Source organism: Monodon monoceros, unplaced genomic scaffold (assembly GCF_005190385.1).
Source record: "Monodon monoceros isolate NGI ecotype Baffin Bay Population unplaced genomic scaffold, NGI_Narwhal_1 Super_Scaffold_6, whole genome shotgun sequence".
Lineage (NCBI taxonomy): Eukaryota > Metazoa > Chordata > Mammalia > Artiodactyla > Monodontidae > Monodon > Monodon monoceros.
This window is the reverse complement of record NW_021703783.1, coordinates 17067360-17139448: the sequence shown is the minus strand read 5'-3', so window position 1 is coordinate 17139448 and position 72089 is coordinate 17067360. Positions and strand designations below refer to the sequence as shown.

General features: G+C 38.5%; 2 protein-coding genes across 2 annotated transcripts; one reads left to right on the top strand and one right to left on the bottom strand.

Annotated features, from left to right (window-relative positions):
- Positions 1–31813: 31813 nt before the first annotated feature.
- Positions 31814–33971, top strand: LOC114886021 (nucleolar and coiled-body phosphoprotein 1-like). The gene is given in 4 exon segments (XM_029206520.1): positions 31814–31932; positions 32007–32582; positions 32584–33114; positions 33116–33971. Coding segments are annotated over 4 exon segments (2082 nt in total).
- Positions 33972–49716: 15745 nt separating this feature from the next.
- On the bottom strand, positions 49717–65673 carry CMAS (cytidine monophosphate N-acetylneuraminic acid synthetase). The gene is made up of 8 exons (XM_029204103.1): positions 65336–65673; positions 58687–58829; positions 58372–58527; positions 56502–56635; positions 54669–54763; positions 54122–54293; positions 53201–53354; positions 49717–50322 (listed from the first exon to the last, which is right to left on the bottom strand). The coding sequence occupies exons 1-8, from the start codon at positions 65593–65595 to the stop codon at positions 50132–50134; spliced, it is 1305 nt and encodes a 434-aa protein (XP_029059936.1). The 5' UTR covers positions 65596–65673; the 3' UTR covers positions 49717–50131.
- Positions 65674–72089: the final 6416 nt, after the last annotated feature.

Genomic DNA, 72089 nt, shown 5'->3' with positions numbered 1-72089 from the left:
GTCTGTGAAGCCATCTGGTCCTGGGCCTTTGTTTGTTGGAAGATTTTTAATCACAGTTTCAATTTCAGTGCGTGTGATTGGTCTGTTCACATTTTCTATTTCTTCCCCGTTCAGTCTCGGCAGGTTGTGCATTTCTAAGAATTTATCCATTTCTTCCAGGTTGTCCATTTTATTGGCATAGAGTTGCTTGTAGTGATCTCTCATGATCCTTTGTATTTCTGCAGTGTCAGTTGTTACCTCTCCTTTTTCATTTCTAATTGTATTGATTTGAGTTTTCTCCCTTTTTTTCTTGATGAGTCTGGCTAATGGTTTATCAATTTTGTTTATCTTCTCAAAGAACCAGCTTTTAGTTTTATTGATCTTTGCTATCATTTCCTTCATTTCTTTTTCAATTATTTCTGATCTGATGTTTATGATTTCTTTCCTTCTGCTAACTTTGGGTTTTTTTGTTCTCCTTTCTCTAATTGCTTTAGGTGCAAGGTTAGGTTGTTTATTTGAGATGTTTCCGGTATCTTAAGGTAGGATTGTATTGCTATAAACTTCCCTCTTAGAACTGCTTTTGCTGCATCCCATAGGTTTTGGGCCGTCATGTCTCCATTGTCATTTGTTTCTAGGTATTCTTTGATTTCCTCTTTGATTTCTTCATGATCACTTGGTTATTAAGTAGTGTATTGTTTAGCCTCCATGTGTTTGTATTTTTGACAGATTTCTTCCTGTAATTGATATCTAGTCTCATAGTGTTGTGGTCAGAAAAGATACTTGATACGATTTCAATTTTCTTAAATTTACCAAGGCTTAATTTGTGACCCAAGATATGATCTATCCTGGAGAATGTTCCATGAGCACTTATGAAAAATGTGTATTCTGTTGTTTTTGGATGGAATGTCCTATAAATATCTATTAAGTCCATTCTTGTTTAATGTATCATTTAAAGCTTGTGTTTCCTTATTTATTTTCATTTATGATGATCTGTCCATTGGTGAAAGTGGGGTGTTAAAGTCCCCTACTATGATTGTGTTACTGTCGATTTCCTCTTTTATGGCTGTTAGTATTTGCCTTATGTATTGAGGTGCTCCTATGTTGGGTGCATAAATATTTATAATTGTTATATCTTCTTCTAGGATTGATCCCTTGATCATTATGTAGTGTCCTTGTTTGTCTCTTGTAATAGTCTTTATTTTAAAGTCTATTTTGTCTGATATGAGAATTGCTACTCCAGCTTTCTTTTGATTTCCATTTGCATGGAATATCTTTTTCCATCCCCTCACTTTCAGTCTGTATGTGTCCCTAAGTCTGAAGTGGGTCTCTTGTAGACAGCATATATATGGGTCTTGTTTTTGTATCCATTCAGTCAGTCTGTGTCTTTTGGTGGGAGCATATAATCCATTTACATTTAAGGTAATTATCGATATGTATGTTCCTATTCCCATTTTCTTAATTGTTTTGTGTTTGTTATTGTAGGTCTTTTCCTTCTCTTGTGTTTCCTGCCTAGAGAAGTTCTTTTAGCATTTGTTGTAAAGCTGGTTTGGTGGTGCTGAATTCTCTTAGCTTTTGCTTGCCTATAGAGGTTTTATTTTCTCCATCAAATCTGAATGAGATTCTTGCTGGGTAGAGTAATCTTGGTTGTAGGTTTTTCTCCTTCATCACTTTAAATATGTCCTGCCACTCCCTTCTGGCTTGCAGAGTTTCTGCTGAAGGATCAGCTGTTAACCTTATGGGGATTCCCTTGCATGTTATTTGTTTTTTTTCCTTGCTGCTTTTAATATGTTTACTTTGTATTTAATTTTTGATAGTTTGATTAATATGTGTCTTGGCATATTTCTCCTTGGATTTATCCTGTATGGAGCCCTGCACTTCCTGGACTTGATTGGCTATTTCCTTTCCCATATTAGGGAAGTTTTCAACTATAATCTCTTCAAATATTTTCTCAGTCCCTTTCTTTTTCTCCTCTTCTTCTGGGACACCTATAATTCGAATGTTGGTGCGTTTAATGTTGTCCCAGAGGTCCCTAAGACTGTCCTCAGTTCTTTTCGTTCATTTTTCTTTATTCTGTTCTGCAGTAGTTATTTCCACTATTTTATATTCCAGGTCACTTATCCGTTCTTCTGCCTCCATTATTCTGCTATTGATCCCTTCTAGAGTATTTTTAATTTCATTTATTGTGTTGTTCATTGTTGCTTGTTTCCTCTTTAGTTCTTCCAGGTCCTTGTTAAATATTTCTTGCATTTTCTTTATTCTATTTCCAAGATTTTAGATCATCTTTACTATCATTACTCTGAATTCCTTTTCAGGTAGACTGCCTATTTCCTCTCCATTTGTTAGGTCAGGTGGGTTTTTACCTTGCTCCTTCATCTGCTGTGTGTTTTTCTGTCTTCTCATTTTGCTTATCTTACTGTGTTTGGGGCCTCCTTTTTTCAGGCTGCAGGTTCGTAGTTCCCATTGTTTTTGGTGGCTGTCCCCAGTGGCTAAGGTTGGTTCAGTGGGTTGTGTAGGCTTCCTGGTGGAGTGGACTAGTGCCTTTGTTCTGGTGGATGAGGCTGGATCTTGTCTTTCTGGTGGTCGGGTCCATGTCTGATGGTGTGTTTTGGGGTGTCTGTGGACTTATTATGATTTTAGGCAGCCTCTCTGCTAATGGATGGGGTTGTGTTCCTGTCCTGCTAGTTGTTTGGCATAGGGTGTCCAGCACTGTAGCTTGCTGGTCGTTGAGTGAAGCTGGGTCTTGGCGTTGAGATGGAGATCTCTGGGAGATTTTTGCCGTTTGATATTACGTGGAGCTGGGAGGTCTCTTGTGGACCAGTGTCCTGAAGTTGGCTCTCCTACCTCAGAGGCACAGCCCTGACTCCTGGCTGAAGCACCAAGAGCCTTTCATCCACACAGCTCAGAATAAAAGGGAGAAAAAGTAGAAAGAAAGGAAGAAAGAAAGAGGATAAAATAAAATAAAGTAAAATAAAGTTATTAAAATAAAAAATAATTACTAAGAAAATTTTTTTAAAAAAATGTAAAACAAAACCAAAATCAGACGGACAGAACCCTAGGACAAATGGTGAAAGCAAAGCTATACAGGCAAAATCTCATACAGAAGCATACACATACAGACTGACAAAAAGAGGCAAAGGGGAAAAAAATCATAAACCTTGCTCTCAGAGTCCACCTCCTCAATTTGGGATGATTCGTTGTCTATTCATGTATTCCACAGATGCAGGTACATCAAGCTGATTATGGAGCTTTAATCCGCTGCTCCTGAGGCTGCTGGGAGAGATTTCCCTTTCTCTTCTTTGTTCGCACAGCTCCCGGGTTCAGCTTTGGATTTGGCCCCGCCTCTGCGTGTAGGTCGCCTGAGGGCATCTGTTCTTCGCTCAGAGAGGACGGGGTTAAAGGAGCCGCTGATTCGGGGGCTTTTGCTCACTCAGGCGTGGGGGGGGGGCATGGAGTGCGGGGCAAGCCCGCGACGGCAGAGGCCGGCGTGATGTTGTAGCAGCCTGAGGCGTGCCGTGCGTTCTCCCGGGGAAGTTGTCCCTGGATCCCGAGACCCTGGCAGTGGCGGGCTGCACAGGCTCCCCGGAAAGGGGGTGTGGATAGTGACCTGTGCTCGCACACAGGTTTCTTGGGGGCTGCAGCAGCAGCCTTTGCGTCTCATGCCCGTCTCTGGGGTTGACGCTTTTAGCCGCTGCTCGCGGCTGTCTCTGGAGCTCCTTTAAGCAGCACTCTTAATCCCCTCCCCTCGCGCACTAGGACACCAGAAAGTGTCTTCCCTCTTCGGAAGCTCCAGACTTTTCCCGGACTCCCTGGGGGGTAGCTGTGTTGCACTAACCCCTTCAGGCTGTGTTCAGGCAGCCACCCCCAGCCCTCTCCCTGGGATTTGACCGAAGCCTGAGCCTCAGCTCCCAGCCCCGCCCGTCCTGGCGGGTGAGCAGACAAGCCTTTCGGCTGGTGAGTGCCGGTCGGCACCGATCCTCTCTGTGCGGGAATCTCTCCGCTTTGCCCCCGCACCCCTGTGGCTGTGCTCTCCTCCGGGGCTCCGAAGCTTACCCCCTCTGCCACCCGCAGTCTCCGCCAGAGAAGGGGCTTCTAGTTTGTGGAAACCTTTCCTCCTTCACAGCTCCCACCCACTGGTGCAGGTTCCGTCCCTATTCTTTTGTCTCTGTTTTTTCTTTTGCCCTACCCAGGTACGTGGGGGGTTTCTTGCCTTTTGGGAGGTCTGAGGTTTTCTGACAGCGTTCAGTGGGTGTTCTGTAGGAGCAGTTCTACGTGTAGATGTATTTCTGGTGTATCTGTGGGGAGGAAGGTGATCCCCGCGTCTAACCCTTCTACCATCTTCCTCAACTCCATTTTTATCTTCTTCAATTAGTTCTTTGACAATTGACCTCTACTTTTTTGTGCTCAACTGAAATGCTGATTATTTCTTTGTTGGTGTGCATTTCTTTTTAATGTTTAGACGAGCAAACAAAAAAGATTTAAATGTGGTTCATTGAAGTAACTGGGCACTTCATTGCTATATCTAATTCAATCCAGAATATAACAATATTGGTGACAGAAGCTAAGAATGACTCAAACAAGAGTTTATTAGTTCAACAAAAAAACTTCCTGTGTACATCAAAGCTCAAGATTTTTGTTTGTTTTGCTTGGGTTTCCTGATTCCCATATTATCTTTTGTACTTTTTATTTAAAGTATTTCCTGTGGGGTTTATATTTAGTCACAGATTTATCTGCCAATTCCTAGAAAAATTTATATTTTCTTACTCCATTCCTCTTTTCTTCCTGAAATGCAATACTAGCTGCTTCCTCTACTGTGTGTTAATATTAGCCAGAAGAAGCTCAATTTTTCCAGTCACTTCCACAATGATATAATCCATTATAGCCACTAAAAGTCTCTCCGTATTTAGGACAAAGGATTTGATGAACCTTAGTCCCTTAATATAATGATTACACTCTGATAACTTGATAGCTGTGTATGTAAACTATCTGAGTCAAGTTGGAGGGGAAATTTTGTAACATGTGTTATCAGCAAAATTCAGATAACATCATTTTCACAGTAGCCTTTGGCTCAGTTATCATTTAAAAATTACTCTTGTGAAGAATTGCAAAAGGTATATATATGTTCCTCTGATTGGAATGTCAGCTCAGTGATTACATTGCCAGTGAGCTAGGATTAAAATCAAGGACAACCCTTGCTCTGTGCCTTGTGTAAAGTTAGTGTTTAGTAAATACTTTTTGATTGATTTGATGAAACATGACATCTGAGAGCCAGTCGAGTGTTCTTCATAAATTCAAGGGAATCCTCTTTTCTACTATGTCTTCAGAAGAACTTTTAAATTCCCTGGATTCTTCTGAGACAAGAGAAGATGATGTGTTTCTGGTGTCCTCTCCAAAATCTGGTAAAGCTTATTTTAATGTATTTTATAATGTAGAAATACAATAATAATAATACACATAATAAATTTTATCAAACATTTATTTTTCAGAATTTTTCCACAGGAAATTAGAGTACCTTAAATGCTTATTTTAATGAAAAATCTTCACATTAGAAAGCCAAAAGATGTGCTTTGAGAAAATTCAACTGGAGAAATTAGAGCTTTACTACACTTTCGTTTCTATTTTATTCATGAAGGCATACAGATGTTAATACATATAATAAGCATAATATCTATAACATTATGAATTCTCTTCATACTTTGAGCCAGGCATAGTGATAAATAAATAGCTTTTGTTCAATTTGTACTTAATGATTGATTTATAAATAATTGTTTTCTTCTGGGCTGATAAGAACAGGTGGCTAATTTATACCATATACAAACAACCATATTTAAGGCTTCCACTGGACGTATTGGTGCCTATAAATTGACATCTTCCACTAGTTGCCAGGAGGTCCCTTTCAACCACACAAAGCTGTGTATTCTCTCTTCTTCATCACAATAAATCAGTATGTTTAATTAAAATAATGCAAATGTCACTACTATATGAGTCGCATTTATATGACTATTATAATTATACATATTTAAGACTTATTAACATTATAATCTAAAATTTTCTTAAATTTAAAACATATAGTGTTAAAGAGAGCACTGTTTAAATATTTAGTCAATTGTAAATTTGTTGATATTGTATCTAATTGGACTTACAATGAGATAAATGGAAACTAGGCCTCATTTAAACCCTTTATGGGCATTGCTTTCAAATTAGTGAAACACCCTCCCCACCCAAACTTCTACCTCTTTGCTCCAATTTACTATAGTCTACAGCACTGGAGCATATCTTCATTTGCTTTAGGTAAACATAAAGTGATATTTCTTCCAGACTTCATGGTAGTAGGTATGCATCTCCATGACATTTGAATATGGCATTCGTTCATTGTTCAAATGCTTTGTTTGCACAACTACTCTGTATTTGCTTACAAACAAAGATAAGATTCTGTGTCTATATTCAAGGGGGAAATAGACAGACATGAATGCAAGCAGTGGCAACTCTCTTCTGGTGTGTGCTGCTTCCAAGGGACAGAAAGAGAGAGCAATTATGAGAGGGGAGTGGGGATTCAGAAGACAGATTTTAATACAGCAAGATGCATGAGCTTGCAGGACCGGTAGGAATCGTGAATGAAAAGATCTGTGTGTTTGTGAATTAGAGAAGGTACTAGAAGTGAGTGGTAACATAGAAGAGTATTTCAAGCTGAGGAAACAGTATATACAGTTTTCATAACTATTCATGCTCTTTAAAATGTGATTCCTCCTGTAAAGTGAATTAACATCTCAAAGGTTTCAACAGGTTTCAGTTGGTGTCAAGAGGGGATAACTATTTATAATAAAATTAATGCATTCATAGCTTTTATAACCTCATACTAATTTTCTATATTCATTTCGAGTATCACTTAGTTATAAAATGCATTTCATTTTATTTTTTTATGAAGGCACTCACTGGATTGCAAAAATCATTGAGAATATTACCAAGGCTAGACTAACCCTAACACGTCTATTGAATTGGGAGACATTTCTAAATTTGAAGAGCTAAAAATGTACTGTGAGAAGAGTTATCCCACCGCATTTGAACTACAACGTGCTACCAATGAATATTAAACAAAAACAATGCAAGGTAAGTTCAATGGTTAAGGGCAGGGGCTCGGGGTTACACAAACCTGCACTTGGATTCTTGCTGTGTCACTTTCAAGCTATGTGACCTTTGAAAATTGCTGATGCTCTCTGAGCTTTGGTTTCCTCATTTAATACAGGGATAATAATATTCATCTCATATAGTGTGATGAAGATGAAACAAGATAATGAGTGTATAGGTGTTACCACAGTGTCTAGCTCATAAAAAATTATTATCTTTCAGTAATGAAAGAAATCTGAATCAGTATGTCAACTGTAATTACGCTAGACAATGTCTTATTCTATTCTGAATCTGGTTTGAGTCATTTTACTTTAAATATTTATGTCTAGAGAAAGAAAAACTGCCCTAATAATTTTATTTTAATTATTTTATCTATAATTTTTGCAAAAGATTATATAGGAAAAGAATAAAAAATAAACTATAATATAAAACACTAAAGAATATTTACCTCAAGCCGTTTTTAAAGTCCCCACATTATTATTTTAAGTTACTTCTGGGACTTCCCCGGTGGTGCGGAGGTTAAGAATCTGCCTGCCAATGCAGGGGACACGGGTTTGAGCCCTGGTCCGGGAAGATCCCACATGCCGTGGAGTAGCTAAGCCAATGCACCACAACTACTGAGCCCACGTGTTGCAACTACTGAAGCCTGTGCGCCTAGAGCCTGTGCTCCACAACAGGAGAAGGCACGGCAATGAGAAGCCCAGGCACCACAAAGAAGAGTAGCCCCCGCTCGCCGCAACTAGAGAAAGCCTGCGTGCAGCAACGAAGACCCAACAGAGCCAAAGAAAAACAAAGAAGTTACTTCTAATTTTAAAGAATATCTTCTGTCTTCATATACTTCTTATTCAAATTTGTTTTCATGGAGAAATGCATGATCAGAAAAAAAGAATAATATTTGTAAAGCAAAGGCAAGATAAATGTGTCCACTGTAAACAATTTCCCAGTAATGAAGCCTCTTTAAACAATGTCAGCCATATTCTTAAAAAAACAAAAAAAACTACCAAATGTGCATAAATTGAAGCAGCTCTTCCGATGATTATAACTCTGCGACCACAGTGTTTCCATGTACATCATCTACTCTTCCACCCAAGTAAAAGTAAACACAACGAGAGGCAAATGCCATGAAGTTTTGTTTTTATCCCAAGCAAATCTATCAGAACAGGTGAAAGTATACTAACCTGAGTACATTTTGACTCAACGGAGCATCTTCATTTCAAACAGACTGTCTCTAAGGCAAGGAGAGAGAGATTTGGGGAGGAAAGGAGTCTGGTAAGCTTGATTACCCTTACTCAGGGCAATACAGTAAAACTGATAACAAATGCTACCAGAGATGAAGCTGTGCTTTATAAACATTACAGCAATGACAAGAGTAGGTATTTTTCCTCTTATAAGTAAGGAAACTGAAACTCAGATAGGTTAAGGTGCGTCTTAAAACCACCACACTAACAGTACAGCCTGAAGGTACAATCATTTCAGTGTGACCCTTAATGGGGACTGAGACTGTCTGGTTGCCCCTGGTCTCCCTAGAGGATGACCTGTCCCCTCTTGCTGATGGCCGAGCCCTGAGAGCTCGGGAGATGGACAAGCCTTAAATGCCCTAGGAGGGCCAGTCAGAGAGTAAGTTCCTCCTCCCATCTTTCCCTATCGGCACTTTACCCTACTTGGCCTCCTATATTTTATTTCTAACCTTTGTCTCTCCTTTTATACTGTTTCCCAACTTTCTTACATGAAATTTATGTTTTCAGCTCATTTCATGATGTTAATATTTAATTTTTTAATAGAATTTTAATTTTTAAAAAAATTTAATTTTTTAAATATTTAGTTAATATTTAATTTTTTCTCCAGAGTTCTATTCTGCCTTCCCTTCATATCCCTCAACCTCCCCCTAATGTTTCTTACAGTTTCTTAGAGTACATCCTTGATGTGTGTGTGTGGTTTTTTTTTAATTTAATTTTATTTATTTTTTTATACAGCAGGTTCTTATTAGTTATCTATTTTATACATATTAGTGTATATATGTCAATCCCAATCTCCCAATTCATCCCATCATGCCCCCACCGCTTTCCCCACCTCCCTTGGTGTCCATATGTTGTTCTCTACATCTGCGTGTTTATTGAGTGTAATTGACATATAACAGTATATTAGTTTCAGATGTATGACATAGTGATTCCATATTCATGTGTATTGCGAAACTATCACCACACTGTCTACTTAACATTCGTCACCATGCATAGTTACAGAACACATTCTTTTAATCTCTTTTGGTAAAATATGTGTTAATGGGTTGCACTGCCCTTCCCACTAGATCGTACTGACATGCAACTTTGAGGGAGGGTTCTCCAAAGGCCCTAAAAAATTCTTCTCTCTACCAAAAAAAAAAAAGTCTCCATCTGGATGTCTAAGGTTTAAAATTTGGCCGTTTATTCCTTTTTGTTAAGGCAGTGGATTTTTAAACTGTCACCTCTGGGCCTTGGGGTTTTGTGAATCTGCTCAGGAAGCTTAGGGCATTTAGAGGAAGCCTGAGGTGCTGGGTTACTCCACAATTATCTCTTGGGATGAAGAGAAGATAATGGTGGGGTTAAAGGTGGCTCTTCATTCCTGCGTGTCATGGTCTTTGTGTATCTTTCAAGTAAAGAGCAGCAGATGCTGTGCATTAGGGTCACAGCCTGGACTGTGAACACAGTAGGGAAAGATATGTATTAAAAATGACTCAGTGAAAACTTCCTTATCTAAGTAAAATGCGTCCACCTTGATTTTCACTTAAAAAGCAAGTAGAGTATCTGGTACTCAAGCGATGCTGACCATGATTGAGGACAGTCCTATTACATCCAGACTTCTCACACTGGTTTCCAGAGGTTTCTTACATGCTCCTAAAGCTCTCTGTACTTCGCTGTTATAACCTTCGTAACACTGCACTGTCAAGAGTGTGTTTAATTATCTGCTTCCCTCACTTGACTGCAAGTTTTGAGAGGGCTGGAATCATTTCTGTCTTGCTCATTATTCCTTGCCTCTGGAACACTGCACACTACCTGGTATACAATAGGTACTAAATTAATATTTATTGAATCAAATTAACTTGCAGTTGCAGTATTTGTATAAAGTGGGAGGGTATCACAGATTCCCTGCTCTTTGGAGGATCAAATTGTACAAAAAGGAATCCCAAAGCATTCCTCTTCCTATAAATATGAACAATTTGTAAGAAATCTTCTTGTATGTAAATCATGTTTTGTAACACATGGATATTAAAAAATTAATCTCGTTCTTCAAATGAGTAGGGTCTCTCAAGTCTGCCCCTAAAATATTACTACCAAATTTTGTCACATAAATTCAAAAAGTGTGGTCAGTGGGCTGGCAGCATCAACATCGCCTGGGAGCTTGCTAGAAATGCACAATGCCAGGCCTCATCCTGGAACTTCGGAATGAGAATCTGCATTTTAACCAGATCCCCTGATGATTTTTATGCACCTTTTGCACCTTAAGTTTTGAGAGACACTGGTCTAAGTCTGTGTTTAATAATCAGCTGAAGCTACCAGAAAGTTGTGACTTGCACAGGTGAGCTTGGCTGCTACTTTCTTTTAGGAAATGTTTTGTGTTGGGGCTATTTCCCTCCAAAAATAAATGGATATTTTTTTTAACAGATTATCTACATCACTAGGAATCCAAAAGATACAGCTGTTTCACTCTTCCACTACTACAGAGAGAACCCTAATCTCCCTGGCATTGAAACGTGGCATGAATTGTTTGAGCTGTTCCTAAGAGGAGATGGTAAATACAGCAATGATTTTTATTCATAATATACAGGGAATATTTCTGCCCAAAATGAAAGCATTTTCCAAAAGTTCAAATGAATCCTAACTGCCTTTTTTCAGAAATAGATTTGAATAGATTATTCTTTTGCTTCTTCTAAGCAAATTCTTTCTCACTTTGCTCCCTCACAGTTTTTCTTATCACCAATGGGTAGTAAGTACATAAGAGCAATGACTTATTAGCTGGTTTTAATGTCTTCAGAACAGATTAATTCTGATCAAGCATTTCTTTTTTTCACATACCATCAGTCTTTTCAGTGAAGTAATTATTCACTGATTAGAGTACAGTGAGATACAGCTGAAAGCTAGACAGGTAGCTTGAAACATGCCTTATATACACCTGCACAGAAAATAAAACAAGTCAAACAGTACACACACACACACCCAATTCCCCAATTATAACAAAGAATTTGCCATCTTAACACTTGGCAGAAAGTAATTTATTCTGAAAACTCCACAATGATACATCATTTATTGAGCTGCACAGCCCATGCTGGGCCTGCCACCATGTGTGACCTTTGGATTTATTCTTTTTTCCCTGACTCAGTGGTGTCTGGAGCACTTAAAGAAAACAAAACAAAACAAAAACTCTTCTGAATTCCCAAGGCTTTCATTAAACAAAAATAATATACCAAGATGATGCAGAATCTAGAAGAGACATGATTTAGAAATGGTGTGTTCCCTGAGGATCTTATCTCTCACTGGACTTAATTGCTACTTTCGCTATTTTACTTGCAAATTGTTAAGCTTTTACTTGTTAATTTAAGAGAGGCCACAGCAAGCATAACCTTAACGTGAGGACATTGGAAACTCACCAGCAGCAGGGTTTTTTTTTGTTTGTTTTTATTTTTGGCTGCGTTGGATCTTTGTTGCTGCGCAGGCTTTCTTTAGTTGCGGCGAGCGGGGGCTACTCTTCGTTGCCATGTGCAGGCTTCTCATTGCAGTGGCTTCTCTTGTTGCGGAGCATGAGCTCCAGGTGCATGGGTATCAGTAGTTGCAGCACGCGGGCTCAGTAGTTGTGGCGCATGGGCTTAGTTGCTCCGTGGCAGGTGGGATCTTCCCAGACTGGGGCTCAAACCCGTGTCCCCTGCATTGGCAGGCGGATTCTCAACCACTGCGCCACCAGGGAAGTCCCAGCAACAGGGTATATTTTGTTTTGCTGTAATCCCTAAGGAAGAATATACTATGCTCACACTGTTTCAACTCCTCTTTCTATTTTGCTCCCTATCTAATGGCACATATTTGGTAGAACCATCAAATTTCAGAAATGACAGGTATATTAAAGGTCATCTGGTTAAAACTCCCACCTGATGTTTGAATCACCTTTACAACATCCCCAGGAATTGTAGAGGCCAAGCTTGAACTTCTTACCCTCGACAACAAGTTCACACCCCTCCCTCTTGCCCCAAAGCAACACATTCAATATTGGTACTGCTAAGATGTTTTAAAAAATCTTACCGTGTGATATGGATTGTGCACGTACCATGTGATACAGCCATTCAGCTAAGTGCTATGCAAACACGATCTCATTTCATCCTCACTAGAACAAATGAGGTAGATCTTATTATCCTCACTTTACAGGTGAGGGGAATGCAGGCCTTGGGAGGCCAAATATCTTATCCACAGATGCATAACTAATAAGGAGGAGAGCCAAGATATAATTCAAGCGTGAGCTCCAAAATCTTTGCTCTGACCACTGTGCCTTAACTCGTCCAGCAAAAAAACTGTCCCCCGATCATTAATTCATCTTCCACCTGATCGCCTTCTAAATATTTGAAGATAGTTAGCATGCCTCACTCTGCCTCAATTCCATCTTTGGAATAAGCAGAGTTTAAATACATAAATTATTTTTTAAAAAACAGATCTTGAGTCTGCTTTTCCTCAAAAAAAGAAAAGCTGTGTTCATCTCCAACTATTACAGACTGGTTCACCACCCCTTAGCACTGCATGAGCTCTCCTTTGGCGATATCTCTATTATTTTGTCGTGCCGGAAGGCAAAGCTTCCTCTCGGTATGGTCTGACTAGGCCTGCTCCTGTTCTAGAGATTGTCTATGAGGGCAGCCACAACCCAGGCCACACGCAGGGAAGCAAACTAGCTACTACGGTGCATCTACCTTTGCTACCATTGTCAGGAGTCCTGGCAGAATATCTGGGAAGAGCAGAGTGTAGTCAGAAAAAATATTTCAGATGATTCTTTCACACCTTCTTAGCTGAGTTCATAGGGATTTGACTTGTAAGTATTCTACAGTCACGTAATCCAGTCTAGGCCAACTGTGTCACAAGACGAATAGTCACTGAACCGTTAAAGCTTTAGTTAAATTTATTTGAGTGGTAGCTTCCCTTTTTACTATTTATAAGATAGGGTATTTGTTTTCCTGTGTGTGCGGGGTAGGGGATGTTTGTATGTATGTGATTGCGTGTCAGGGATGTTCTTCAGTGTCTATTTGAGGGGAGGGTTATGTGCAAATGACATGATATATTAGAAAGAACAGGCTACGGAGACAGAAGAACTGGAATGAAGTCCTGACTCTATTTTATTCCCTGTATGGCTTTGGACAAGTAGCTTAGCTGTTCTGAGGTTCAGATTCCTAATGTAGAATAGGACTAACAAAACTATCTATTTTGTAGAATTATTTAGAGGTTATAATTATGTGATGGCTAAAGTTTCCTGTAGAAACCTACTCGCTTATTCTATTAAACGTAGACATTTAAACACACACAGACTTACATAGTTTCACATTAGGGTGGAAATGTTACAAGTAGATATTTATCCAGAAAGATTAATTTATGACTGAGGCATCATGATACCCTGTACCCAGTTCCAAACCATAAACATAAATACACGTGATATGACAAGACAGGACAGTAAAGATATACATAGCTACACATTTGTCTAATCATTTAATTTTCTCTTTCAGTTTACAAATACGCTTTAGGTTTTCAAATTACATAATAACTATAAATTGCGTTCTGGCAGTATCCTGACAGATTAATCTCTCGATGCAATATTAGCTTTTTACTTTTTCCCCCTACAGCCCCCTGTCCAGTTTTATATTAGAACTGGAGACGACTTTAGAACTTTATATTTCCTAGGCCACTTCATCCCAGCGAGTTTTGTTTTCTGCACAGTTATCTATCATCAGAGTACTTTCTAGAAACTAGAAACTAAGATCCTCATTGTAACTGGATATAAGAGTAGGGCACAGGGTTTGCAGGAAATGTGGGAGGTTTGAAATAGCTGATGTGAAGAATAAGAGAATGTGTTCATGCAGGACAAATAGGTTTTCCAGGCAGCTCTGGAGCCCTTAAAGTTGGAAAAATGAATTTGCAGTGGTATAAATACATAGAGTTGTGTAAATTTCTTCAGCAGAACTCAGCAGCAAGGAGAGAGAGGAAGAGAAGAGGAAATGCTTTAGTTTAACACTGGGTGCTTTTTGGTGGTTGAAATAAACAATTAGAGGGCAAATAAGAAGGTATTGGCAAGTCAGTTGTTGAGGGGATGAATAAAAGGAAGAAAGTGAAAAAAATGGTCAGAATAGGAGATTGTAGAAACTACCCATTAAGATTTTGGTCGAAAATCAGAATCTTCAGTGACTGTGGGAGAGAGATCCCAAGGCTGATTTCTGACTGAGACAAGGATGGAAAGAGTAGTATATTCAAAAACATGATTCCCAAAGGAGCCTGGATTCTGTAGGAGGGAGGCGTTCTAGAAGTGGGTAGGAAGCAGTGAGATTTCTGACTCACTCTCCAGACCCTAAGACACACGGGTTGGTTGAGAAAGAGCAACTTCTATTTAGGGGCATTTCAGAGGAATGAGTAATTTTGGATAGCAGAAGAAGGGCCATCCAGGCATATGTTAAGGCCGGGAGGTGGTTGAATAATTCTGTAATTTCGTGAGCGATGTGCAGAAAAACATTTTCCATTAAAGGAATATTTCATATCTGTTTTAGAAGCTGTATTTTCTTTAAAGCCATAGGTCTACTCATGACCTAGGCAATGAGGATTCTGATTAAAAAATGAACCAAAACTGTAATTCCCTATATTAGTAAGGAAGCCACAGGCAGTGAATTTCTTTAGATTCTTTCCGCTGGCTTAAGTCCTTTTGGAACAAGGTGGAGAATGAATTAATTAGTCAATGAATAGCTGGGTCTCATTATGATCAGGCTATTATGCAAAGTTTATTCTTAAATCTATTTCGGGCATGTTGGAATATATTTCCTACTGAAAAACCATAATGGACAAGGTCAATTACATCTAATCACTGGGTATGGCACTGGGTCTCTATCCCTCCTCAGCCTCCTGGCTATAGAAGCATGGGCTCCCCTGACAGTATTGGGAGCTTCCATAGCATCAGCAACTCTAGGAAGTGACATTAATCACCAGGGCTTGGCTGTAGCTGCTGAGGGGAGGTGGAGAGGCGGGTTGAGACTATGAGCATAGCCTGGGGTTCTAGAGACTTCCTAAATTTGAGAGAAAATCAATCTTTCTCCTACCATGTGTTTTGTGCCTTGGAAAAGGTTGGCCATTCTTAGAAGATAAACTTCTTACCACTGATATGGTAATTTGGGTAATTCTAAGATAAAGTATTATGTAAGTCATTGAAATAGCAGTGAGATTGCTAGTAACTGAAGATCGTATCAGGGCAGCTCTTCTTGGCACTGATTCTTATTACATAGTCTTATGGGCCCATGGAGCAGAAAATTGGGCTAACACTATAATGATACCACTGTAGTCCTGGAAATTCTTGTTTTAAAAATACATTATGGGACTTCCCTGGTGGTCTAGTGGTTAAGACTCTGTGCTCCCAGTGCAAGGGACAAAGGTTCGATCCCTGGTCAGGGAACTAAGATCCTGCATGCCATATGATACAGCCAAAAATAATACATTATTTTTTTGCCCTTTGCTTCCTCAGGAGCTGAAGTCATGAAAAACTGCAGTTAGTTTGGAGTTAATTATACTTCAATTTATTCAAAGATTTAATGTCCTAAATGTATAGCACAATGTTTGGAAGACAATAATGGCTTAATAAATGTTTATTAAAATGAATCAGCAGTCAGCAGATCTTCAGGAAATCACTAGTAGAGTAGCTCTTTTATGATTGAGGCATTAGCTAGTATTAAATCTTTGGATGATAAGGAGATGTCGACAAAAAAATAATCAATAGCCTAAGAAAAAATGGAAAATTTTATTTAAGCCAATCTGAGGATTAAAACCCAGGAGACAGTCTTTCAGAAAGCTCTGAGGACAGTTCCATCCGTTAGAGGTCAAAGCACAGTTATATAAGTTTTGAGACAAGGGGTTATATGTCAAATGACGTATTATTGATAGTTTACAGATCCAGATCTACATGTACAAAGTGAGTCATGAGTCATCATGACTTCTTACAAGATTAAGAAGGAATGTTTTCTCCTAAGGATGTCTGGTTAATGCAGACACTCTAAAGGGGAGGGAGGAGGTCCAAACAGGCAGAGAAAACTTTTATGTTTAAATTTTTCTCATCTTGCCATAAAATATGAATTTTAATTAATCAATTTCCTGCTTTTGATCATTAATCTTTTAATAGAAAGCATTAGGTAATCATATATTTGGTCCCTTGATGCCAGGGTGGTTGCTTACCCAGCCTGAGTCCACCATGTCCCTTGATGTCAGGTCTTAATAGCTTGGTTCTTTCTTTCCTTTTAGGGGGTTGTACTAGTAAGATATATGACAGTCAAGAGTAACAGTCAATTCCAAGTTGTCCAATAGGACTGGTGCCAATTTTACCTTGCATGTGCATTGTGCACATTCATTAAATTATAGAGAACTATAGATATGATAGTTTCAAGTTTAGATATCATTATCTTAGTAGAAGTTGATACACAGCTTGAGAGGCAAGAAACTATCGCTTTATAAATTACACAAACTAGTCAAAATTGCCAGTAGGAGTAACAATGTCATTAGTAAAGACTGAAGCCAAGATCTTCCTAAACCAAACCATTTCCCTAGTATTTCACTTAGATTGGGAAGAGGATCTTTCATAGGGGAAATTTGATTCTTCATGTGTCATAATACAGGTCACATTAGAAGACCCATCAGGTATAAAAACCCAACATTTAGTATGTATTATAGCACAAGTTCCCCCCCAAGAAGCAGTTAGAATATCCAGGGCCATGCAATCCTGTAGGACCACTTTTCTCATCATGGAGACTTCCAAATTGAGCAAGCTAATGGCTTGATTATTATCATTCAAAGCTTGCTGAGTAAATTTTGTTAAAGCCTACATGTGATTAATGATATCTTCTATCCCTAGTGAAGACAAGAGTGTCACAGCCAAATGGTCATACCATTGGAAAACTCATCGAAACCCAGCATGCTCACATTAAAGGCAGATTGGCAGGGGCTGTTTCAAGGCTTCCTGTAAGTGACCTTGAGCCCAAAAGAAATCAATTGTGCATCTTCCTAACCAACCTGGGGAAAGCCAAGGCCATAAACTTGTTCCATAAATCCACTGCTACCCAGTATTTAACATTTAGTGTAAAGGAGTATTTATGGCCAGGTTCAGAACAAGTGTCATTAGTTGGTCAGGTAAGAGGGTCTCACTTATTGATACTGGTGGTAGCATTAGCTTGCATGAAACTAGAATTTCTTTCTTCTAAAATAAAATTTCTAAGAGCCATCCAGTTAGAATCCTGGAGAAGATAAATCTACCAAGGTAAACTAGGAGTATTGGACATAGGCAGTTGGCCACAAACAAAAGTTGGATTGACTTTTTCAAACTGGAAAACGACTGAGTCCAGGGAAGAAATACATTTGGTTCATCAGTAAAAGTATGAACAGCTATCAGAGTAATTGCTATATGAGCCTTGTCCGGCATCTTGGGTCAGCTGTCCACTTCAGATGTTGTCTTCTCATCCTGGTCTGGTAGTGATGGTTTTAGTCAGGTGTTAGAAACAGGATTTGCAGTTCATTCAGGAGAGGATGCCTGATAGGGTTCTTCCCAACGTGGCTGTAAAGATTCCTTTAACTGACGTCTTTTCCAGCGTGCACAATGTCCTGGTTGCAGGTCATGGGGCATCTATTCTTCTTCCAAAGATAGGTTACTGTGATAGTTAGTTTCAGAAAAAAGTCTTTCTGGTAATGTAACACAGCAAGAAGGAGCCATCTGAGAAGTGAGTCTTAGGTGGTAAATACAAAAAATCTCAAAGACAACAACCGTAGAACTTAATGTCCACTAAAACATGATTTTTTAAAATAAATTTATTTTATTTTATTTATTTTATTTTTGGCTGTGTTGTGTCTTGTTTGTTGCAAACAGGCTTTCTCTAGTTGCAGAGAGTGGGCTCCTCACTGTGCTGGCTTCTCTTGTTGCAGAGCACAGGCCCTAGGCGTGCGGGCTTCAGTAGTTGTGGTGCGCAGTCTCTAGAGCGCAGGCTCAGTAGTTGTAGCGCACAGGCTTAGTTGCTCCACAGTATGTGGGATCTTCCCAGACCAGGGCTCGAACCTGTGTCCCCTGCATTGGCAGGCAGATTCTTAACCACTGCACCACCAGGGAAACCCAGCATGATTTTTTTTTATGTCTACTAAAATTACCCTCATTTCTACCAAATGTAGCCAAATTAAGACTAATTTATTTGCAAAATAAGTCTGGTTTTAATAAACTCGGCTTGATTATTTACGTAAGTGTAATTGATCATACAGGTTCTTTTAAGGTGGCTCTGCTGGAACTTTCTATAAAGAATATCAAATTGAACTTTAAAAAGGCCTCTCAAGGCCAGGAAATCCACACCAAGGGCTTGACGTCAGATTCCACCTATGATATCTATAGATTTGGATGGACTCCTCTCTTCTCTAAGTCCCCCAAGTATCCCAAGATTCCTACACCTGCCAGGAGGCAGCCTTTCATATTCACCTGATAAAGCTGCTGGGAACCTAAGAGTTTCCAATTTCTGGAGGGGTCATGTAGAGGGAAAAGATAAATATTTCAATTCTACTTACAAAGGTACAACTTACCAAATTGCTGTAAGTCATAATTAGCTTGAAGGGAAGGGTTTCCTTATAGCTCAAAACACAGATTGAAAACCAGTAATATTTCAGAGAAAAACTAAAAAATTATAACCATATTCATCAATTTGTTCAGTCCTATGTGACTAATCCTTGATCTTAATCTTCTGTTAACAGTTTTATTAAGCTATCAGATTTTCCATTAGATTTCTTTAATTTCTTCAGTTCAGCAGTATAATCTGAAAGCTATCAGAAACCTGTACTTGTCAGAAGGTTCCTCCTGTGAATCTTGAAGATGAAGCATTTTTGCAAAAGCATCAGAGTACAAACAATAACTGTCTACAAATGACAAAAGATTTAAGAAGCCACAGTTAAAGATCTGATTACAATGCAATTGACAAAGAAACTTGGTTATTGCTGTGGCATACAACATTTTTTTTTTTTGGCTGTGTTGGGTCTTCGTTGCTGTGAGTGGGCTTTCTCTAGTTGTGGCGAGCTGGGACTACTCTGTTACGGTGCGCAGGCTTCTCACTGTGGTGGCTTCTCTTGTGGAGCACGGACTGTAGGTGCCTGGGCTTCAGTAGTTGCAGTGCGTGGGGTCAGTAGTTGTGGCTTGCGGGCTCTAGAGCGCAGGCTCAGTAGTTGTGGCGCACGGGCTTAGTTGCTCTGCAGCATATGGGATCTTCCCAGACCAGGTGTTGAACCCATGTCCCCTGCATTGGCAGGTGGATTCCTAACCACTGCACCACCAGGGAAGTCCCATTTTTAATATTTTACTTTTGAACCCTGGAGATTTTTAAGGCTGTCAATTTAATGAAATGAAAAAGGAATAATATCAACTACAGAGAAATCTCTAAGACTGTATTTTTCAGCCTTGAACTAAGGTAAGTGAACAGAATTTGTTTTGAGGATGTTTATAAACTTTTTGTACTAAGAACTTACCATTATGAAAAGCATGTCGTTTTACAGGAAGAAAATGATAAATTCTTATGGTTTCCCTATTTCTCCCAAGATCCAAAGTAGATATCAAAACACAATTCTTGGGAAAATATGTATCTTTGTAGTTCTGCTGTCACTGTTTTTTTTTTTTTTTTTTTGGCCTCGTGGCTTGCGGGATCTTTGTTCCCTGACCAGAGCTGGAACCCACGGCCCCTGCGGTGGAAGCACAGAGTTCTAACCACCAGACCACCAGGGAAGTCCCTCTGCTGTCACTTCTGATGATAAAAGAATATTTACTAAAAATAAGAAAAAAACACCTCAGCCTAATTAAAAGAGGGGGCCATCCAGCTTCATTTCACAATATTATATTTATTTGAAATAGTGAAATTGAGCTCTTTGAAGGAAAACTCTTGCCCTCCAGAGTCTAATACGTGTGTGCCTTACTTTGACTACTTCACTGAAGTGGGAAGAACCCAGGGATGCAAAGTGATAATGTTCAATGAAAGCTTTTTTATAACATTTAATATTAGCACAACAATTCACTTTTCTTCTGTTGTATATGGATCCTGGTTTGATCACGTTTTAAGCTGGGAAGAACACAAAAATGCTAAGAACATTCTAATTATATCCTATGAAGAAATGAAGAAAGTAAGTCCTTTCTACCATTTCAACAATGAAAATTTAAGTAGAATTAAGTTAAAACAGGAAATCAATGAATGAATTCCATTTTCAGGTTTCAGAGAATGAATTTAGTGTTTTGATGAGATATACTTTATATACATATATATATATATGTGTGTATTTATTTGCTTTTTGTTCAGGATCCTTCTAAAACCATAAAGAAAATAACTGCTTTCCTTGGTTTAAGCATGAGTGATGGTGAAATTAATCAAATTGCTTGGAAAACATCATTCACTGAAATGAAAAATAATACAACCAAAGAAAACTGTGATCCAAATCATACCATCTGTGCCCTCACATCTAATAGGAACCTGGTATTTAGGAAAGGTAAGTCAGAGATGTGATGCTTTGTCTGGGCTTACATCTGGAAGTAATTGCATCTCACCATTTTTAATCTCTCATTTCACCTTTGTACACCCCATGCCTTGCACAGTGGATTGCACATTGGCATCCCTCAGTGAATGTTTATTAAGTTTATTAAGTGAAATTTTTGAACTACATTCTTTCCAGACGTTGACCTTCCCAGGCCCAGTTAGGAACCAGTTGAAAGATAGACACAGGTGTCAAACAGATAGAAATGACAAAGCTATGTGAAGAATGTGCCTCAGGTCTGTAGCCTAGTGTGATTGCTAGTAACTAACCCTGAATTTTACAAACATACTCATTTAGTCACAGCCGCTCAAATGCAGTCCTGACCCCCGCTGGGGCAGGACACTTAGAGCATGGCGATAGAGTGGTACCTGACTCATGTCTTCTCCAGGAGAGAGAAGAGAGCTGTATGACCAGTGCATTTTCCTAACCGCAGCAATCAGATAACTCACCCTGCAGGAGTAAGGAAGGGGTGGAGAGAGAAGCTGGGATTGTTATCTAAGGATGTTCCTCTGCATGGAAACACAGAGAGAAGAAAATAAATCTTCTCCACTAATTCCTGACGTTTTAGAAGCAGGTTGGGTACATCTGGATATAGAATTGTTTTGAAATCCATGTGAATTTTAATACACATCTGGGGAGAAAATGTTTTAACATTTTTCAGATTTTTCATAACTTACAAAGACAAAATTCTTTGTACTTATATACTCAGGTTTCTTACTAAAAACACACATTTATTTCCATTCTTTGCGTCAACTGAATATAATTACTCCCAAAGCAAATACTGGCCAATTTATGTAAATCAGATATTAACTTTGCAAATTACTTTTGTCCTTTTTTGTGGTTCATTTTTTATTTCCTGATAGTTGGAAACCCAGGGCTAAGAGAGAGGAGAGAATTCAATTTACCAAATGTTTATTAATAAACTATTTTCTAAAAACTAAGTTTCAAAAATTTAATAAAATACAGACCTGTCATTCAGAAGATCATAATCTAGATGATAATACAAGGTCATAACAACTATACTAATAGTATGAGCAAATGTGAATAGCAACATGAATAAGGGAGAGAAAATATTTGCCTAGCAAAGTAGGTGAGGAGATCAGATCTGGGACTGGAAGCCTGAGCAGGATTTTACTAGGAAAATGACAAGGAAGAAATATGTTACAGCAAGAGCTAACAGCAAGAAGAAAATCTCAGAACCACCATGGAATTAGAAGGTATTTTCTAGAAGGAGCAGGTAGTCTCACGTGCTAAAGTAGTACATGATATGTGAAGCAGAATGAGAGAGATAAAGACTGTGGACAGAGAGCAAAGGCTTTGATGGACATCATGAGGTCTGTTTGCTGTTTTAAGAAGGTACCTGCCAATGGTCAGACCTGTGTGCTAGAAAATCATAGAGTCAGAGTGGAAAATTGATTAGAAGAGGGTGAAAACAGAGGCAAAAAGTGCAGTTAAAATGTTGCTGTCATAGTACAAGTAAAGAAGCATTGAGGGTCATAATTCGGGCACGGGCAGCAAGCCACTGTTGGGTGCAGCTCGGCTGAGAGGTCAGCTTAGGAGGCATCAGCAGACTGTGGAATTAGGTAAAATTGTTCAGGGTGAGTGGGAAGGGCTAGTGAAGAAATGGATAGAAGGGAGAGCCCTAGGGACCCTGACATCAGCAGCCCAAGACAAGCCAAGAAAAGAAATCAGCCAGAATTAGGAAGAAAACTAGGGTCAAACATGACCATTTATTTACCATTTGTGAATTCTGGGAATGCAGTTTCTATAGTATTGGGGATGGAAGCCACATTCAGGAGGGGCTTAAAGAGATAAGAGGCTAAGGAGAGGAGTAGAAGTGAAGGACCACTCTTAAGAAGGGTGAGAATGGAGGACAGTATTGAGACGGTGTGGGAGCTAGAGAAAGGCAGGGTGAAGAGAAAGGTTAGAAGGGGTGGGGGAGGGATGATAAAGGGAAGACAGAATGTGGAAAAGGATGCATGAAGAAAAGAAATGAGCAAAGAGGAGAGAAATAGGAAGATATTGGGAGGGACCATGGTAAAGAGGATGCTGAGAAATGAGGAAGTTCTAATCCTTAGTGGAGTCCCATACTTCTGTTGACGTCTTTTACCACCTCCCTTTGAGATATGATTAGCAATACTCAGTATTCATACAGCTTATTCTACAAACTTGAGAAATTTCACTCTAATGAGAAGAGTTTATCTCTGACCTGCCGACTGGTGACCCTAGCAAATAGCACCAGGTGAAATCATGTCAACATAATTGTAGCTAGCAACCTTAATTCTAATGCATTTAAATTCTACCTAAAAGTGATTTCCTTATATTAGATCTAACAAAACACAGGTTAACAGTGGAAGTAGCCTCTCTGATACTAGTTCCCATGAGTGCCAGTTGGTAAATTAGGACTGTATGAGGAATCATACACAAGGAGGGTCAGTAGAGACCACTTACTTCATTCCTTCCATTGGCTGGATGGAGTGGGAGTGGGGAATCCATCCTCTGAAAATAATCATTTCAAATAAACGACTGAAGTTGGCGATTCAGACTCCTTGGCGCACGGAGCTATTCCTCACTTTTCAGAGGAGAATTTGTGCCTGCAGTTGTCCTTACTTTAAAGTCATAAATGGAGCTGATATTCTAGAAAGTGACTATGGTGGTCATGGAGATAAGGTGACAAGGGAGGATAGAGTAGTCCACCTAAGTGTCAGAAGTCCAAGGGCCCATACAAACTAAAACGTATGGGGAATATTACAGGAGTATGGAAAGATGTATGGACAGGATGCATGTTGCAATACTGCTTTTAACAGTGAAAACCTCAGATGCACTTAAATGGCTACTAATCAGAAATTTAAACATATTAAGTTACACCCATACAGGGGTTTACTATGGAGTCACGAAAACTATAGATGAAGAATAGCTAGGATTTACTGAGTGCTTACTCTGTGCCAGGCACATTACTTGATTTGTCTAAAACTTGGCAACAGACTTTTGAGGATGCTATTTATGTGGTTTTACTGAGACTCCAAGCACCTGAATAACTTGTCTAATATCACACAGCTAGTAGCTGGTACAGTCAAGATTTGAATCCAAACAATCTTACTCTACTTAGTGTACTTTTCACTGTAGGTGTATAAATAGTAACATGGAAAGATGATCAAAGTATAAAAAGTGAAAAAAGTAGGTTATAATTGTGTGACTTTTAAATGCAGTTTATATGCTTATATATGTTTACAAAGAAGAACATCTAGAAGAATGCATGCTAACCAATTTATTAGCCATGTGAGCTGGGTACATTTCCTTGATTTTTATCTTCTTTTGTGTCTATGTATGTATTTTCTGTAACCTACATATATAAATACTCTATTATTTTTTAAATATTTTTTTCTTAAAAAAAGTAAGAGTGAAAGAGTAAATCAGAAACCAAGCAAACAAAAGTCAGGTCAAATGGAAGAAGACAACAGTGGTTCAGGCGAATTGATATAAGAGGCTGGAAGGGAGAACTAAGAAGGATGGGAAAATATTAAGTAAATTAATAACATTAACATTGCCCTTCTAAGGGCCAGGCATTTTGACCTCATGAAATTGACCTTGTGCCCCAGTTGGTGTTTTAGAAGCAATGCCATTTCCTGATTCTGGGATCTTCCCTCTGATACTATTTTCTTTCCTTTTTCTTCTCCCCCAAGTGGAAGAATTCCACTTTACTACTTCTTTTTATTTATTTATTTATTTATTTATTAACATTTTATTGGAGGATAATTGCTTTACAATGGTGTGTAGGCTTCTGCTTTATAACAGAGTGAATCAGCTATACATATACATATATCCCCATATCTCCTCCCTCTTGCGTCTCCCTCCCTCCCACCCTCCCTATCCCACCCCTCTAGGTGGTCACAAAGCACCGAGCTGATCTCCCTGTGCTATGCGGCTGCTTCCCACTAGCTCTCCGTTTTACATTTGGTAGTGTATATATGTCCATGCCACTCTCTCACTTTGTCCCAGCTTACCCTTCCCTAATTGGCAGATGGTTAGACTAACATGTGCTAATATTGTTTCTTCATGCTTGGCGTCAGATGTCAGCTCTTTTATCCTCCACAACTGTGTAGGTTGGAGGAGAGTTAAAGCATTGAAGTAGAAAGCAGGAAATTTACTCTTTGCCCTAATTTTAGAAATTATATCCCTTAAAATTAGCTGAAAACAGGAATGCTGGGTGGGAAGGATAAATGAGAGAAATATATTTATTTCAGTCGAACTTTGCACACGTGAAAATTTTGTTAACTAGGACCTTAAAGATCCTAGGGTTGGTTTTTATTGTGGGGAACAAAAATCTTTTGCTAGTAACACTGGCATTTTAAGGTGATAGAAGTCAAAGATTGTTTTCTTGGGGTTGAACTAGCAGCCAAAACATTCTTTACTTAGGGGCTGGGATGTGGCTGTTGGCAACGCATTTCATGGTGCGGTCTTTAATTCAATGGTAAAATTTAAGCTAAAACAAGCCAAAAACTATAGGTTTCTTTATTTTCACTAAACAGGCAATTGAAATACACGGTACAAAAATAAGTGGTAAGATTATTGTAAAATGAAATGGACAGAATAAATATTCAATTTAATGTTCCATCTATGAGATTTTCACAATAAAATCACAGTTTACTTTGTAAAAAAAAACAACTCCCCTTGTCCCCAAGTCCATTCTCTAGTAGGTCTGCATCTTCATTCTCATCCTGCCCTTAGGTTCTTCATGATCATTTTTTTTTTTTAAGATTCCATATATATGTGTTAGCATATGGTATTAGTTTTTCTCTTTATGACTTACTTCACTCTGTACGACAGACACTAGGTCCATCCACCTCACTACAGATAACTCAGTTTCATTTCTTTTTATGGCTGAGTAATATCCATTGTATATATGTGCCACATCTTCTTTATCCACTCATCTGTCGATGGACATTTAGGTTGCTTCCATGTCCTGGCTATTGTAAATAGAGCTGCAGTGAACATTTTGGTACATGACTCTTTCTGAATTGTGGTTTTCTCAGGGTATATGCCCAGAAGTGGGGTTGCTGGGTCGTACGGTAGTTCTATTTTTAGTTTTTTAAGGAACCTCCATACTGTTCTCCATAGTGGCTGTATCAATTTACATTCCCACCAACAGTGCAAGAGGGTTCCCTTTCTCCACACCCTCTCCAGCATTTATTGTTTGTGGATTTTTTGATGATGGCCATTCTGACTGGTGTGAGGTGATACCTCACTGTAGTTTTGATTTGCATTTCTCTAACGATTAATGATGTTGGGCATTCATTCATGTGTTTGTTGGCAATCTGTATATCTTCTTTGGGGAAATGTCTGTTTAGGTCTTCTGCCCATTTTGGGATTGGGTTGTTTGTTTTTTGATATTGAGCTGCTTGTAAATTTTGGAGATTAATCCTTTATCAGTTGCTTCATTTGCAAATATTTTCTCCCATTCTGAGGGTGGTCTTTTCATCTTGTTTATGGTTTCCTTTGCTGTGCAAAAGCTTTTAAGTTTCATTAGGTCCCATTTGTTTATTTTTGTTTTTGTTTCCATTCTCTAGGTCATGGGTCAAAAAGGATCTTGCTGTGACTTATGTCATAGAGTGTTCTGCCTATGTTTTCCTCTAAGAGTTTGATAGTGTCTGGCCTTACATTTAGGTCTTTAATCCATTTTGAGTTTATTTTTGTGTGTGGTAATTTAGAGTGTTCTAATTTCATTCTTTTACATGTAGCTGTCCAGTTTTCCCAGCACCACTTATTGAAGAGGCTGTCTTTTCTCCATTGTATATTCTTGCCTCCTTTATCAAAAATAAGGTGACCACATGTGCATGGGCTTACCTCTGGGCTTTCTATCCTGTTCCATTGATCTATATATCTGTTTTTGTGCCAGTACCATACTGTCTTGATTACTGTAGCTTTGTAGTATAGTCTGAAGTCAGGGAGCCTGATTCCTCCAGTTCCGTTTTTCTTTCTCAAGATTGTTTTGGCTATTCGGGGTCTTTCGTGTTCCATACAAATTGTGAAATTTTTATTCTAGTTCTGTGAAAAATGTCAGTGGTAGTTTGATAGGGATTGCATGGAAACTGTAGATTGCTTTGGGTAGTATAATCATTTTTGCAATGTTGATTCTTCCAATCCAAGAACAAGGTATATCTCTCCATCTGTTTGTATCATCTTTAATTTCTTTCATCACTGTCTTAGAGTTTTCTGCATACGTGTGTTTTGTCTCCTTAGGTAGGTTTATGCCTATGTATTTTATTCTTTTTGTTGCAGTGGTAAATGGGAGTGTTTCCTTAATTTCTCTTACAGATTTTTCATCATTAGTGTAAAGGAATGCTAGAGATTTCTGTGCATTAGTTTTGTATCCTACTTTACCAAATTCTTTGATTAGCCCTAGTAGTTTCCTGGTAGCATCTTTAGGATTCGCTATGTATAGTATCATGTCATCTGCAAACAGCGACAGCTTTACTTCCTCTTTTCTGATTTGGATTCCTTTTATTTCTTTTTCTTGTTTGATTGCTGTGGCTAAAACTTCCAAAACAATGTTGAATATTAGTGGTGAGAGTGGGCAACCTTGTCTTGTTCCTGATCTTAGTCAAAATGGTTTCAGTTTTTCACCATTGAGGATGATGTTGGCTGTGGGTTTGTTATATATGGCCTTTATTATGTTGAGGTAAGTTCCCTCTATGCCTACTTTTGGAGGGTTTTTATCATAAATGGGTGTTGAATTTTGTCGAAAGGTTTCTCTGCATCTATTGAGATGATCATATGGTTTTCATTTTTCAATTTCTTAATATAGTGTATCACATTGATTGATTTGCGTATATTGAAGAATCCTTGCTTTCCTGGGATAAACCCCACTTGATCATGATGTATGATCCTTTTAATGTGCTGTTGGATTCTGTTTGCTAGTATTTCGTTGAGGATTTTTGCATCTATGTTCATCAGTGATATTGGCCTGTAGTTTTCTTTCTTTGTTACATCTTTGTCTGGTTTTGATATCAGGGTGATGGTGGCCTTGTAAAATGAGTTTGGGAGCATTCCTCCCTGTGCCATATTTTGGAAGAGTTTGAGAAGGATAGGTGTTAGTTCTTCCCTAAATGTTTGATAGAATTCACCTGTGAAGCCATCTGGTCCTGGGCTTTCGTTTGTTGGAAGGGTTTTTTTGTTTTGTTTTTTGGGTTTTTTTTACGTACACGGGCCTCTCACTGTTGTGGCCTCTCCCGTTGCGGAGCACAGCCTCCGGACGCGCAGGCTCAGCGGCCATGGCTCACGGGCCGAGCCGCTCTGCGGCATGTGGGATCTTCCCGGACCAGGGCACGAACCTGTGTCCCCTGCATCGGCAGGTGGACTCTCAAACACTGCGCCACCAGTGAAGCCCTGTTGGAAGGCTTTTAATCACAGTTTCAATTTCAGTGCTTGTGATTGGTCTGTTTATATTTTCTATTTCTTCCTGGTTCAGTCTCAGAAGGTTGTGCTTTTCTAAGAATTTGTCTAGTTCTTCCAGGTTGTCCATTGTAATGGCATGTAGTTTCTTGTAGTAATCTCTCACGATCCTTTGTATTTCTGCAGTGCCAGTTGTTAGTTCTCCTTTTTCATTTCTAATTCTATTGAGTCTTCTCCCTTTCTTTGTTGATAAGTCTGGCTAATGGTTTATCAATTTTGTTTATCTTCTCAGAATGCCAGATTTTAGTTTTATTGATCTTTGCTATTGTTTCCTTCATTTCTTTTTCATTTATTTCTGATCTGATCTTTATTATTTCTTTCCTTCTGCTAACTTTGGGGGTTTTTTGTTCTTCTTTCTCTAATTGCTTTAGGTGTAAGGTTAGGTTATTTATTTGAGATGATTCTTGTTTCTTGAGGTAGGATTTTATTGCTATAAACTTTCCTCTTAGAACTGCTTTTGCGCTATCCCATAGATTTTGGGTCATTGTATTTTCATTGTCATTTGTTTCTAGGTATTTTTTGATTTCCTCTTTGATCTCTTCAGCGATCTCTTGGTTAATAAGTTGTGTAGTGTTTAACTTCCATGTGTTGTATTTTTTACAGATTTTTCCCTGTAATTGATATCTAGTCTCATAGCATTATGGTAAGAAAAGATACTTGATATGATTTCAATTTTCTTAACTTTACCAAGGCTTGATTTGTGACCCAAGATATGATCTGTCCTGGAGAATGTTCCATGAGCACTTGAGAAGAAAGTGAATTTTGTTGTTTTTGGATGGAATGTCTTATAAATATCAATTTAGTCCATCTTGTTTAATGTATCACTTAAAGCTAGTGTTTCCTTATTTATTTTCATTTTGGGTGATCTGTCCATTGGTGAAAGTGGGGTGTTAAAGTCCCCTACTATGATTGTGTTACTGTCGATTTCCCCTTTTATGGCTGTTAGCATTTGCCTTATATATTGAGGTGCTCCTATGTTGGGTGCATAAATATTTACAATCATTATATCTTCTTCTTGGATTGATCCTTGATCATTATGTAATGTCCTTCTTTGTCTCTTGTAATAGTCTTTGTTTTAAAGTCTATTTTGTCTGATACGAGAATTGATACTACGGCTTTCTTTTGATTTCCATTTGCATGGAATATCTTTTCCATCCCCTCACTTTCAGTCTATATGTGTCCCTAGGTCTGAAGTGGGTCTCTTGTAGACAGCATATATAAGGGTCTTGTTTTTGTATCTATATGGGCCTTGTTTTTGTATCTATTCAGCCAGTCTGTGTCTTCTGCTTGGAGCATTTAATCCATTTACATTTAAGGTAGTTATTGATATGTATGTTCCTAGTACCATTTTCTTAATTGTTTTGGGTTTGTTATTGTATGTCTTTTCCTTCTCTTGTGTTTTCTGCCTAGGGGCGTTCCTTTAGCATTTGTTGTAAAGCTGGTTTGGTGGTGCTGAATTCTCTTAGCTTTTGCTTGTCTGTAAAGGTTTTAACTTCTCCATCAAATCTGAATGAGATCCTTGCTGGATAGAGAATCTTGGTTGTAGGTTTTTCCCTTTCATCACTTTAAATATGTCCTGCCACTCCCTTGTAGCTTGCAGAGTTTCTGCTGAAAGATCAGCTGTTAACCTTATGGGGATTCCCTTTTATGTTATTTGTTGTCTTTCCCTTGCTGCTTTTAATATTTTTTCTTTGTATTTAATTTTTGATAGTTTGATTAATATGTGTCTTGGTGTGTTTCTCTTTGTATTTATCCTGTATGGAAATCTCTGCGCTTCCTGGACTTGACTAACTATTTCGTTTCCCATATTAGGGGAATTTTCAACTATAATCTCTTCAAAAATTTTCTCAGTCCCTTTCTTTTTCTCTTCTTCTTCTGGGACCCCTATAATTCGAATGTTGGTGAATTTAGTGTTGTCCCAGAGGTCTCTGAGACTGTCCTCAATTCTTTTTGTTCTTTTTTCTTTATTCTGTTCTGCAGTAGTTATTTCCACTATTTTATATTCCAGGTCACTTATCCATTCTTCTGCCTCAGTTATTCTGCTATTGATTCCTTCTAGAGATTTTTAAATTTCATTTATTGTGTTGTTCATCGTTGTTTGTTTGCTCGTTAGTTCTTCTAGGTCATTGTTAAAAGATTTCTTGTATTTTCTCCATTCTATTTCCAAGATTTTGGATCATCTTTGCTATCATTTTTCTGTATTCTTTTTCAGGTAGACTGCCTATTTCCTCTTCATTTGTTTGGTCTAGTGGGTTTGTACCTTGCTCCTTCATCTGCTGTGTGTTTTTCTGTCTTCTCATTTTGCTTAACTTACTGTGTTTGGGGTCTCCTTTTTGCAGGCTGCAGGTTCGTAGTTCCCGTTGTCTTGGTGTCTGCCCCCAGTGGCTAAGGTTGGTTCAGTGGGTTGTGTAGGCTTCCTGGTGGAGTGGAGTAGTGCCTGTTTTCTGGTGGTTGAGGCTGGATCTTCTCTCTCTGGTGGGCAGGTCCACATCCAATGGTGTTTTTTGGGGTGTCTGTGACCTTATTATGATTTTAGGTGGCCTCTCTGCTAATGGGTGGGGTTATGTTCCTGTCTTGCCAGTTGTTTGGCATAGGGTTTCCAGCCCTGTAGCTTGCTGGTCATTGGGTGGAGCTGGGTCTTGGCATTGAGATGGAGATCTCTGGGAGATTTTTGCCATTTGATATTACGTGGATCTGGGAGGTCTCTGGTGGACCAATATCCTGAACTCGGTTCTCCCACCTCAGAGGCACAGGCCTGACACGCGGCCGGAGGACCAAGACCCTGTCATCCACGTGGCTCAGAATAAAAGGGAGAAAAAAGGAAAGAACGAAAGAAAAAATAAAATAAAATAAAGTTAATAAAAGAAAAAATAATTATTAAAAAAATTTAAGTTAATAAAAAAAAAAGAAGAAAGCAACCAAATCAAAAAAGAAATCCACCAATGATAACAAGCACTAAAAACTATACTAAAAACAAAAAACCAAAAAATGGACAGACTGAACCCTAGGACAAATGGTAAAAGCAAAGCTATACAGACAAAATCATGCACAGAAGCATACACATACACACTCACAAAAAGAGAAAAAGGAAAAAAATATATATCGTTGCTCCCAAAGTCCACTGCCTCAATTTGGGATGAATTAGTTGTATATTCAGGTGTTCCACAGATGCAGGGTACATCAAGTTGATTGTGGAGATTAATTTACATTATCAAATTTGCTTTAATAGAAATGAGAAAATATAGGTCTTTGGATGCTCTCAGTTATTTGGATTATGCCTTCATTTTGTGAAAGTTTCATAGTCTACCAGGATCTGTGCAAAGGATACCTGAGGGAGGTACGGGCAGTCACGGAGGGAGAGAGCATCCTTGTGATAAGCGGCCTGGTTAGGGAGAGAGGGTATATTTCTAAGTAATTGACACAAAGGAAATTTTAATTAAAATAAATGTGACCGAATGGTAGTGATGCATATTGCCTAGAGGATGGCAGACGCCAGCTTGCGCCGCATGGTTCCCAGCGACCTGTATCCCCTCGTGCTCGGCTTTCTGCACGATAACCAGCTCTCGGACGTGGCCAACAAGTTCGCCAAGGCAACAGGCACTGATGGTTTCCAGTGATTTGGAATTATAAACCACGTTGCTGCAAACATCCTCCTGTGTAGATGTTTGTTTCATGGACCCAGCAGGATGCCAACGCCTCTTCCCTCTTGGACATCTATAGTTTCTAGCTCAAGTCCACCAAGGCCCCAAAGCGGAAGTTACAGGCAAATGGACCAGTGACTAAGAAGGCTAAGAAGAAGACTTCATCCAGTGACAGCAGTGAGGACAGCAGTGAGGAGGAAAAAGCCCAAGGGCCTCCCACTAAGAAAGCTGCTGTACCTGCCAAGCAGGCCAGTCTGCTTCAGCATCCTGGAAAGGCTGCAGTCAAGGCATCAGAGAGCAGCAGCAGCAGTGAAGAATCCAGTGATGAGGAGGAGGAGGACAAAAAGAAAAAGCCTGTCCGGAAGGGAGTTAAGCCCCAAGCCAAGACAGTCAAAGCTCCTTCTAAGAAGGCCAAGAGCTCTGATTCTGATTCTGACTCAAGCTCAGAGGATGAGGTGCCAAAGAACCAGAAGCCAAAGACAACACCCGTGGCAGCTAAAGCTCAGGCTAAAGCCCTAGCCAAACCAGATACACCAGCTCGTCCCACACCTAAAGTAGTCAATGGCAAAGCAGCTGGTAGTAACAGCAGCAGCAGCAGTGATGATGACTCAGGAGGGGAAGGCAGCAGCCGTATCTGAGAAGACCGTACCTAAAACGCAAGCTGTGGCCAAGGCCCCAGTGAGAGCAGCTGCCGCTCCTGCCCAAAAGAGTTCCAGCAGTGAGGACTCCTCCAGTGAGGAGGAGGAGGAGGAGGAGCAGAAGAAGAAACCAGGTCCCTTTAGTTCAGTTCCCCCACCCTCTGTTCCCCCACCCAAGAAGTCCCTGGAAATTCAGGCTCCCAAGAAAGCTGCAGAGAAGCAGCAGCCTGTGGAGAGCAGTGAGGACAGCAGCGACGAGCCTGATTCAAGTTCTGAGGAAGAAAAGAGACCCCCAGCTAAGGCAGTCATCTCCAAAGCAACTACTAAACCAGCTCCAGCAGAGAAGGCAGCAGAGAGCTCTTCAGACAGCTCAGACTCCGACAGTTCTGAGGATGAAGCTCCTGCTAAGCCAGCCAGTACCACCAAGAATTCCTCAGGTAAGCCAGCTGCCGCTCCCAAGCAGTCTGCGGTTAAGCCAGCTACAACTCCCAAGCAGCCTGCAGCCACTGGCCAGAAAGGCTGATAGCACCTCCAGCGAGGAGGAGAGCAGTTCTAGTGAGGAGGAGAAGACGAAGAAGACTGTAGCCACCCCTAAGTCCAAGGAGATGGCCAAAGCAGCTCCGTCTTTGCCTGCCAAGCAGGCCTCTCAGGGTGGTGGGGACAGCAGCTCTGATTCAGACAGCTCCAGCAGCGAGGAAGACAAGGAAGAGAAGACGCCTAAACCCCCAGCCAAAAAGAAGCCACAGAAGGCAGGGGGAACTGTAGCCCCTTCCAAACCAGCCTCTGTGAAGAAAGCAAAGGCCGAGAGCAGCAGCACTTCTTCCTCTGAGGACTCCAGTGAGCAGGAGGAAGAGGAGAAGCCCAAGGCCGAGGGCACTCCAAGACCACAAACCGCCAAGGCCAATGGCACCTCTGCACTGACTGCCCAGAATGGAAAAGCAGACAAGGACAGCAACAAGGAGGAGGGGGGCAAGAAAAAGGCAGCAGTGGCAGTTGCTAAGCCAGGTTCAGGAAAGAAGTGGAAGCAGAATGAGGCTGCGAAGGAGGCAGAGACTCCTCCAGCCAAGAAGATGAAGCCCCAGACCCCCAACACGTTTCCTAAAAGGAAGAAAGGAGAATGAAGGGGATCCTCCCCATTCCGAAGGATCAGGGAGGAGATTGAGGTGGATGCTCGAGTGGCAGACAATTCCTTTGACGCCAGGCGGGGTGCAACCAGAGACTGGGGGGAGCGAGCCAATCAAGTTCTGAAGTTCACCAAAGGCAAACCCTTCCGGCACGAGAAAACCAAGAAGAAGCGGGGCAGTTACCGGGGAGGCTCCATCTCTGTCCAAGTCAATTCTGTTAAGTTTGACAGTGAGTGACCGTGGACCATCTGTAGCACAGCAGGGGTGATGGTCTGAGACCACTCACTTTCCCCAGTCGACCTGGGAACCCTCAGCTCTATCGGGGGAGGGTGTCGGTGAGGAGAGCAGTTTAGATTAGGTCCGAAGGCTTTGCATCGTAACATCCTCTAAGGTCCTTTTCTGTTTTTGTGGTTTTGTACAGATTTGTTTTTGAGTGTTGGGTAGCAAGGACAAGGTAAGGGGAGTGTTCTTTTTTAAGAAAAATTGTTTTAGTTGTAATTCTCCCTGTTTTGTGGAAGTTCTCATACTGAGAAATTTGTATATTTTACATTAGATCATTTCTTATTGATTTTTGTTGTGGTTTTCAGAGGTGGGTTCACAGATTAAAATCTCAGCTATCTTCCAAGATGTGGTAAAGGTCACATGTATGAATTTTTATAATTGGAGTATTCTGTCTATGGGAGTGCTTGTGTCCACATTTCATCCTTCCTACCCCTCAGGGCCCTGGTGAGGGATGGCTAAGAATGGTTAATGTATGTATCTGTTAAGCATGAACTACCTACCTCATTCGTGGGGTCTAGGACTGAAGTTTTCAGCCAGCATGGACTTACCTACTTTGGGGGATAAAATTTACTGTTTTGTTTCAGGCAAAATTCTGGTGGGGAGTGAATGCCGTGGGGTCAGTCTGAATATTTCGTTTGCTATAATTTTATTATTACATAATGTTTGCAATATGTGTTTTTTAATTTGAAAGCATAAACTTTTTTATTGTTCAAAGACAAAAAATAAATAAATAAATAAATGTGACCAACTAAATCCCGCCAGGTAGTAGACAGCTGAGTTGGAAAATGACAGAGAAGCTTATTCAGTCCTGACAGAAATATTTAAAAGTCATCAGGTAAATATACAAATTAATAATGTTAGTATTACATTTGATCCAAAAGGTAGTTCTAGCCAGTCCAATAAATATCTCATTTCATTCTTCTTTTGCTCGCATAGTAAAGGTCAACAATATCCTGTTTTGTGAGAGTTCAGCTTCTGATTTATAACTAAGATTATAAGGCTTTTGTAGCCAGGGGTGAAGTAACATTTCTGCCCTGAGGGTCATAAAACCTAAGTAGGAATTCCTTGAGGCCACTGTAGAGTGCAAACAAAACTAAGGTCCAAGGGGGATGAGGCTGCAGTGACAGGACCCGTCACAGTACTCTTTCTATGATGCCAATTAAACAAAAGGGCCCCGGGTCGCAGGAAGGACAGCTAATAAGTGCCCTGGCCAGGGCTGGTTTCATACCTAGACTATTGAGGACAGTCATCTGCTCGTTCAAGTAAGGCCCTGCTTTCAGTCAGAGCTGTTGGCTCTTAAAGTCTGACCCAGGCCTGGGTCTCTGCTATGAAATGAGAGATCTGAAATTCAAAGAAAGAGAACTTGGGCAGTGATATTTATTTTTGTAAAATGAGGAGATTGGGACTTCCCTGGTGGCGCAGTTGTTGAGAGTCCGCCTGCCGATGCAGGGGACACGGGTTCGTGCCCCGGTCCAGGAAGATCCCACATGCCGTGGAGCAACTGCGCCCGTGAGCCATGGCCGCTGAGCCTGCGCGTCCGGAGCCTGTGCTCCGCAACGGGAGAGGCCACAGCAGTGAGAGGCCCGCGTACCGCAGAAAAAAAAAAAAAAAAAAAAAAATGAGATTGTACAAAAAGACCCCTGAGGGCCTATCCAGCTCAGCACCTTTCCCATGCCCTGAATTGCCTCCCTCAGGGACTCTCCTCCCCGAGAAGCGAGAAGGATGAAGAATGTAGGTACCAAGTGCGGGTAGAGGGTGGAAGGAAGAGGACAGCGACGTGTTGTCCTTTCCCCAGTCACATCCAGTGGTCCTGTCTTGACTCCTATTTCTGTCTGTGTTGCTCTTTTCCTGCCAGTACTTCAGGCTTTCCTAGTTTTACAGGTGATGGAAGAAGGATTGGGAATCCCTTAGAATGGACTCCAGGTGCTGTACTAGACTGTGAAAATACTGGTGATTAAGCCAGAAGGCGTTATTTCTTTAGCCCTTACAGCCAGAAGTGGAGGGTGATGACTAAAAAGTCCAGTGACAGAGTTCTGCAGGCCTGAATCACTGTGTGTGGGCTCAGGAATGGGGTCCTTAAAGGAGTCCCATGGACTGCCATTGGCAGGCAGTGGTCCCCCACTCATGATGGACCCCTAATGTGCAGCTGTGCTGGTGGATCCGGAATGCCCACATGGCCAACCAGGTCTCACATTTTGCAAAACACAACCCCCTAGCCAAGTGGGTCAGGCATGAGGAGAGACTACGGGTGGACTTGCCGGCCCCTTGACAGATTCCTCTTGCCCAGTCTGTGACGTGAGCTTCAAGACAGCCTGGTCTCTGGATCTGGAAAATCAGCCATAGTTTAATACCACCTGGAAGAGTCTTCATCTAACTTTTCCCCCCTTTGGCATTCTTTTCTCTGCCCCGTCTTTTTATTTTTTTATTTTGGTCATGAGGCACGTGGGATCTTAGTTTCCCGACCAGGGATCCAACCCGTGCCCCCTGCAGTGGAAATGGAGTCTTAATCACTGGACCCCCAGGGAAGTCCCTGTCTTTTTATTAAGACAGTTTCTCAAAGTGTATTTTGCAGAATGTGCATGAGAATCACCTCTAAAGTACTTGTTCAAGATTTCATTTGAGAACTATTGCTCAAAAACATGACATCAACTCTGGCTGCACAAGAGAATCACCTGGCAAAAAACCTTTTTAAAATACCAGTTCTCTGGGCCCCATACCCAGAGCATCTCATTTGATTGGTCTGGGTTAGTTCTGATTCAGTAGTCAGGGATGCAACTGGAATACATATGTTAACAATTATTATACTTACCAATGATTTTTTTAAACTTATTTTTATTTTTGGCTGTGTTGGGTCTTTGTTGCTGCACATGGGCTTTCTCTAGGTGTAGCTAGTGGGGGCTACTCTTTGTTGCGGTGCGATTCTCATTGCAGTGGATTCTCTTTGTTGTGGAGCATGGGCTCTACGTGCGTAGGCTTCAGTAGTTGTTGTGCGTGGGCTCAGTAGTTGTGGCTCACAAGCTCTAGAGCGCAGGCTCAGTAGTTGTGGTGCATGGGCTTAGTTGCTCCACAGCATGTGGGGTCTTCCCAGACCAGAGCTCGAACCCGTGTCCCCTGTGTTGGCAGGTAGATTCTTACCCACTGCGCCACCAGGGAAGCCCTTTACCAAAGATTATATTCAACTTTGATGAGGGTGGTTGAGGTACCATGACATTTTGAAAACACTGTCTAGGCCTTCACCAAGGGTATAATCTGCTACCCTTGGGAATGTTCTCTGTCTTGAATTCTGGTTCCACCAACTTGTGTCTGATCTTGGGTAGTTATTAACCTCTCTGTGCCTCAGTTTCTCCATCTGTAAAATGGAGGAAATAAAAGTACTTACTTTATAGAGGTTGTAAGGATTAAAAGAAGTTAAGACAGAAAGAGGTCATTTTTATTTTGGGAATCTCTCTCTCTCTCTCTCTATTTAGTTGGCTCTGGTTCTCTGATAAGGCAGTAATTCAACTGTTTCCATGTCCTCCTTCACCCTTAGCCTTCCCATTCCACTTGCCCACTCACACGAGATACTCCAATCATGGTTAGAAGAAATTTTCTCTATATATGATTTGTTGTGAAGAAAGACAAGACATGCTAAAATTGTATTTTACAAAGAATTTCCTCTAGTGGATATTAATGTTCAATGTATGATGGTTGAACAATGAAAATATGTTATTAAATCTCTAATGAGATTAATAATCATGAGATTTAATAACAATTAATTTCTTATTAATTAATAAATTATTAGTTACTTCCAATCAATTGATTAAAACTTTATTTTTTTTAAAAGCTAGAACTGTGATAATACCTAGTATATCTTTGAAAAGATAAAGAAAATTGATAAACCTTTAGCCAGACTCATCAAGAAAAAAAGGGAGAGGGCTCAAATCAGTAAAATTAGAAATGAAAAAGAAGAAGGTACAATGGACACCACAGAAATACAAAGGATCATAAGAGACTACTACAAGCAACTATATGCCAATAAAATGGACAACCTAGAAAATATGGACAAATTCTTAGAAAGGTACAATCTCCTAAGACTAAACCAGGAAGAAATAGAAAATATGAACAGACCAATCCCGAGTACTGAACTTGAAACTGTGATTAAAAAACTTCCAACGAAAAGAAGTCCAGGACCAGATCACTTCAAAGGCAAATTATATCAAACATTTAGAGAAGAGTTAGCACCCATCCTTCTGAAACTATTCCAAAGAATTTCATATAAAGGAATACTCCCAAACTCATTCTGAGACCACCATCATCCTGATACCGAAACTCGACAAAGATATCACAAAAATTACAGGCCAATATCACTGATGAACATAGACACAAAAATCCTCAACAAAATACTAACACTCTGAATCCAACAATACATGAAAAGGGGGGCTTCCCTGGTGGCACAGTGGTTAAGAATCCACCTGCCAATGCAGGGGACACAGGTTCAATCCCTGGTCTGGAAAGATTCCACAGGCTACGGAGCAACTAAGCCCATTTGCCACAGCTACTGATCCTGTGTGCCACGACTACTGAAACCCGTGCACTCTAGGGCCCATGTGGCACAACTACTGAGCCTATGTGCTGCAACAACTACTGAAGCCTGCATGCCTAGAGCCCGTGCTCCACAACAAGAGAAGCCACCGCAGTGAGAAGCCCGTGCACTGCAACGAAGAGTAGATCCCACTTGCCACAACTAGAGAAAGCCCACGCACAGCAACAAAGATCCAACACAGCCAAAAATAAAAATAAAAAAAAAAACATGAAAACATACACCATGATCAAGTGAGATTTATCACAGGGATGCAAGGATTTATCAATATCCACAAATCAATCAGTGTGATACACCACATTAACAACTTGAAGAATAAAAACCATACGATCATCCCAATAGATGCAGAAAAAGCTTTTGACAAAATTCAACATTCATTTGAAAAAATGAAAAACTCTCCAGAAAGTGGGCATAGAGGGAACCTACCTCAACCATAATAAGACCATATATGACAAACCTACAGCTAACATCACACTCAACTGTGAAAAGCTGAAAGCATTTCCTCTAAGATCAGGAATAAGACAGGATGTCTACTCTTGCCACTTTTATTCAACACAGTTTTGGAAGTCTTATCCACAGCAGTCAGAGAAGAAAAATAAATAAAAGGAATCCAAATTGGAAAAAAAGAAGTAAAACTGTCACTGTTTGCAGATGACATGATACTATACATAGAAAATCCTAAAGATGCTAACAGAAAACTACTAGAGCTCATCAATGAATTTGGTAAAGTTGCAGGTTACATAATTAATACAGGTAAATCTCTTGCATTTCTATACGCTAAAAATGAAACATCAGAAAGAGAAATTAAGGAAACAATTCCATTATCATTGCTTCAAAAAGAATAAAATACCTAGGAATAAACCTACCCAGACAGCAAAAGACCTGTACGTGGAATACTATAAGAGGCTGATGAAAGAAATCAAAATTGACACAGATGGAAAGATATACCATGTTCTTGGATAGGAAGAATCAATATTGTCAAAATGACTATACTACCCAAGGCAATCTATAGATTCAATGCAATCCCTATCAAATTACCAATGGCATTTTTCATGGAACTAGAACAAAAAATCCTAAAATTTGCATGGAAACACAAAAGACCCCAAATAGCCAAAGCAAATTTGAGAAAGAAAAATGGAGCTGGAGGAATCAGGCTCCCTGTCTTCAGACTATGCTACAAAGCTACAGTCATCAAATCAGTATGGTACTGGCACAATAACAGAAATATAGATCAATGAAACAGGATAGAAAGCCCAGAAATAAACCCATGCACCTATGGTCAATTAATCTATGACAAAAGAGGCAAGACTCTACAATGGAGGAAAGACACTCTCTTCAATAAATAGTGCTGGGAAAGCTGGACAGTTACATGTAAAAAAATAAAATTAGAACATTCTTTAACACTATACACAAAAATAAACTCAAAATAGATTAAAGACCTAAATGTAAGACTGGATACTATAAAACTCTTAGAGGAAAACATAGAACACTCTTTGACATAAATCACAGCAATATCTTTTTTGAGCTGTCTCTTAGAGTAATGGAAATGAAAACAAAAATAAACAAACGGGACCTAATTAAACTCAACAGCTTTTGCACAGCAAACAAAACCATAGACAAAACGTAAAGACAACCCACAGATTGGGAGAAAATATTTACAAATGAAGAAACCGACAAGGCATTAGTCTCCAAAATTTACAAAGAGCTCATGTGTCTCAATATCAGAAAAACAAACAACCCAATCAAAAAATGGGCAGAAGACTTAAATAGACATTTCTCCAAAGAAGGCATACAGATGGCCAACAAACACATGAAAAGATGCTCAACATCGCTAATTATTAGAGAAATGCAAATCAAAACTACAATGAGATATCACCTCACACCAGTCAGAATGACCATCATCAAAAAATCTACAAACAATTAATGCTGAAGAGGGTGTGGAGAAAAGGGAACCCTCCTACACTGTTGGTAGGAATGTAAATTGTTATAGCCACTATGGAGAACATTATGGAGGTTCCTTAAGAAACTAAAAATAGGGCATATATCCAGAGAAAAACATGGTTCGAAAGGATATATGTGTCCCAATGTTCATTGCAGTGCTGTTTACAATAGCCAAGACATGGAAGCAACCTAAATGTCCATCAACAGATGAATGGATAAAGAAGATGTGGCACATATATACACAATGGAATATTACTCAGCCATTAAAAAGAATGAAATAATGCCATTTACAGCAACATGGATGGACCTGGAGATTATCATACTAAATGAAGTATGTCAGACAGAGAAAGACAAATATCATATGATATCACTTATATGCAGAATCCAAAATAAAATACAAATGAACTTATTTACAAAAGAGAAACTGATTCACAGACTTAGAGAACGAACTTATGGTTAGTGGGGGGGAAGGGGGAGGGAGAGAGTGGGAGGTTGGGATTGACATATACACACTACTATATTTAAAACATAACCAACAAGGACCTACTGTATAGCACAGGGAACTCTGCTTAGTATTCTGTAATAACCTAAATAGGAAAAGAATTTGAAAAAGATAGATACATGTATATGTATAACTGAATCACTTTGCTGTACATTTGAAACTAACACAACGTTGTTAATCAACTATGCTCCAATAAAAACAAACAAACAAAAAAAACACACAAAAAAACAAAAAACAAAAAGAAATGCTAGAACTGTGGTGACACCCAGTGGCCAAAATGTTAACCACTGAGATTTTTTAAATACATGTATTCTCCTCGGCATACAGATACTTAATATTGCATCTATTTTATCTTTATATTTTGAGACCAATTTAATAATAAAGCATGAAACAGTCCTGCATTAAAAATATCAGCAATGATATCACTTATATGTGTAATCTAAAAAAATAGTATAAATGAACTTATTTACAAAACAGAAATAGAGTCACAGATGTAGAAAATAATCTTATGGTTACCAGGGGGGCAGGGGGTGGGGTGGCATAAATTGGGAGACTGGGATTGACATATACACACTACTATATATAAAATAGATAACTAATAGGGACCTATGGTATAGCACAGGGAACTCTACTCAATACTCTGTAATGACCTATTTGGGAAAAGAATCTAAAATAGAGTGGATATATGTATATGTATAACTGATTCACTTTACAGTACACCTGAAACTAACACAACATTGTAAATCAACTCTACTCCAATAAGAATTTTTAAAAAATAAAATTTTACCCAGTATAAAAAAAAGAATATTGTCAATGAAATGTGGACAAACCAACATTCTTTAGTATATTTTTAGTAGTAAAACTTTTCCATCCAGTTCAGGCAGACAAGAGCACAAGGTCATCAAAGGTGACATTCATAACAAAAACTTTCCCACTTGGAGAAAGCAATTTGTATCAGTATGTAGAAAACAAACGAAAGACCAGACACAGGAGAATTGTAACAGAGACTATTAAGACTTCACATATGGCCCTTTAAATGATGAGGAAATAATTAACAATTCAGGTAACAGTGATTCCTCTATCTATTTCCCCTCCCAAATTGGTATAGGATCTATCCTTCGATATATTCATTCTTTTGCTCATTCAGGAAATATTTCCCAATGTCCTATTTGAGAAGCAGACTCTGAGAGGGAGATTAATGTCCAGGAGGTTTATAGGAAAGTGATCTTGGGAGGATTGGGCAGAGGGAGAAGATGGGCTGCTATGCAGTCTCAACAACGGCTTCAGCTGACCCCACAGGGAGCTCTGAAGCTAGCATGACCCCTTAGTGTTGCCTCTTATTGGGGAAAGTGGGGAGAACTTTTATCCTCTGGGTCCATCCAGTCATTGGATGTTGGCTACCCCCAGGAAGGGGTGACTTTCGGTGAAGTAGCTCTCTTTTAGCTGAAGCAGTGCTGAAGAGGGCTGACAGCTGAGACTCATCTACTGACAATACTCGCAGCAGTTGGAAGAGTAAGTCCTCCAGTATCAAGGGTGATCAGCCTAGCCCATCTCAGCATCCTCTGAATCACCACACTGAAGCCATACGATGCCAATAGAACAGACCGGCCTTCTGACATTTTAGAACTTAAACAAATGAACACCCATATAAATACTCCAGGCTATGAAGGAAGATTGAACTTTAAGAGAATAATGGGCACGGGTGGGGTAAGGAGAGGAAGGCTAATTTTGTCTCTGCTGATTTCTGCATCAGAGTAGATGGGCATGAAGGATACAAAGAACTATAACACTTGGACTGAGAAGTGTTTACCTTATTCTGTGGGCAGTTTGGAGTCACTGTAAGTTTTTACAAAGAGAAGAGCAAGCACTAAGTAGACAATCTAGCTGGTAGTAAATTTTCTGTCATCTTTAAGGCCACTTCGAATTGCACCTTCACCTGAAAAGCTTTTCCTGCTTCAAGATTTTTAAGGGCCTCTCTCTACCCTTGGTCTTAGAATAAAATAAAAATTCCTTAGTGTAACTTACAAGACCCTGTATGATTTGGCTTTGTTTGTTTACCACTCCAGACTCATCTCTCATCCCATTTCTCTATATTTGTTGGCCAGCCTAGGCTAATTTTGCCTCTGCTGATTTCTGCATCAGAGTAGACATCAGTAGAACTGGTGTCTTATTTATCTTTTTATCTTCAGGGACTATTATAATACCTTTAACATGCTAATGCTTTATTGCTGAATTGAAGAAAAGTAAATAGTCCTCACAGATTATTTTGTTGATAGCTGCTCTCCCTCAAAGAACCACAGAATCTAATCCAGAGTATTTCCTTTTCAAGTTTATTTTTGTAATAAGAAATTTAAAAGACTTCTGCACTGTAATTCTGTGGCCAGTCATACCCAGTGCCCTAAATACCTATATTTACCATAAATTTGGCATATATTTCTTCTATGTGAAATATTTCTTCTCAGTTAAACATCAGTACAGTTGCAACTATAGAATGAGAAGGGATCGTAGAGGTAGTCTATTATATAAGCCCCTCAGTTCATAGTCAAATAAACTAACTTGAGGGTGTTAAATGATTTGAAAAATGCCACCTAGCTAATTAGTGACAAAGTTGAAGCTAGAATCTAGAAGTAGTAATTGCTAAATCAATTCATCACTCATCATCATCATCACCATCAATGCTTAGAGGCCCTACATGAACCAGGTACTCCTCTAAAGATGCTACTTATGTATTATCTCATTTAACCTTCACAATCCTCTGAGGTGATACTATAATATTATTAGCTTCAATTAGGGTAAGGAAGGTAGGGCACAGAGAAGTTGACTAACTTGCCCAAAGTGCATAATGCATAATAATTCCAATAAAAGCCCTCAAACATATCTCTTTTCCCAGCTTCTTTAATTCCCAAAGCTGAACATATCAACATAGATAGTGGATTAAAAATAAAACTCCTTCCATTAGGAAATGGACTCTATCTCCTGACTTCTTGATCTGGGCTGGATAGTCAGCAACTTGCCTCACTTTGACCAGTAGAAATGGGACTGAAGTGACATTGGGTGACTTCTAAGGAAGCACTCAAGAGGTGTTGCAGCTTCCAATCTCACCTTCTAGCTGCTCTGAGATTGCCATGTTAAGAAGCCTAGGCTGCTCTCCTTAAAGTTGAAAGATTACAAGAAGAGAAAGACCCAGACAACAACCAGCATGTGAGTAAAATTCAGATCATTCAGTCATTCTAGCCACTAGGTGACTGCGACCACAAGAGTAAGCCCAGGTGAGACCAGAAGGACAGCCCTACTGCATTCTACTCAAGTTGCTGACCCAAAGAACTGTGAAAAATTAAATGGTGGTTGTTTTAAGCAAACATATTTTGAAGTAGTTCATTATATAGCAATAGGTAACTTGTACAGTGTATGATATTATCATTTGATTAGTGTTAGCATGGTGTTTCTTTTTCCATCTCATTACTGTTAATTTTTTCTGAGTCATTATATTTAAAGTAGGTTTGTGGTAGACAGCATAAAGTTGGGTCTAGTTTTTTAATCTGATCTGAAGATCTCTGTCTTCTAACTAGTGTGTTTAGACCATTCACATTTAATGTGATTATTGATAGAGTTGGATTAAAATTTACCATCTTTGTAACTGTTTTCTATTTTCTATTACATTTGTTCATTTTTCTCCCACCCCTCTTTTTCTGACTTCCATGTGTTTAATTGAGAATTTTGTATTATTCCATTTTACTTCCTCTCGACATTTAAAAAAACATTTTCAGTTGTTGCCCTAGGGTTTACAATATATATTTTAAAATATTCTAAGTCCACCTTCAAATAACACTATACTGTGCCACTTTATGAGTGTATTCCCAAGTCATCCTTCCCATCCCTTGAGACACTGCTGTCAATCATTTCATTTATCCATATGCTATGATCACCCTGGATAGATCAACCAGACAGAAAATCAATAAGGAAACAGCAGACCTGAATAACACTGTAAACCAAATGCACCTAACAAAATATATAGAATATTCCACCCAATACCACCAAAATAAACATTCTTCTCAAGCACACATGGAACATTCTCCAGGAGAGATCATATATTGGGTCATAAAGCAAGCCTTAACAAATATAAGAATATTGAAATTATGTCAAGCATTTGTTCTGTCCACAATGGTATAAAACTAGAAGTCAATAACAGGAGGAAAGTTGGAAAACTCACAAATATGTGGAAATTAACACACTCCTCATCAACCAGTGGGTCAAAAAAGAAGTCAAAAGGGAAATAAAAGAATATGTCAAGACAAATGAAAATGGAAATACAAGATATCAAAACTTAGGGAATGCAGCAAAAACAGTTCTGAGAGGGAAGTTTATAGTGATAAACACATACATTAAGAGAAAGATCTCAAATAAACCACCTAATTTCAAGGAATTAGAAAAAGAGCAAACTAAGCCTTAAGTTAACAGAAAGAAGGAAATAAAGATTAGAAATAAATGAAATAGAAACTAGAAAGACAATAGAAAAAAATCAATGAAACTTTAAGAGTTGGTTTTTTTAAAACATAAACGACAAACTTTTAGCTAACCAAAAAAAAAAAAAAAGGACTCAAATAAAATTATAAATGGAAGAGGAGACATTACAACTGACACTACAAAAATACAAAGGATTATAAAGGTTACCATGAAAAATTATATTCCAAAGAATTGGATAACCTAGAAGAAGTGGATAAATTCCTAGAAACATATATCTTACCAAGACTGAACTCTCAGGCAGCAGCTGGTAAAGCATGTAGTTAAGGTGCTTCCAGGGAACAAGTGTGAGATGGGTGTTTTTGCCTGCTTCCTCTGCACTGAGCCCTGGTGGGATAGCTTTGTCAAGTGCTCATATGCGCATTAACTATTGCTGCTGCTTTTGCGATAGTCTTTTGGGTCTCATGTATGCAAGCCACACTGGCTCTCAGAGTTAGGTATTTTGGGGTCCCATCTATTGTGTGGGCATCTTAAAAGTTTGGGTGCTAAATGTAATGTCCAAACTCTTCACTCTTCGGGGAGAAGCTGGTAGTTGGAGTTCCCTCCTGATCGTCCCGTACTGTGCTGGGAGTAGGGTTTATAGCAAGAGTGTGTCTCAGCCTTTTTTACCAGTTTCAATGTGTGTATTTTCTCATTTGTCTGATGTTTAGGAATCACTCAGCTGATTTCTGGATTTCTTTTAAAGGAAATTGCTCTATATGTAGCTGTACATTTGTTGTGTTGGTGTGAGGAGTTCGGGAGTCTCCTGTGTCACTACCTTGGTTGACCACATATCTATGTGATCCACTTATTAAGTGTTAACTTGACAAGTTCATAACACATGGAAACAACCTAAGTGTCCGTCAATGGTGAATGAAGAAAATGTGGTATATAGATATATACAGTGGAATATTATTCAGCCATAAAAAGGAGGAAATTCTGCTATTTGCCCAACACTAATGAAACTTAAGGGCACTTATGCTAAGTGAAATAAGCCAGACAGAGAAAGACAAATGCCGTGTGATTTCACTTATATGTAGAATCTAAAAAAAAGCAACCAAAAAACCAAAGGAATTAATAGAGAGTGTACTGGTGGTTGCCAGGGGCTGGGGAATAAGGGAAACAGATGATGTTGGTCAAAGGGTCCAAAGTTCCAGTTATAAGATATGTAAGTTTCTGGGAATTAATGTCCAGCATGGTGACTGTAGTTAACAATACTGTGTTGTACACTTGAAAGCTGCTAAGAGAGTAGATCTTAAATGTTCTCACCACACACACGCACACACACACACACACACACACACAGACACACGGAATGGTAGCTGTGTGAGGTAATGGATGTGCTAACGTTATTGTGATAATCATTTGCAATGCATATATATTTCAGATCATCACGTTGTACACCTTAAACTTACAAAATGTTATATGTCAAGTATAGCTCAATGAAACAGGAAAAAAACAAAATGTAATAAAATAAACATGTAATTCAGATGTATAGAGAAAAACAAAATAAAATCGGCTAATATTTAAGTTCGTCCATTCTTTCCTCAGCTGTTTCAAGTCTACTCACCCACTCTCAAAGGCATTCTTCATTTCTGTTCCTGTGTCTGATTTCTAGCATTTACTTCTGATTCTTTCTTATAGTGTCCATCTCTCTACTGACATTACCTATCTGGTCTTTCATGTTGGGTACTTTTCTCATTACATCCTTTTAGATATTAATCATAGCTATTTAAATTGCCTATTTGATAATACTAACAAGTGTGTCATATCTGAGTCTGGATCTGATGATTGCTTTTTCTCTTCAGACTCTGCTTTTTCTTGCCTTTTGTATGCTTTATAATTTTGTTGTTGAAAGCCATGTATGTTATTGGGTAATGGGTACCAAGACACAAAGTCTCTAGTATGAAGATTTATGTTAATCTTTCTAGGAGTTGGACTGTATTTACTCTTTCCTGTAGCTATAGGGACCAGAGACTTCAAATTCCTCCAATGTCCTTGGTTTTGATTTGGGGACTTCCTTTTTTATTTCTCTTCACAGAAAGTCTGTGTCTTGTAGTCTTTTAAGCTGTAATCCACTGTTATCATACTAGCAACATATTGGTGTAGCATAGGGTATAGAAGACGGGCAGCATTCTAAAATCTTCTAAGACTTGGTCTCTTAGTGGGCTTGTCTTGGGAATATGCCTTCACAGGTGCTTCTGTCTCTCCTACAACGTATAGCTTTCTTCCTCCTGCTGCTACTGTTTTTCCTGCCTGCAGCATTCTCTATTTCCTTGATGTCATCTCCCCTGTTGAATAAGGGGGAATTTCCCCACCTTAGGTGAGACAGAGAGGCTGGAGTGGAGTGGAGTTCCCTTCTCCCTGTTGGGGTAAGTCTTCTGTATTGCCCTCTGGGGAGATGTCCTTCCTACTGGAGTAGTCCTTTATTAGGGAGATAGGGTTTCTCCTATCAGGACCATAAGGGGATTTTTCTTGAATCCTCAGACCCATTCTGTGATAACCTGCTGGCATTTCTGGAGGGAAAGTGTGTCCCACTCCCACCTCCCATGACTGCAGTTTCTAGGAGTTTCTCACTCTCACATTAGCTCCACACAACTTCTGGCAATTTGCAAAATTACTAAATGTTCCCGTCAGTTTATGGCATCCAGCAGGTTTTGCTCTAGACAAACCAATATCAGGTGCCCTGTCTCTGGATGTGATTGTCATTGATTTTGGCCAGTTTGTCTTGTTGAACAAACTGGAAGGGGAAGGGGTTGGCAACTTTGAAGTTCTTTACATGTCAGAGCTGAACATGTATTTTCTTGGCTAAGTTTCCCTACTATTGGGCACATAGGAACTAGGAGTCACAGTGCGGTCTGAACTGTCTCTTTGTATTTGGCTTTGGGTGAGGGGAACGAAACAAGGACTCCAGTATAATCTAAACTTATGCATGGTATTTACAGGAGGTATTTTGTCAGGACGTTTTTTTAGGAATGAGTGACTCATGTGGTGATTAAATATAAGACTTGAGAATAGGCTAATAGAGGCATGGTTGGAGAATTACACAGAATAGCTTGATTGGGGTGGAGAACCGCACAAGAATCAGTAGGAACCGAAGCTGGAAATATTGTGTCCAGAGTACATTCAGACTGGGAAATGTTTGATTACATTCTGTGGTCAGCATGGAGTCACTACAGATTTTGTAAATGATAACAGCAAATACATAATTAATCTAGCAATAGTATTAGATAAACTGAAGGGACACTGGGCTAGTATCAAACTCAAGATTTAGTGTCTGACTAGAAATGAAAAGGAGAAACTGAGGAAGGCTGTGATGTCCCAATGATAAAATCAGACATTTGAGAGATGAGGTACAGGAATCTGGCCTATAATACAAAGAACTTGAAATGCAACCAGATCTCACAACAGAGATTAGGTTTTGGAGTCATCTGCACGGAGGTTATAGCTGAAATACTGAATAGAGATGTGGTCTTCGGGAAGAACAAGAGCTGCGTTTAGAACCTTGGTAATGTGTAAATTTAAGGGGATGGGAGAACATAGAGTTAGCAGTGGAAAAGCAAGAAAGATGGGATTAAAACCAGGACAAGATGTAAAGGAAATTAAGGTAGAAGATGGTCCTTTTTTTTTTCCAACTTATGTCTGGCCTATAGGGGCAGACTCTGAACTGTACAGATCCACCCAGCCTTGACTGGAAAACAGCTTCCTATATAGCGCGGCGTGAATGGCTTGCTTCTTGCTAGAGTTTTACAAGAACTCTTTTTATAGTGGAAATAGATGAAAATGTTCCACAAGAAATGGTTAGTGTTTTTATTAGGTAAGCATCCACAATTATGAGCTAATGTCCCATTCTTGGAATCTAACCAGGTAGGAGAGAGATTTGTGCTGGCTGTAAAATTTTGATAATAGCCAAATTTAGTACACAAAATTACCATGATCTCTGAGGTTAACTGCAAACGATTTACTACAAACCAATATACAACCTTCACAATACATGAATTTCTTCAGACATCTGTATTTGTATTTATGTGCTGTATGTATCCATATATGAAGTACAATCGGATGCTCTACAGCTGGTATTTAGTGGCTTGTTTCTCACGCTGACTTGCATGGTCAGTGTTTAAAGGAAATAAGGCAATGTTTGGTAAATCTCTTCTATAGCAACAAGACAGTTTTCATCAAGTTTGTGAAATGTAATTTTATTAATAGAAGGGCATGTCTTACCAGACAAACTGTCCCAAAATAAATAAAGTTTCAGCATCATTAAAAGCACACAAACACACAATTTTACAGGATACAATACAAAGTCAATTTTGATGATGTTCTTACTTGCATTTACTAAAAATCTGAGAGAGACTGTGATCAATCTCTAAATAATGATCCTGCATAAAGAGAAAAGTACAGCACAGTTATTTCATAGAAGGTTTTGGAGTGACAGTTTGAGAAGACTCTGCTTTAAAAGATATTAAGATATATCACAAATCAAATCACACTCTCTGTTAACATTACAGCATGGAATTGTACTTAATCAAAAATAAAAGAAAAGTGGCTGAAGAAGGCTGTATACTTTCTTTTCCAACATAACACTAATTTCTATTTTTGGCATGAATTAATAACCTTTTCCATTAGTAGGAAAACGTGCTCTGCAAACTCTCGGAGGGCACCACGGCCACCATAGCTTTTGCAAATATATCCAACAGCCTTCTGGGCAGCGGCACAGGCATCAGCAGGAACGCCACTGAGGCCCGCTTTCTTCAAGCACTCCTCATCAGACACTTCATTTCCTATCAAGTTAAAGAAACACTGGTTGAATATTTAAAGAGAGAAGGAATTTTCTTCCTAAATAATGCAAACAGCAATCAGTAAGTAATTCTGGCAACTTCAGACACTGTATATTAGAATACTACAGATTAGATGGAACAAAAATAAAAGCATTTCCAAGTATAATAAATACTTAAGGTCTAGGGTTTTTCCTAAGTAATTCATAATAAACGCTTATCAATTAGAGGAGAATGGAGTATACTTTCTGCTTGCCATGCATATTACAATTACTAGAAATCTAATATAAACTATAATTATTTAAACTGTTTATTAAGGAAAATTTCAAACATGCAAGAATCCCAAATTTATGTAGAATAATTATTAATGTTTTGCATTATTTATCAATATTCTTGTCCATTCCCTACCCCCCAAGTTTTTTGGAGGAAAGGGAGAAGAAGGAATTCCCAGAAAATATACTTTACCCATAAATTCTTTGCCATCTGTCTATAATACATATATTTTTAAGAAACTGACATAATATCATCCAACCAACAAAATCAACACTAATTCCTTAATATCATCTAATAACCTAGTATATGCTCAAATATCCTCAGCTGTCTCAAAATTGTCTGTAAATCGACTATAAAAAGTTGATTTATTTGAATCAGAAACCAAAAAAGGTCCACATAGTGCATTTTGTTGCTATACATCTTAAGTCTCTAACAGTTCTCTCTGATTCGTATGCTGCTTGTTGAAAAATTACCATCACATTGACATAACTACATCCTTTCTCTCCCTGCCTTGCTTATTAGTTTCTCCACCTCCCCCTCTTATTTTATTTTATTTTTTTGGTAGGATGAATTTCAGAAGCTCCCAGGATCTAACATTCACCATTCTGCATATAACATTACTATAATACAGACCAAATACTACTAATAAATGTTGGTTAAGAGTGTTTGTTTTAAATCTGTTCTACATTTATCGACTGAAATTTTTTCTTTTATTATTAAATGTATTGAAATTTGAATTGTTTTCAATGAAAGATGATAAAGTATTTCTTTGCATAACCCACCCCTGAAACTAAACTTTATTAAATTTTATTTATAAAAGTGTTTATTAGAACTAATAAATGAATTCAGTAGTTGCAGGATACAAAATTAATACATAGAAGTCTATTGTGTTTCTATATATACTAATAATGAACTCTCAGAATGAGAAATTAAGAAAACAATCCCATTTAGTATTTCATCAAAAAGAATAAAATACCGAGGAATAAATCTAAGGAGGTAAAAGACCTGCACTCAGAAAACTCTTTAAGACACTGACAAAACAAACTGAAGATGACACAAACAGATGGAAAGATATACTGTGCTCATGGATTAGAAGAATTAATGTTGTTAAAATGATCATAACTACACCAAAGGCAATCTACAGATTCAATGCAATCCCTCTACCAAAATACCAAAGGCATTTTTCACAGAACTAGAATAAAACTAAAATTTGCATGGAAACAGAAGACCCCAAATAGCCAAACCAATCTTGAGAAAGAAGAACAGAGCTGAAGGAATCATGTTCCCTGTTTTCAAAAGCTATACTCATTAAAGCAGTATGTTAAGAGATTAATCCTAAGAGTTCTCATCGCAGGGAAAACATATTTTTATTATCTCATATGTATCTGTATGAGATGATGGATATTCACTAAATTTACTGTGATAATCACTGCATGATGTATGTAAGTTAAATCACTGTGCTGTAGACCTTAAACTTATACAGTGCTGTAAGTCGGTTATATCTCAATAAAATTGGAAGAAAAAAAAGTGTCAACATTTTAAAGGAATACACTTTATACATTTATGTAGCTGATACAAAATACTGCTCTGATTTTTAAAATAAAAATTTGGAGTTTTTTCTCTATTTTCTTGATTTTCTAACCTCTACTTTTTATACTTTTTTCCTTCTGTGATATGAGTAATGCATATTCTTGGTAGAAACTTTTAAAAAAAATAAAGGCAAAAAAATCAAAATTAGGCTAATTATTATTATTTATGGATAATCACTACACCTTGGCATATATATTTTACAGTTTTACTTATATAAATGATATACACTTATTACTAAATGCATACACTATTTTAAGGATTTTATATTATCTTCAATTTCTTTCCCAATAGCCTTATGAAGTTTGATTTGTGTTTATACTATAAGTAGGACAACTAAGGCTTAGAGAAGCTGCTTAAGGTTGCACAGGTAATAGTAAGTACAGCTGGGATTTGTTATATGTTCCATTAAAATTGTTTTCTTCTTACAAAAATTGGATCATTTTCTATCAAAGGTTCTATAGTATTTTTCTCCACTGAATCTTCACATGTGATTCAAAGGCTATTCCTGAAGTCCCCAGATCACATGCTCCCAAAGCATCCCTGTGCTTCTTCTTTTGAGGCCCATATTGTCCTTGTAGATATTTATCTCATACACGGTTTATAGTTATTACGTATTTTAATAACTTTTCATTACTGATATTCAAAAATGTTGACATCATTAGACTGTAAACCCTGTAAGCAATAAGTCCCAGCAACCAGTTCCAAGTATGCATAGAGGAGACACGTGATAAATATACTTGCTTAATGCTAAAGTGAAAAACTTGTGACATGTGACCATGTCAAGGAATACATATTACAGCATTGTTTTTAATGGTTGCATAAATCTATTTTTGCAGGATATTTAGGTGGGTTCTTTTTTTCCCTCCATTATTGGCATATTTGTTCAATTTCTTTCCTGGAAATGGAATCTGGGGAGTCAAATCTATGTACATTTTAATAATAGCAAAATATATTCAGAATGTACTTCCTATATATCAGAAATCTTCAATCCATTATTATGGCTGAATAGAAGGATACCAACCAAGATATGCCACTTCTTTCCAGCACAGGCCCATTTCTTTTCTCCATTCATCTACAACTGCAAGCTTGTCTGGTACACTGACTTCCATTTTGCAATCCAGTTTTAAGGAAGAGAGAGTCTGCTTTGAACAGGCCCTTTCTGAGATTAACCTCACCTTAAGAAAAAAAAAAAAAAGGGCAAAATGAGAAAACAGAAATCTCTCATAATAAAATAACACCTTTTAAATAATACAGATCACAAGTGAGTAGTCTGAAGGACTAATTAAGTAAAATCAACTAATTTATTTTAAAATGATGAAGCTTTAACACATTTGATTGCTAGTAGTCCAATAAAGGCGAAAGACTGTTTTCTACAGTGGAAAGGATTCAATCTACAGGTAAAAAATAAAATATACATTGTCTGATAACAATCTAAGATTCTCCCAATAATTCAATTTATTCAGAGGAAAGTCTGACTTGTCTCTCATGCTGCTCAGAAACACGTATTTAAGATTTCTAGTGAATTCTAAGAAATCATCTTAAACTTCATTTTTGAAAATACACATAAGTATTGTTATTTTGAATTAAAATTTTCAATCATAAGAATAAGCTACATTTAAAAAATCCACCTGAGATTTGCTTTTCTCCAAATGCTGACACCTATTTTCTATGAAACCTTTCTGGTTGCAAAATCCTATCGGAAATACTAGATAGCACCTATTATCATACTCATTAAATAAATAAGAAATATTATTTATTGATAGACAAATTACTAATTCTGCTCATCTAAAAGTAAATAGCACAATTTTCTAGGTATGTGAAAGCTAAGTTTCAGATATTTTAATTGATAATACTAAAAACGTAAATCTCTTATTTCCCTCATGTGTTCCTTGACCTTAAATCACAATCTTAAAGAGCATTGCTATGTTCAGGGGGCACATACCTCAATACCACTTTTCTTTAATAAACTTATCCCAATAGCATCTTTTACATCGTAAGATATTATTTCTTTCTGGTCTCCTGATACATAAATGTGGCCATTGGTTAGACATCCATCAATATTGCAAACGAAAAGTTTTATCTCCTTCAGCTTCTCTTTGCCAAAATAGCCAAATCTAAATGAAACCAAAAGAGACTTTTGAATTTTAGTGTGATACTAATCTCTCATCTGGCTAACACCAGTAAACTTGGTAGCCCGTTTCCATTTAATTACTCAAACATTACCTTTCCAGGTAACCTCACATACACACTTCAACTTACAGTGCAAGGATTTTAAGTGTGGTCTAACCAGATTATGTGCTTCTCAAGTTACTGAATAAGCCATCTATAGGCATATTTTATGTATATGTCTTCCTCACATAAGCAAAATAATTACAAAAGATCCTAAGATTGGAGGATCAAAAATCAGTTGTCCACAAGTGAATTTAAAGGTATCTACTAAAAATCATTCATTGTGGTCTAGTGCAAAGGCTATACAATCTTGTTTTCACCTTAAAACTCTTTGTTCTGCAATAGGCCAGTCAATGTCCACATCTATGTCCACACTGTGCTCGGCTCGCATCTCGTAGTACGCCATTTTCCCACCCTAAAGATAGCACAGGTGCCATGAGGACTGTTGTCAACATGCTTTCACACATATCAAAAAGTTTATTACAATACAGAACAATGAATCCACTTCTATAGTACTAAGAAAAATGAATAAACCAGTAATACCAGACATACAACAAATAATTTTTTTTGGAGGGGAGAGCTTATTGTTTTCCCTATATTCAAACCACATAAACAACCCTGACATTTTTCAAATTCTATTTACACAGTGCAAGTTCCCATTTTTCTTTAAATAGATTTTAAAGACTGAAACAGAGTAGAAATAATATGCATCCTCCAGTATTCTGACCACAAGGAATTTTCTGGGAATCCCTAATTGTATCCCCTTTGTTCTGGTAGTCTCTCCCATCATCATCCAAAAGCAGTAGCATGAATGTTTTTGGAACTTCTGTTCCTATTTGCAATAGGGGTAAGATTGGGGAGGAAAAGGAACTGTAGTATCTACTGTACAGAACTGCCTTAGATCCCTGAGCTACAGATGGGAGTGGACAATAATTGTCTGGGTCACATGTGGGTAAAGGTAGGAACAGTGTCATGATCCTGGGGTATGGGGCAAGAGGAGTGAGGCCTCTCCTGATTGTAATCATTTGAAGGTCAATATCAATCACTAGAAATTTTCATTTTTCAGAATTGTCAGTCTCTTTACAAATCTTGTTACAATGAGAAACCTACTTTTCTCCACACTTTAGGAAATGGTCAAATCACATTCCCCCTTAGCAAAGAGCTTATGGAGGGTGGTATCTATAGATGTCAAATCTAATTTTCCTGAATACTCAAACTTAACTGAACAGCCAGTCTACAGTTCGCCTACTGACCAGAAGATTGGAAAAATTCCTTCCCCTTAGAGAATGAGTCACATTAGAATTTTTACTATAAAGAATGGAGTTCGGGGGTTCTTAAATGCTATTTTTTGAGTAACATAGGACCTGAATCCAAATCCTAACAGTGCCATTCACAACTTGTTTTTGCTTTGAGACAATTGCTTCATTTTTCAGAGCTGCCATTTCCTCCTCTGAAACAGAACTAGGAACATCCATTTTATTCCGTTATATAAGATAACCTGTGTAGTATTGCATATAGTCCTGGGTCCATAGTAAATGCTGAATAAAGAATAGCTATAACCAAAATGAAAAAATAGTATATGATGTAACGTAACCACACAGGCTCTAAAGATGAGAGAGACATCCAACTCCCTTATTGTAAAATGAGAGCATTAAGACTCAGAACAGATAAAATGATATATTCAAGGTTAAATAGTTATAGAGATTTTACTACAATATATTCCAGTTTTCCTGATGCCCAGGTTGGTGCTCTTTCACCTCTACTATACTGTTGTGTTTTTTGTCTCTTTTCAAAGTAATACAGGTTATTCAACTGTACAACCACAACTTGACAGTAATACAACTATGGATTAAAAACAGAGTTTTGAATGAAATAACATGAATACCAGGACACATATAGAACATTCAATACTTGTTTCATTTCTAATCTTAATGTTACAACTGTAGCAGAATCTTTCCCATATTCACTGAATGAACCCCAAAGATCACTTTGGGGTAAGTGTGCAGGATAAATGCCTCAGATAATAAATCTTGTCAGTTACTGCTTTTCCCCTAGGGGTTAATACTTTCCTTAATGTGACATACTTCTTTCTTAGAACTCAAAGTATATAGATAAAAGGGTTTGAAAGGTTTTTGCAAAATGAGGGCACAAACCTGTAAGTAACCCATCTCTATCAAATGTCTTTTAGCAAAATAAAACGAGCCATTTTCATATAATTCTCCATCCCAGTCTTGTCGACGAGGTCGTTTAGCTGGATTCAAATTCAGAGGCTCAGTCATTTCACGAACTAAAAGCAAAAAGCTACAGTAAGTCCCAGGTGCTTTGAACACTGAAAATGTTCATTCAGTAATTTTTTTAAAAAGCAAATAAAAATGAACTCAGAAGGTAGAATATTTCTGTATCTAAATAAACAATTTAAAAGATTTTTTAAAGAAACAAAACCTCTAATAATTCTGATGATTTATCTTTGCCTTTCAATAACAATAAGAGAAAAATAAGGTATCTTACAGAGAAATTCTGAGCAATTAAAGTTTTAAACTATTTATACAAATATAATGCTTTGGGAGGACATAAAGGCAACCTTAAAATAGTTTCAAAAGAAGTGAATTTGTTATAAAGTACCCATAGTTCAATATTTGAGCCCTTTAAATCTACTGCTCACTATGAGCTTCTATAGAAATACAATGTATGTGTTATTTATCTAATGTGGTTGAGAAATTACTCTCATGGAATTATTACAGAAAAATGAATACTTCCCCACTAAATTATTGAAACTTTCATATTGATAGAACTGCTTATATAATGTATGATACATTCTTACTAGTAGTTAAAACAATACTAATATAAAATATACATAACAATAAATAAATAATGTTTACTTATTGTTGGTAATAATGAAGGCTGAGCAATACCAACATTAATGATTATAACATGATATAATAAATGAAGCCTTCAGTATTGGTATATAGGAATTCCCTTGGCTTTCCACTAAATTTTTGCCAAATTTGTGTTTGTGGATGTGTATGGATACTTTTTGAACTTTTTTAACTTTAATCACATATCATATAAAGCTCAATATTCAGTTTAACACTGGGCTTCCTTGATTTGTTCAAAAATGTGTTTTACAAGCTTTAATCCTTCCTATATCTTATTTCTGATATTTAGTGAATAAGTTCAAAATATTATATATATAAAACTTAACGTAGAACTTGTTACAGAGAAGACACTCAATAAATGCTTATTGAATGAAATCAATAAATTTAGTCATTGATACACTGCATTGATTTTGACAGCATTCATATTTAGAGGCTGAAAAATCATCATTTTCTGTCTATAACTTTATCTTATCTTAATTGCTCTTTTGTGGACCTTCTCCATTTTCACTGCATCTTCCTCTCTCATTTAAGTCAAACATAGGTTAGAGACCAGCTTTCCTACATTCAACACATGTCAGGGCATTGAAGAGTAATCCCACTGCCTTTCTTCAAGTATGTTACATTTACCTATTTGTTGGTGATTCTATTCTTTATTACAGATTTTGCTACTTTATCTGGCTAGAAATCAGGCTCTAGCTAAACGTTATGGAACTCTTTTTGCACGAGAAGTTACAAACTTTGGGAAGCAATTCCACAAATTCATTCTTGAGGTTCTCCAAAACTTTTCGGTGGAAGATTTCTATTCCCACAATTCTGTGATTTATACGGAGTTTATCAAACAAGTCTAGAACAACATAAAAGTATTTGCTCTAGAAAAATGACATGTCTTCCTCAAAATACAAATAGAGGGTTAAAATAATCCTTTGTAAAAAGTAATTTGGTAGAGAATTAATTTGGTATCATTGTTTTGCCTCAATAATCACAAGATTTAGAACACATTATAAATGTTATTACCTACTAGAGTTAAGAATCCCATGTTCTATTTTACTGCTCCCTTTTTACTCTCCCCACTCCTAAAGAATATTTGCATATGAAAAATTAATTCTCCATAAAATGAGCTAAAATAAAGATTGATACAACAGATTACCTCCTTTCTGAATTTCACCCCATCGAAACTGATGGCGTCTCACAACAGAGAAAACAGAATCATATCCTTCTTCTCGAATCATTTCTGCAACTTTTTGAAGATCAGTAGGATGTAAACACGGAGAAGTAGCTTGAATATTTCCTACAATGTCAACCTCTTAAAAAGACAAAACAAATGAAAAGAACATCAAAATAAAGTTCTTTGCAAGCAAGTAACACTAAGATCTAAATTCAAATGTTAAAACAAGTCTTGTGAAATGATAGGCAAGTTGGAAATTATGTAAAATTTTGAATAAACTATTAGTCAAACTCATACCATTGTGATAATTAAGAAATTCTATGATGGCATCTAGTGAGGTAGAACTGTCTTTTGAAGCTTCAGAACTTCTTCGATGAACTTGTGCACCAAATTGTTTGGCCACATTCTCAATTTCATCATGGTCTGTTGAAACCCAAACACTGTACAGATATTAAAAAATAAAAAAATAAAAAGCCAAATCACTAAAAAAAAAATCATTAAAGATAAAAAGGAGCTCTGCAACCCCAAAAATACAGCTTACATAATGTTAGAATAGTTTTTGTACCAGCAAAATAATGTTACAGATAGAAAGTAATATAAAATTTAAAGAAAAATAAAGTATTTTCTATGTAAACCACATTTTTAAATGTCTGAATCAAAAATGTGGTCCTAGATGTAATATTTATATTTACATATATAAATATATATAACATATTATTTATATACATATTATTTACATAGCCCTAGATATAGTTTTATAAAATTAGAAAAAAATAATTGGTATTTTTGAAGCTACTGGTATATTAAAGACACTAGTAACACGAGAAGTTCAAATCTAAAGAAAATAAAGAAGATACTGCTTCTTATTCCCCATCAAAATCCAAAATATTGTGTATTTAATATACTTGCTAAGAAAAAAAGGGATTTGGCTTAGCCAAACCACAACACTGAAAGAGTTTCAAGCTTAGTAGAGACTAAATGCCCAAAACAATCAGACAAGCCAACTCTTTTTTTGCCAATTAACAATGGGTATATAAATATCTGAACACAGAATCAAGTGGGTAAAGCCACCGATAACAATTAAAGATGTGGAGAACATGACTTGATTGGCTCAGAAGAGCTTAGCTGAACAGCTCTATTAACCACAGCTTACAGAGTTGACCATTTGGACTTTATAAGATGACGACTAAGAGTAAAATATAAAACATTATTTGGGGGCGTGTACTAGTCTGTACTGAATTGTTTCCTTGACCTTTACAAATCCCCACTGCTAGAAACAGAAGATGTGAGTATTACTCTAGCCACAATGTTTTTATAGTGACATTACACAAAGAAATCTGAATGACTTCTTTGGTATATGCATATACAGTTGACCCTTGAACAGCACTGGTTTGAACTGTGTGAATGTTTTTCAGTAAATGTACTGGAAAAATTTTAGAAGGTCTGCTAAAATTTGAAAAAAATTGCAAACTGTGTAGCCTAGTAATATTGGAAAAAATAAGAAAAAGTTAGGTGGGACTTCCCTGGCGGTCCAGTGGTTACGACTCCGTGCTTCCAATGCAGGGGGAGTGGTTTCGATCCCTGGCTGGGGAACTAAGATCGCACATGCTGCGAGGCATGGCCAAAAAATAAACAACAACGATGTAATTAAACCAGCCAAGATGACTAAGTATAATACCACAAAAACGCAAAAAAAAAAAAAAAAAAGGTATGCCATGAACGCATAAAACATATGTAGATAATAGTCTATCCTTACATAGACATGAGTGATATTTAATATAAAGTTAATAATGTTTTACTTTTCTGTTTTTTAACTCTGCCCATCATCACAGGTAAGTGGTGTTTTAAAAAAATGGAACAATGTTTCTGACACTGTATTATGAATATGACTGTAATACTGTATGCCATAAAAATTTTATAATGATTCATTCATTAGTGTATAGGCTAGGCTACCGTGAAGCAATCACACTGATTACAACAGGCTACCATAAAGCAATCACACTGTTGCTTCTTTGTTATCAATGCCCGAATCATTATACCTGTAAATAAATATGAATTTCTTTTTCACATTATCTTTTCATTTTTGATGTTCAGTGTTAGTAATATGTGTAACATCTACAGTGTTTTGTATCATATGACAATATTGATACTGACAGGTGATTCATCTTGTAAACAAAGTAAACTTATGATATAGTGCAGTATGTAAATGTATTTTGTCTTCCTTATGATTTTCTTTTCTCTAGCTTACTTTATTGTAATATACAATACATATATATTATAAAATGTGTTAATCAATAATAAAAAATAAATAAAACAAACAAAATAAAACATAAAACTAAATAAAACATAATGTGTTTCAGATATAGAAAACTCATGGTTACTTATGGGGAGAGGGAAAGGGGGAGGGCCAATATAGGGGTAGGGGAAAAAAAAGGGTTATTATGGGATTACATAAAATCATGTGTGAAACTTTTGAAAATTGTAAGGCACTACAGAATTTAAAGAATCTTTCAATTAAAAAAACAATTAAATTTAAAAAACATAATGTGTTTATGTTACTGGTAAGGCTTTAGTGAACAGTAGGCTATTAGTAGTTAAGTTTTGGTGGATCAAAAGCTAATCTGGGATTTTTGACTGCCCGGGGTGGGGAGTTGACACCCCGACCCCACATTGTTCAAGGGTCAACTCTATTTCTTTTACCCCTTTCATTCAGTATCTACTGAATGAATGAGAACCTGCATGTTTCAAATGTCTATGCTCAATTGTCAAGAGTGAAAAGAGAGAAACTAAAGAAAAATTTCTAACATCTCTGGTTTTCATTTATGAATTTAATTTCATTTATTGCCTTTACTATTGGCAGATGATTTAACAGAGATAAAGTCAATAAACCCCCATAGTGCCCCCAATTTTTTTTTTCAGAGGAAACCTAGTAAACAAGATGAGCCATTGGCTAGGAGTCAAGCGTGTCATACCTACTCATGTCATTCTGCGCAAGGCACAACATAGGAGCCCTCATTTTCCTCCATCTCAAAATCTGAAATAATTTTGGGATAAGTTTTTCACTGGAAAGTGTCACAAAGTTATATAACAAAGTGAAGTACCAACAAAAATGTAGTGAATTTTTTAAAGAGAGGATAAAAGAAGGGTGGTGATGGTAACACAGTAAAAAAGTAAACAGTAAAAGAAAGAGATGAGTCTTTTGACATCTGGTTTCCATCACTAATTGAAATAAATTACTGAAGCCATTTTATTATCCTGATCTTTACTGTAATAAACATTCAACACCTCAGGATTCAGTGATCTTTTGGAAATGCTAAACAGTAAATAAGAAATAACAGAGGTTGGGAAGAGGTTTGCCTGTGTTTCATCTTTCCTCCCTTTTATTATTCATTCATTCCTTCATTCATGAAATGATTCCTGACTGCCTATTCTGTTTCAGGCCCTACTCTGGACACTGGGATATATAATCCATTTTCTTGAGAAACTCTCAGCGGATTGGTAGAGACAGCGAGAGGTCAGGAAGCAATAACTAACCTTTCTACAATGCTTTACTTTTTACAAGGTATTTTTATAGTGCCTGCTACATAACAGGTGCTCAATTTGTTGAATGAATGAAACAGTAGATGGTTAAGAGCATGGACTCTGAAGGAAGGGCTTCAAATCCCGGCTCTACCACAAGCTAGCTATATGACTCTAGGTCAAATCTCCCTAAGCCTCAATTTTCAGTAAACGGAGGTAATAATAGTAGTAATTACCTAATATGATTGTTATGAGAATTCAACATAAACCACAATACAGAATAAACGTTTAATAAGTGTTAGCTATTGAAAATAATAAAATAGGAATAGCAATAAAGGAACAGCTACACAGTCTCATTTAATCCTCACACTGACTCTGTTGGAAGGAAAACTGAAGTTTTGCTTTCAGACCTTCAAAGGTCCAAATGTCTAATTTGTATGTATTATGTAAGGCAATGGCATTATGAATATGAAAACAGCATCTTATAGGTACACTTAAAATACAATGATCATCATTTATTAGAAGGACTAAGTCAGTCAATCATTCTCCCTTGGTTTAGGGGCATCAGATGAGGCAGGGCAAAAGAGAAAGAATGAGCAAATGAACAAACAGGGCTAATAAAATTTAAAATCAAGTATAAAGTAAATGTCAAAGTTCAACGCCAATGGCTTTAAATTTAAAATCAAGTATAAAGTAAATGTCAAAGTTCAACGTCAATGGCTTTAAGTTTAAAATCAAGTATAAAGTAAATGTCAAAGTTCAACGTCAATGGCTTTAAATTTAAAATCAAGTATAAAGTAAATGTCAAAGTTCAACGTCAATGGCTTTAGCCTCAGATGAAGTCATACTACATCTAACAGGATGAACAGGAGTATCAACCATGATCCCTACGACAGAAACTTCAAATCGTAAGTTGCCATTTCAAGGACAACATAGCATGGCCCTTCATTAATCATAAATCCACACCCTAGAAATGAAACCAAAACTTATGTTTATCTTTCACGTTAGGCAACATTTTAAAAGATCAATTTACTCTTGAGATTCACTTACACAGCACTCAACCACTGTTGAAACCAAGCTCTTAAAAACTCAGCTCAAACAATAGCTTTTTACTAAATGAAAATATTATCTCAGCATTTTTCTTGACTGTTAACTCTCCAAGTCAGTGGGCAAAGTTAGCAACCTTGAAAGTATCGTTAGCTTTGATTCTAAGCAGGCCAGAAACTCAATTAAGTCAAAATGATTTTGAACAAAATAATCTCCAGGCCTGAAAAACACAAATCAGGCAAGCTACAGGTTTCCCCAATTCCTTCATAGGGTACATATTTGTTGAAGGAGGCAGAAGGGGAGAAGCAGGAAGGCTGCTCCAAACTGACTGCAGCTTCAGAATAAGTCAATTAAATTCAAATCTACCCCTTCTGGGTGGTAGATTAGAACTCAAAGGGCAGAGAGGGATGTATAACTGCAAGCTTTCTAAATTAACTGTTTTAAGAGGGCATCCAGGGGCTATCTGCCAGAAGAACATAGGTAAATTCTCCCGGCAGCACTGAGCACGCATTTTCGGGGGCTGGGATCATCCTAAGAACAAGGCCTTAAGCTGCTAGAAACCATGACAGAGTTTGGTTGAACACAGACGTTTGGATGGAGTTGTTATGTGTGGAAAGTTCTGCCATTCTCAGCAAAACTACCCCCATACCATAAGGGGAGAGCCTATCTAGAGGAATCAAGAAATAGAGGATTATGGTGACCAAGTGCACTATCCCCTTACTTTCTTTTTCTTAAAAATATGTATTATCACCTGGTACAGTATACACTGTTTATATATTAACTGTCTTCTCCCTATTATAATGCAAGCTTCACCAGCCTAGGGATGGACCCTACTGCTATAACCCTTGGTTAAGGACACATAATAGTGCCTGTCACATAGTAGGTAGTCAATAAATGTTTGCTGAATGAATCATTTTTGCCCTTCAATCTGTATCTCAAACAAGCCCTACCTTTTTTTGGTTAGCCAGTTTGAAAGGGGTTTCTTGACATATGCAACTGGAGTTGTAAACGCATTCTGTTCTCAATCTATTATGAATGTGATTTTCCTCTCTAGTTTATGTCACAAAAATAGGATTTTACTACATCACTACTAACTGGATGCACCTTCTCTCGGTCCTTTTTTTTTTCCCCCAGTGTGTACCCTTTGTAAGGAGGTAAAAATGTCCAAAAGTCTGTGAGCTTAACACGGAAAGAACCATGTCACACACATCTTGCTGTTCCCTTGGATGTGTATGGCAGAAATTAGGGTTCAGTGTTTACTGAACTGAACGAAATCCCCCAGTCTTTCTTTATCACTCCTTTGCACACTTCCTGTTACATTACTCTTATATTCTGTGTGCCAGCTCTTATTTACCTTGCACCACCCAGGACTTCCTTTGGATAAAAACATTAAAATTAGTAAATTTATACTTTTTCGGTACCTCCTTTGTAAACAAGAACAGTTAAGTGAAAATCATTTATCCATATATTAATGTAGGTAATTAATATGCTCCAAAAACAGCCATCTCTTTAAAAACCAAAACCCAAACATCAAAAAGGTGAAAATAATTTACTTTCCACGGTAACAAATTCAAGCATAATTAGGTTGAAATTACCATGTGTAAGTTCATTCTTGGCACAGAATTCTATCTCCCTTCTTTTATGAATGACATAAGCTTGTAACTCCTGGCCAATACGGCATATGGCCATGTCTCTAAATGATGCACAATTAAAACTGTCCTTAGGACAAACGAGGTTCCAAAGGTATGATCAAACCATTTATAAGCATTTCATCAAACAGTCCAGCGGTGCGGTTTTCCACTCTCGCACCTACATACAAATGTGGGGAGCTGTCTAGATTGTGCTGACTCACAGGCAGATAGCTTAGAGTATTTTCCAAAGGTCAGGAAAGGATCTCCAAGCTGAGCTTGAAATGAGAAAAGCCTTGACAGCCCACTCCATTCATGAACCCGATGCCTCCTTAATCGATCAGCACCAGGTGGGTATCAGACGCCGGGCAACAAGGGAAAGCCAACGGCCACTGCCTAAAGGAGTTCACAGATTATCGCAGACGTTTCACAAGGGTGGACTCCTTTCCTTTACCCTGCGAGGTCAACCCGGGCAGCGCAAACAGTAGAGAAGAGGAAATCTCCCCCTTTACGGATGTTATTCTCAAGGGCGGAGACAGGAACGGTCCCAAGTTCATGGCTGTTAGCAGCTATGGAACAAGGAAGAAGCTGGAGCCCCTCCTCCCCCGGCTGCCAGCCGGGGCCCAGACACCCCGGATCTTGCACACCCCTTCCGCGGGCGATTGCCCCCCGGAGCACCTGCCCCTCCGGCGGCCCGGCTCCCCCTCACGACCCCCGCCCAGGCCGCACCGCCCACTCTCGCACATGCGCACCTCTGGAAGACCCCCGAGTCCAGGGCCGCACGCAGGACCCAGCCAATGAGCGGGACCCCCGCCAGGTGCTTAATGTTCTTCAGGGGGATGCCCTTGCTGCCGCCGCGGGCCAGGATTAGGGCCGCCAGGTGCGGGGGCTTCTCCACACCTCGGCCCTGGCCCCCGCGGGAGTTGCGCTGCAGCTTTGGCGGCCGACCCCGGGAGGGCCGGCCCCGCGGGTTGGAGACGGAGGTGGCGGCCCCCTTCTCCACCGAGTCCATCTTCCTCCCACGCCTTCTCCCCAGCTTCTCCACATCCGGGAGCTCTTGTCTCGCCACCTCAGCTCGGCGCCGCCCGACCTCCCCGCCCGACCGCTAGCGGGGGTGGCTGTTCCCGGCCCCGCCCACCGCCACGTCCCCGCGCCCTCGCGGGGAACGCCGGGAATTGTAGTCCGAGGGTCGCTCGCAGGGTCCCGGAGGCCCAGGAGGCTCTGCCCGGGCGACCCCCAAGTCCAAGCCCGGCACGGAAAGGCCAGAAATGCCTTGAAGGAAGTGTAGCTTCCAGGGGGCTTGATATTGTATGGAAATTAATAAAATAGGCAACACAGGTTACCGATGAAGAACTTCTCCATTTAGGAATTGTGGTGGGTTTTCCACGGCACACCCTGGTGCACCCGAACACTAAACAATTTTATATTTTAAAATTTATATTTTAAACGTCCGTCTTTCTGCTATGCTTCTGACTCATTGTTTCCAAGAGATGACCTCATTCGAATGTTCTCCAAGCACCTTAAATTCAACATTTTAAAAACAACCCTCCCAGAGCAACCCTGTATTTTTGGTAACTATGTGAGGAGAAGCTCAAACTGCTTCTACCTCTGCATTTTCTTTTTCTTTCTTTCTTTTTTTTTAATTGAGGTGTAACTGACATATAACATGTTAGTTTCAGGTGTACAATGTAATGATTCAATATTTGTATGTATTGGGAAATGATCACCACAATAGGTTTAGTTAACCTTTCAACATATCTGTCTGCCTTTTCTATCAAATATCACCATCCGTCTGGTGGAAAAACTTGGAAGTCAACCTTGTCTATTCCCTTCTAAGTGTAGTAGACACCTGTTAGTTTTCTTGTTTTTGGACTTCTGAAAACCTTTTCCTTTCAGCAATTGTCACCTCTCTTACCTGGTTTGCGTTTCACGCAAATCCTCAGCAGAGTAGCAGTGGGTGTGTGACCCAAGTTGATCAATCTAAGTACCTCAGCTTCCTGAACACAGTTGTGGTCTAGGAACAGACATATGACCAAGCAGAGCCTCTTGGCGTCCTTTCCAGAGACTCTGGGAAAGAAAGGATCTTTTTCTTGCTGAATATTTGGGTGCTAAGGACCCTGTAAACCTGAATCCTGAGGGCAGGATGAGGGAAGGGGGTGGTGGGAGTTTCTGTTCTGAAATTTGCTGGGTGGCTGATGTTCACACAGAAGAAAACAGGGCCAAGACATGCAGGGAGAAGAGAGAAAGAGCCCCGATGGCATCACTGAAACCTCTTAATCCAGCCAAGAGGTTCAAAGGTGCGTGCGTGCGCACACACACACGCACACACGTGCATACATATATCTCTGTTTTGGGGTGGTTTTTTAGGAAGGAATCTCCTACCTAGCATGCATTTTGTTTTTTTACCAGTTTTGCAAGCCTGTATCTGGAAGTAGAGAGTCTCCTTGTTTGTCCTGGGTAAAGGCTAGTACATCCGGAACGAATGAAAGGTAGTAGTACTGCCTCTTCTTCTCAAGACGTGACAGAAAGCCTTTGTGCTTCTCAGGTCTTGGCTCTTTCTGAAGGAGACAGAGTAAGCCTTTCGTGTTTTGGGTCCTGGACAGGCACTGGAAACTTCACGTCTCATCTGTTTGCCTGTGAAGTAGCTCAGCCCTTACTGGGACTGGTTCTGGGAGAAGGTGCTGAATGTGGGGTAGTGTGGCTGTAAACAGACATCAGTGCAGTGTCTGAGGAAGGTGGGCAGACCCCAAGAACAATCCCAGCACTCCAGGCCAAGTGACCACTTTGCCCCCAACGTACTGGCTCATTGACTGGGACCTTCACAGTTATTTTGCTTGAGAGAGAGCAACACTGAGTTTTTGGTAACCATGTAAGGAGGACATCTACTGCTTCTTACACACCAAAACCTCTTTTCTCCTTTCCACACCAATAACAATCTTAGTTCCCACTAATAAGATAGTTACCATTCTCCACAGTAATTCCCTAGGGGCCCACAAACCCTAGTGGGCCACTGACATCTGAATAGTTTAACTTCTCTGGCACTAGTGTCCTCTAAGCTGGGGACACAGCAAGTGGCACCACTGTTGCTTATCAAAGGAGATTATAGCAATTTGTGTAAAAGCTGTGAGACTATGGACTCCTCCAGGAGAGGGACTGTTCCTTCTTTGTAATCACATCCAGAACAATATGTGGGGCACAGTATCTGCTTAGTAAACGGCAGTGAACTACGTTTGATGTCACTTTTCCAGTCTCTGCCCACATATACTTTTTTCTTTTTTTTTCACTCTCCAACATTACCATAAACTCATTTATTTAAAAGAAACTGTACGTCCATATCCTGGCTGAATTGGGCATTCATATTATGTGTTAAATGCCCAGGAATAGCAAAAAATTAAACCAACTCCATACAAAGCAACTATAAGAACCCAAAAACAAAACAAACAAACCAAGAATCATACTTTTAGCTGTTGAAAACTCTCTCCCCCAAACGAACCACAAAGTGGTATACTGCCACGCATACTTTTTTATATGGTTGCAGTCTTACAGTAATAAAGCATCTTGTATTCTTTGTATTTTTACAGTACAGTTTTGATTAGACTTGACAACTGGCTGTCCCAGTCCTGAGAAAGAAAGAGAGAGAGGCAGGGGAAAGATTAGAAAAAGTGGAAGGTGATTCATCTAATTCAATATATGACACATGGAAGTTTGATAATTTTTTTTTCAGTGAAATCAGAATATACTCATTTAATATATTTTTCTTCTGTGTGGTCAATGGGCATAAAGTTTCCGGTAAACAAGATGGATAAACTCTAGAGATTTGCTGTACAACATTGTACCTATCGTCAACAATAATGTATTGCATACTTAAAATTTAAGATGGCAGATCTCATGTTACATGTTCATATCACAGTAAGTAAAATTTTGAAAAAAAGAGAGAGACAATAACTGTGCCAGGAAGAGGAAATGTTAGCTTGTCTTTGGGTTACTCTGAAGGAGTTAAAAATAAACTGTTCTCAAAACAAATATTCGGACTCACCCTTTCTTTAAAGATGTGTGTGACGTATTGCTGCCAAAGAATAATTCATTTGTATTCATAGTGAGAGAATAAATCTTTGTATGACATCTTATTTTATATCCTGTATATGAACACACTCAATACACAGAGGAGTCCTTTCATTCATTGATTTGCTCGCATTTATTGCATTCCACAAGCCAGGCCTTGTGTGACACTTCAGGAAAGCAAAGCAAGATGGCCTAGACCCAGAGCTTAGCATTCTGATGGGGAGACAGGCAAACATCAGTAGAGTGTCGTTTGTGCTTTGATAGAAATGTGTGTTCTGGGGTGGGCAAGAATGGGGGAGAAGTATTTAGGTTAGAGTGAGATTTTTGTTGGCTGAGATGACTCTTGCAATACTGTTCAAGTACAAGAATCTTCTCTGCTGAAGGAACAACCTTGGGGAAGGAACAGAAGAATGAAATAGCTTTCCAAAGAGAAACTGGGAAACTTGAAGTCGGTCACTATAATTGGAGCATATGATACTTGTGGGTTCATGGCAAAAGATGAGAATAGAAGGGAACATGTGGGCCAGATTACAGCACATAAAGGTATTAGGAGCCAAGCCTTGTCAAGGAAGTTATAAAGAGCAGGGATAGGACACAATTCACTTCATTGTTTCAGCAAATCATTATCGCATGACTACTGTGTGTTAGGTACTTTGCTGGCCCCTGGAAATACATCGAAGGTGCTAGAAAGTGCTCAATTTCTGGATGTATCTTAGAAGTATAGCTAATAGGATTTGCTGACAAGCCAGATGAGGGGTGTGAGAGAAAGAGGGAGATAAGAGTGGTGGCAGGATCTTTGGCCTGACCATTATAATTTTGTAATGTTGGTGACTCTCACCAACAAGAGGGTAGGATTGAAGCCATACCAACATCTGAATCTAAGGATCAGTCAGTCTCTGGTGATGCAAGAATCCCAGCTCTGGAGAAAACCCCCTTTCCTTGAGTATTTCTGGGAGTTCTCAAGGGTGTCTTACATGTGCCCATGAAAATGAAAGTCTTGGCTGCAGTTGCTAGAGCACCACAGACCTATTTCTCTCTCTGGAGCTAAGCTAAGATTTTCTTATTGGTTTTTTAACACATAGATTTTTCCTGAGTTGTAAGTACTACATATATGTGTATATATATATATATGTATATACATATATATTTTTTACTGATTTGTAAGTACTATATATATATGTATATACATATTTACTGAGTTGTAAGTACTATATATATGTATATACATATGTATATGTGTATGTGTATATATACATATATACCACACACACAATTCTATATTCTTTTTTTGTTGTTTGTATCATTATAAAGTCTTTAAACTTACTGCTAAAAGTTGTTTAAAATTACTTTCAATGGATAGACCATACTTTATTCAGCAATTCCTTATTACTGAACATTTTTACGTAAGGTAATAATCCCTAATAAGTTTGTGTATAAATTTGTAATGATGAAGGCGATGGTTCCTGAAACAGATTTCTGTAAATGAAATTACCCGAATAAAATTTAGTGATTATCTTCCTTTGAATCCAAATTAAGATTCAGTGCTATCTGGCTATGTTGGCAATGGTTACTAGTCACGTATAAGTTATCTCTTGCCACATAATAAATTACCCTAAAACTTAGCAGCTTAAACCAACAGATATTTCCATCTCACAGTTTCTGAGGGGCAGAGAGGCATTTAGAGGAGCGATTCTGGCTCAGGGTTTCTCATGTGGTTTCAGTCAAGCTCTCAAGTGGGGGCCATGATCACCTCAGGGCCTGACCGAGCTAGAGAATCCACTTCTAAGGTGGCTCATCCACCTGGCTGTTGGCAGGTCTCAGTTCCTTGCTGGCTGTTTGTGTGTCCAGAAGCTTCCCTCAGCTCCTTGCCACATGGGCCTTTCCACGAGGCAGCTCACAGTATAGCAAGCTGGATCCCCCGAGCAAGTGACTCAAGAGAGAATGGAAGAGCAACCAAGATGGAAGCCACCGTACATTTTAAAGACCCAGTCTCCCCCCAAAAGTTTTTAATTTAAAATTTTTTAAAAATGAAAAATAAGTTAGAAAAACCCCAAATCCCCAAAACACACAAAATATAAAGACCCAGTCTCCAAAGTCACACACTGTCACTTTTGTTTCATTCTATTTGTTTCAAGTGAGTCACTAAGTCCAGCACACTCTCAAGGGAAGGGAAATTGGCTTTACTTTTGAAGGGGAGAGTGTCAAAGAATTTATGGGCATATTTTTAAAATCACCATAACCTAGGAGTTGGGCCTCCTCTTTCCTTCCTTCCCTTCCTTTCTATTTTTATCAGCTTTAGAAGGAAGGAGGAGGTCTATCCTGACCCCAGATTCCTGGGAAGTATCCCCAGGAGACTAGATTAATAATCCCAAATGGGCATTAGATAGGTAGAATTTTTTTTTTTTTTTTTTGCAGCCCATGACAGAGCCCACACGGCTGCCAAATCATAGGTATTCCCAGAAGGTGTGATGACAGCACCTGTGCGGGAGAAATTTCAAATGTGGCCATACCCTATTACTGGGGTGTAACCCAAGATGCACATCCCTCAAGCAGAAATAATAAATGGAATGAAAGATTCCTGATTAAGAGGACTTCCACTGCCACAAAGTTGCTAATGGTTTGGTGTTTGTGACCTTATATTTATTAAGATTTGAATTGGCATTTAATATACCTGGGATGAACAGATGAATTTTTCAATCTATATCAAGATAAATGAGTTTTTTAAGACATGGATATATTAATAATAGGGAAATTATTCCAAAAAGCAGATTGGAAAGAATCTGTAGAAAATAAACTTGAAAACTTGCATGGAACAAGTGAAGGAAGGGTTAACCTGCAGAGATATTGTACTGTGGAAGCTCAGATTATTTGGAAGACTTGAAGGACTCCCTGGATCCTTATTTAGAAGGAGAAGGAAAGGGATGTGCCTTAGAACCACTGAGCTCAGAGCCAGTCCGGCCTTCAGCTATTTCAGACTTTGAACTCCATGGGAGGTTTTGATAAGAGCCAGGCCTGAAGGTGGGGGAGCTGCTCGTGGTATTAAAAACATCTGATAAGGACTGTCTGCAATGAGAGAACTTCTGGACGAAATATCAGTTCTTTACTGACAAACACAACCATTGTTCTGTGACAGGTTTGGGAGACTGAAAGGTGGAGGGAAGCAGGTAAATTGTAAGTGCCAGGGGAGCCATCCTCTGTTACTGAGTATGCCAGGAAGAGTCAGGAAGACACCAAGACTTTGTGTTCCATAAAACTGTGGAAGCAACCCCTCAAAGACAAGATTTAAGGTCAACAAAATCAGAGAAGATTCTGCCTAGCCCTCAAAGGAGAATGTTTCTGGAACAATGCTCTGCAATGTGGTGAATGAAAAATGCCCAGCACTATGTTGATGTTAATGGAGAATGATCACTTTCTAGAAGGATGTATTCATAATTGTAGCTAACC

Excerpts from the sequence above, each read along its gene's own strand:
- CMAS (XM_029204103.1), bottom strand. The coding sequence starts at position 65,595 with ATGGACTCGGTGGAGAAGGGGGCCGCCACCTCCGTCTCCAACCCGCGG. Across the intron at positions 58,528-58,686 it reads ATTTCTTAATTATCACAATG|AGGTTGACATTGTAGGAAAT; the intron begins GTATGAGTTTGA and ends TGTCTTTTTAAG. Across the intron at positions 50,323-53,200 it reads GAAAGAAGTGGCATATCTTG|GAAATGAAGTGTCTGATGAG; the intron begins GTTGGTATCCTT and ends TTAACTTGATAG.